General features: G+C 40.6%; 2 protein-coding genes across 2 annotated transcripts; both read right to left on the reverse strand.

The window, feature by feature from the left end:
• Nucleotides 1–1284: 1284 nt before the first annotated feature.
• Nucleotides 1285–18060, reverse strand: plcxd3 (phosphatidylinositol-specific phospholipase C, X domain containing 3). Its single transcript, XM_084025946.1, has 6 exons — nt 17904–18060; nt 8474–8730; nt 8058–8231; nt 6186–6361; nt 4876–4977; nt 1285–3873 (listed from the first exon to the last, which is right to left on the reverse strand). The coding sequence occupies exons 1-6, from the start codon at nt 18004–18006 to the stop codon at nt 3717–3719; spliced, it is 969 nt and encodes a 322-aa protein (XP_083882072.1). The 5' UTR covers nt 18007–18060; the 3' UTR covers nt 1285–3716.
• A 2263-nt stretch (nt 18061–20323) lies between these two features.
• Nucleotides 20324–58987, reverse strand: oxct1a (3-oxoacid CoA transferase 1a). Its single transcript, XM_084024467.1, has 17 exons — nt 58616–58987; nt 57118–57226; nt 56464–56554; nt 52424–52559; nt 52051–52200; nt 51319–51425; nt 50820–50880; nt 38861–38968; nt 38496–38610; nt 37870–37964; nt 37250–37298; nt 35806–35878; nt 34288–34363; nt 28839–28928; nt 27285–27365; nt 20808–20909; nt 20324–20712 (listed from the first exon to the last, which is right to left on the reverse strand). The coding sequence occupies exons 1-17, from the start codon at nt 58697–58699 to the stop codon at nt 20677–20679; spliced, it is 1563 nt and encodes a 520-aa protein (XP_083880593.1). The 5' UTR covers nt 58700–58987; the 3' UTR covers nt 20324–20676.
• Nucleotides 58988–59555: the final 568 nt, after the last annotated feature.

Consider the following 59555-nt stretch of genomic DNA (forward strand, 5'->3'; position numbering starts at 1 on the left):
CATGTCTGACTGACTAAAAGAATAATTACAAATCCTAGTTTTCCCTCTGTCCCTGATAATTCATTAATAATTTAATAATTAACTGTGTACCGAGCGTTTTTATGTTTCTCGTTGTAATACTGTAGACTGTTGAGTAGCCTCTATCGGCAGATAAATCGTGACCCTGTGTGTACCCCCCCTATACATCTAGACACAGGGCTGGGATAATGACTGTCCTCCTCCTCCTCACACTCCAAACTTTTCTGAAAACGTGTCTCTCTTTACTGCCCCTCTTAAAACCGTCTGAATGCCATCATCCATCTCTACCTCCCACACCTCTACCTCCTCCTCATCTGTGTGTTTGCCTGTGTGTGAGTGTGTGTGTGCGTGTGTGTGTGTGTGTGTGTGAGTGACAGAGAAAGACAGACAAAGAGATGCATATGCATAAGCACACATTAAAATCGAAGGACACAATAGTTCCTTTTCTTTGAATTTTGCTGGGAAAGCATTAATAATGAATTGCAGTCCATTAGTAAATGGAATAAAGCACACTTAATTGCAGCAGAAACAAAATGCAACCCACGGGATAAGAAGATTGAGAGAATCTTTGCAACGTGCAAATAGAGAGAAATTAATGAGTCAATGACTTTTCCTTCCATCAACCACCGTTGTGCAATAAAAGCAGCAAAAGCACTTAATACCCACTAGCTACGTGTGGACCATCATGATGTATCGGGCAGCTTCCAGAGAACTACGTGTGCATCTGTGATACATGATGCGCATTAATATGCGTTATTATGAGATAACTTGATCATTGGATTCAGTGATGTGTTGTAAACAGCTCCATGCTTATTTCATTTATTATTATTATTTTTTTTTTAACAGGTGGAGAACTGGACTCTATAGTTCTCACACACACACACACACACACACACACACACACACACACACACTGAGCCACTCTTTATCAGTTATCTCCATTTCCTGTTCGTAAGCAACACCTGGCTGCAGAATGGCAGATGCTGAATTACAAAACACAGTCTCAGCAAGGTCACCCTGGGTGCTGCTGCCCACCCACTTCCATCGTCATCACCCTGGAAACTGGCTGATTTTAGGATGCTCCTCTGCACAGATAGGGAATGAAATACTGATATGGCAGCTCAAACGCTGCAAATCAGCTTTAGATGTATCCCATTTGGCCATTTCAATTAAATTACAATTCTATTTGAATGGTTTTAAAAATGTTTTTGTTTTTTTCTCGAGCAAACAATCACCACTCAACAGGCCAGATACTTCACATAGTCACTCATTAGGCATAGAAGCTTTATTTGATTTGATTTGCCGTTTCCACTTAGAACAGAGTCACTTTTTGAACAAAAGGTTTTGGAGTTTTACAACAGCAAAGGACTCTTTTCACACCAGAACATAAAGGCAATGACAACACCTTGAACCAGGGAAGACACAAATGTCCTTACAACACAATTTACAAGCCTTTTCAAGTCTGCTCATTTTCATTATTAATCCGTATGGTATGGTAGCAGTGCACCATTTGAAAAATAAATTAATTTGGAGGATGTGGATTAAAGGGTAAAAACATTTCCAGCTCACTCATGCACTTGAGAACATTATGCAGAAAATATGTGAGGAGATGCTCAAACCTATGGACCCTGTTGCTAAACAACCATAGTGCTGTTTGGTTCATGCACACAATGGAAAATGTGTAAATGAAGAAGCGCTATGATAAGTGATAAATTAATCTCAGTTAAGTTATAAGTTAAGAAATTATTATCAAGAACTTTGCAGTAGTTTAAATCATTTACAATTCATCTGCAGCACACTATTTGAAATGACGGTATGTACAAACGTTCTACGATATATAAAACATTTTGACATGAAACCACACTGAAGTAAAAGAAGTACAGTTGGAACTCTAAAACTTGAACTCAGCTCCACGTTGAAGCATACGATACAAAAATGACTTTCTAGCTGATACTCAGTCACTCGATCACATGAGACTTTTTTTTTATTTGTTTTTTTAAAGAAATGGCACAGTTACTCACAAGACACATACATTCACAAATCCAAAGCGTTGAGCTTTCTGTCCTGGTTGAACATTACAGCATTACATTACATTCTCAGCAGAAAATGCCACACTGATCATAAAGTGTTTAGACGTCTGTGTGATTGTTTTTCATGCATAACGCATAAAAGCTTGCGATAAAAAATATCCCTATTGTCTTTCCGGAGTGCCATTTGAAAGTACTTTCCCAATTCTAGATGAAACACGGCAGGGTGTAGCATGAAACCCGTTAAACGTGAGTGGAAATTGAAAGTGTACGAAATGAGATAGCAGGAATCCGGGGATTCAGTAACATTCAGAAACGCGAAACACTTAATAAGGTAGACACCAAAGAGTAAGAGCTAGATATTGAGCTAAACATTTATTGTATAATTTTCAAGTGTCAAAGCACTGCTGTTATATCAAGACATACTGACTCCCTATTATGACGTTTAGCCTTTTCTGACTTGAAATAAAATGGCTCTCTGAGTGGGTGTTAACGTCCTCACCTGTTATTATGAAAGACACGACACCGTGATACATCTCATGATGACTCATGTATACTGCATGGGCACGCACACAGACAGCGGATACTCTCTCGTACCCAGGTGTACTGTATTTTTATACTTGGCTATCACGACTCAGCACCCACCACAAAATCCAATAGATTTGTCAAATTTGGATTCCTAACCGTGAGAAAAAGTCTCTTTTTTTTTTAAGTTCAAGGTTGTCTTGAAATTTTGAACACATTGACTGTTAAAATGATATTTATGTTTAGATGTACAACGATAAAGTGCACACAGTGTGGCTGGTGCGTCTGGGTCAGCTAAGCTGCACTCTCTTTAAAAGTCTGTGGTTTTTGATTGAGTGAAAAAATATTTTACCGCTGCACCGAGGTGATCAATGTCGAGGCTGCAAGCTGACTACAGAGGAGGCTATTACTGGAAGACAGCCCCTTCAGAGATTACTGCTAAGGAAACATATGGAAGATGCTATATTTCTGCTCTATGTGTTGAGTAAAGACATCGTAATAACATATAATATTGAACATTTTGCTTTAGGTGTTTTTCCAGAAACACTCGCCGTGATCTGACCAGGGATGCATACTGTAAAGAAGAAGAAAAAAAAAACCTGTCCTTAAGTCAGGTTTGGACAAACAATGGCAAGCTATTTACACCGTCCTACAATTTGAGTGGTTCAAGTTATGTACGTTTATTTTAAAACAACCTCGAGAATACCGAAAACGATGTACGGATACGTTTAGCAGAAAGTTGATATGCTGTGAGGAATCTACCCCTGGTGTAGTGGGAAGCCTGGAAACAGTGCATTTGATCAGTGGAAAGAACTGTTACTGTTACAGCACAGGAAGTAAAGAAATTCCTTAAAAGGAAGAAGAAGAAGAAAACAAAAAGATCCCCAAAATAGGAAACAAAACTAAACCTCGTTCTCGTTGTGCTCCAAACCAAACAAACCTGTTGTTTCTCCCAACCCCAACTTCTCTCACCTCAACACCGTTTCGCCATTTGAGCTCTCAATTCACTATAGCCCTAAATAAAGTGAAAGGGGCAGTGCAGCTCCCCTCCTGAAATAAATGCCAAAGACAAAAGGGTGAGAGCACAGCACCAAGCCCGAGCGGCGGTGACTGTGCTCCCTGACGCCCCCCAACCCCGCGGGGCTCTCAGGTGGCGTCGTCTTCGTCATCGTCCAGGTGATAGTTGAGGGTGATGACGGCGCTGATGAATTCTCCGAGCTCCACAAAGTCAGCTGTGATAATGTTGATGCCGCTCTCCCCGGGTCTCTGCGATCTGATCCACTGCATCATGCCCGGTAAGGCCCTGGGAGAACGCACAGAAACACAGACAAGTTAAGCTGTACAAAAATGTAACTTTTGGAAATGGCGACATACCAAGAAACAAGGAGATGCATTTTAAAATCCTGTAGAGTGAGAAGCATTAAGGGAAAGAGCAAGAGGAGGAGGGGGGGAAGTCACAAAAGATCAAGAGGGATAGAAGAAGGGATGATTCATGGTTGGCTGGTTTAGCACAGAGAGAGTCACGCTGTGATAAAATATTTCTGTGACGCAGCATGGGACGTCTTGCAAGCCAGACACCAGCTGTGAGGATGACACTCTGAACACTCGCTGGACATGTTCATGTGAGCCGTGCAAACCGCGGGGAGGGCGTTACTCCTGCAGACGCCTCGCCAAGCTTTCTGCTCGGCCAAATTCTCAGAGTTATCTCCTCCTCATGCCCCTCTTTCTTGTTTTCTGTCGAGTCCCGACGCAGGAAGACTGTGTGGCAAAACTAATAGATGGAATTTTGAAGGATGTCTACATCAAAGAAACCAAATGCCTGGTGAGAATGGCTGATAGCGGAGCTGTCGAATGAATAATTCATGGAAGGAAAATTGGCGGTTTTTGCCACAGAGGCTTTTCACAAACTGGTGACATTGAGAGGGAGTGATATACAGACAAACCTGGGGGGTAAATCGGGAAAAGAACATCTTGAACCAGAACTGAGGAGGGGCAATTTAGAAAGAGGGAGGAGAAGGATGAGAAGCATTGCATCAGGTTTGTGGCAGCTGTTCTTAAAAAAAAAAAAGCTTGAATGAGGTCAGTGTTAAATGCCTGGGGACACCTGTAAAAACCAACATGCCTCTGGATTAAGTTATAAATTGCTACCATGACTCACATATGACTGTGTGTGTGTGCCCGAGAATGTTGTTATAAGTTGTTATGGGTAAAACATGTCTTTGGTGTTCCACAGTGTCTGTATATGTGTGTGTTATCCGATCTTAGTGTTACACTGAACATGTCCCACATAAACAGTCGTACACACCTTTCTGTGATAGTCTCCCTCAGTCCACTAGCCACGCCCTTCATCACAGTGCTGGCCTTTGGTGTCAGAACCACCTGGGAGACGAAGAAGGTCCCCTTCCTCCTGCAGGACACATCAGGTATTTACAGGTTATTTTTCATGTATTTTTGCATTTTATCTATTCATGTAAAGCACCTTAGGGCATTTGCTGCACAGAGGTGTCACATAAATACATTAATGTCGCCTTACTTTGACTTTAAATACTTCAAGTAACCACAAAGAAAAAAATTATTCTGTCAGAAGAAGGGAAAAAAACAACAATTTCATATGCAAATGTCTGTCAGAATTGGAAAGAAATGTCTCCCCATTACTGTCAGCAGTTTCCTTGAACGCATGTGTGCTTTTTAGTGTCAAAATTAGTCTCCATCCTATTTTTTGGCAGGTCCACAGGCAAAAAAAATAAGCCTCGAGAGGCTTACATATCTTAAGTTCCTGTGTAGCCAACAATATCTGGGCCAAGTCTTCCTTCTCCATACGTTGTTAATTGTTTACACGGGTCGGCCTTCTTTGTGCAGTTCTCATGTTCTCCCTGTGTCAGTGTGGGTTTTCTCGGCTTCCTCCCGCAGCCCGAAGACATGCGGTTCAGGTTAATTAATGACTCTTAATTGCCTGTAGGTGTAGGTGTGAATGTGAGCGTGAATGGGTGTCTCTATATGTTAGTCCTGTAATAGCATGGCAATCTTTCCAGGGTTTGCCAACTACTTCTGCCTGTCTGCCTTTTCCCAATGTCAGCTGGGATCGACTCCCGCCCGCTGCAATCCTGAACAGGGAAAGCAGTTACGGATAATGGATGGATGGATGCTCATTGTTTACATTCAGATTAGCAAATTGAGACTGGAGTTGAGAGACGACGTGAACGACTGTGTTGTTTCATAAGTAGCCAGTTTACAAGCTAATTTTGAACCAATAAAAAGCTAAATCATCCTCATTGGCCAATACGATTCAGACCAGAAACCAGGATTCTTTCCATGCCAAAATCTTGTACCTAGCCTTGTTTATAAGTTAGCCATTGGTGCTTCACATAGCCAAGAGCTTGTAATAACTTCTTCATTTCGCCCTGCCCCTATCCTCTTAGTTGGCTATTTTTTATTTAACTAAGGCAAATTAAATTGTTAGTCAAGTCCTTAAATCTGAGCAGTATGAGCATTAGGACAGTACATCTAGATTATGATAGAATGACCCATCATGATTGAATGACAAAGTACAGATATTTTGTCCCACTCTCTCTTGTATGAAGGAGTGCCCACAGTTGATAAAAGGTAAGGGCTGACCTGCGGTCAGTGACAGACGCCTGGAGAAACTGAACCAGTTTCTCTGGGTCGGTGGTGTTGGCCCAGGGAGAGGGCATCATCTGCCCGGGCCACAGGAAGGGCACCTCCAGGGCCATGGGGTGGTGGTAGAAGACCAGTACCTGGTACTCCTTCTCCCACAGATACTGCAGAGACACCTGGAGATGGAGGCATGCATTCAGGGGAGCAGGAGGTCAGAAGGAGAGGAATGGTCAGAGGTGACAAAAGAACAAAAAAGGTGAGGGGTGTTGAATAGTATACGTATTAAATGTACCTGGCGGTTTATTTAGTACGTTTGAGTATTTTCTTGAATGGAAGAAAATATCAATACGTGGATATTATTGCTTAATGTGATGCATCACTCTGATTATCAAGCAGATTTGGTTCAATATTCAGTTCCGACTGACAAAAATCGTCCGGTCAATCACTTATGTTATGTTTGTAGGAGAAGTGGGAATACTGTATAAGATGATGGGTAGATCACTATTATTGATCTCGATATTGCTTACTGAGAAGAAAGACAAAGAGTACAAAACATTAAAATGTGTATTTTAAAGCTATTACAAGCTATTCAAAAGGTAAGACATTTCGAAAAAAAATTCTTAGAATAACAAAAACTGACGACGACGACCTCCAAGAAACCACATTCACGATGAACAGAGAATTTAGCACTTTAGTGCAGTTTTCTATGTAGTCTTGGATTCAATTAATTAAAAAAAAAAAGCTGTCAACGGGGTAAATAATATTATAAGCTTCGGCTGCCATTCTGCTACAGTGAATTGTGTCAATAGTAGCAATCTTGGTGGAAGATTGTAGCAAAATCCATTTAGTTAGTGAGAAAAACACAACAAAAACATCAATATCCCCTGTCAACTGATTAAAGGAAGCAACCAGGCAATGCGTTGGAAGGTGGAGGTGGATATAGTTAAAAAAAAAAAAAAGAAGAAAGAAAGCATTTTCATCTCAACCCCAAGATCCATATAGCTCATGTATTTTGTCTTTTCTCTCTCAAGAGGAAATTTACATTGAGATAATGAGCTTCCAGCTATAAATTATACCTGAAAAGGAGCCACAACCACTGGAGAAGAGCGGTGAAGTGGATTCAGCGTCTATCTACTAAGAGGAAGAAGGATGACAAGAGAATAGAAGATCCACTCATAGAGAAGGAGTGGAAGAAAGGAGACCGAGAAGTGGATATAATACCTGCAGAGGAAAGAATAGCGCTAATTTGTTGTCTTTAAACGTCACCCTGGTTGCTACTATGCCACTGAGAGGATGCTCGTTCTATCCGTTAGTCACTATTGGCTTTTTCCTTTTCCTCTACAGTTCATCCTCATTCAGCATCATCGCCTGACAGAAAACTATGATCTTTGGTATCGATTGTCGATAGGTATTCCTTCTTCCAGGTCCTTCACAGACAGCCTCACCTCAGGTGGGGGAGGGGGCATGGTGGAAGGTGAAGAAAAAAGAAAAAGTAAAAGAAAAAAAACAGACAGAGAAAAACTGCAAATCTATCTGAGCACGGGAGCACTTTTCTACTCGACTTGGACGCAAGAAGGGCCGTTCTGTGGTTGAACAGAAAATGATATGGGATGTGATAACATCGTTCTGCATCTCAAGAGATCAAAACACAGAGAACGCTATTGTGCCGGGCTGAGAACACAATCATTTTCAAAAGCCTTTTCAAAAGCGCATACAAAAATGTGTGCTTGATTTTACCTCTCGATAAAAGACATTTTGAGTGTTGAGGTGAAAGAAACATCTGAAATAAATAATTGAGGCCAGCTGCTCGGCCACTTGATTGCTTAATCCTACTCGCTGTGAAGTGTCGAGTGTATCTGAATTCGACAGTACCTCCTGGGCGAAGACGACTGGGCAGAGTTTGTCTCCAAACACCTCTTTCAACATGGCCACCAGCTTTTCGTGGTGCAGGTTCTGCACGCCATAGAAGTGGTTGAAGTCCAAGAACACGACCTCTCTGGCGTGAGCTGACAGGAAACTGCTGATCTGCTCTAGACCCTCTCTGACCTAAAAACATCACATGTATTAAAAATGTTATACAGTCATATGAAATATAGGCACACAAATGATTGTGACGTAGTTAAACCCTCTGAAGGAACTTGTGTGATTAAGCTCTTAGTCACATAAATATGCTGCCACATACACGGATATATACAGACATCACTTAGCAACCACAAGCATTCCAAAAACATTAATCACATCGAAAAAAACAACAACAAAAAAACACCAAAAACTCTATGCCGACCAACCGTGGCACTGAAGAGCCCGTGGGCGAAGAACAGCTCGTTTTCGGGGTCGCGCGGCTTGGTGGAGATGCGCAGGTCAAAGAAACGGACCCCAGCCTCCAGTTGGCTGGTGAAGTTCATAGTCTGTGTGGCTAACCACTTCCTCATTAGCTTCTTGGCCACCGTGCCAAACACAGAAACAAAGTTTTGCACCGTCTCCGGCTGCTCGGGTCCCACCGGAGACGCCTCGTCAATGTAGAAACTGAAGGAATCATGGGAACCTGGACAAGACACAAACATAAGTAAGAGTAAGAGTGAGGGGGGAAACAGGCTGGCGTCATGGCAACAACACTGACCGTGAGTAACAACATTTAGTGGTTGTAATTCATTAAGGCCGATGACATGAAAAAGATGAGCCCACTGATGATTTCTCAGGCGGAGCAGAGCTCCCAGAGAAGTATGCTGAGCTTGGTGTATTTGCTAAGTAGTCCAAATACCTTGAGGTTACCAAAGCTTCCAATCCCAGACAGCAGGCAGACAAGCTACAGCAGAATCAAGTGTACTTCTGGCTCCGGGTTGTGAGGAGGTGTGGATGTGTTTATCCGTCCTTAAGAACGTCACGACCCAATCAGAAAATTACATTTTATTATTCTGAGTCACGGCTTTTGTTCTGTGTTCATTCTCTCTCTCTCTCTCCCCCTCTCTCTCACCCCCTTGTTGATCCGGAGAGGGGTGCATTTTTGAAAGCTGTGTTCACAAACCGCAACCCCAAAAACCGGGACTTCATATAACACCTTTGAGTGGAGACTTTAATTTTTGGTTAAACCTGATTCCGCTGTCATCCTCCGCCTCTGTAACTCTATATCTTCACAATCTGATTTGGGCTAATCCTCAATGACTCAATTAGCATTTCCTTCTCCCGAGAAGATTTTCTAAACCCCTCGAAAAAGGCTCATTTCTACCCTGCACAGGTACACTTGAAAAGGTATATTGTATTTTCTTGTGGATAATGAGATCCTTCATCTTATTCATTATTCATATAATTAATGCTTTTGTTATATTCAAGCATTCTGTTGTTTCAAACATGACCACCTTGGTGATTTGATGATTCCAAATTCAATTTTAAAGTTTATTTCGGGTGAACTTCATCCGAAAGCGTAAACAAGATCCGAGACATCTCTCCTAATCACAAGTTATTTTCAATAAATCTGATACTTTGCAGAGTCAAAGACATGAAAAGATATTGGCTTCTAGGAATCATTTCTCAATTAGATCAAAGCTACTGCAATTGTATTCCTTCTGATATATTTAGGACACGCAGCTTCACAAGCAGAATTGGCTCGACCTCTACCACACAGAGAGTCGCTGAACCACTGCTTGCATGGAGATGTACGTGCTGTGAACAAGCCGACCTCCCATTAAATTAGCTCAGCAGTTCTCAAAATCACCTGACGATATGATATTAAAATATTCATGAATCTATTTCTTCTGGAAAATGCAATCCCGTTGAAAGTGAAAAGATATAAGCTGTTCAATTTTTCAAATGCCATTTTTCAGCGCCTTGAGCCCCACAAACACATTTTCATTCACCGCCACTTGGAGTGGCAGCAGAAATGTCATAGATGAGATACCTCAACACCCAAGCAGAGAAAGCAGAAACTACCTGAATGGACTAATAGCACTTTTATTTGTGAGAAAGTGATGTTTTATTATCATGAAGTCAAACTAACCCTGTAATCAAAAGCTCATTCAAATGGAAGTGTTATTCTAGGAGCTGCATCAGAAAAAAAATCCCATCCCATTAGTGACAGTAAAAATAACTTTTGATAGATTGTGAAATTTGTCAATATATTGATGCTTTTACGAGGTGACACATCAAAGTATTTCCTTCCAATCAATCCATGGTGAATTCTGTTATTTAGGTCTGAAGGTCGTGTCCTTCCATGCCTGAGTAGGAATGTGTGTGTGTGTGTCTGTGTGTGTGCTCTGACACTTCTGTTATCTTCCTCCTGCTCTCATAACTGCAATCAACTTCATCACTTTCTCTCACTCAAACCAACATGCACCCTCCCCCTCCTCCACACACACACACACACACACACACACACACACACACACACACACACACACACACACACACACACACACACACACACACACACACACACACACACAGAGCCTGGATTGACCTTCAGCTCTTCCCCAGTGCCGGGTCTTCACAGTCGGCCCAGAGAATGACCACATCAGGGCAGACAGCTGAGTCCTTGGGGCAGGGCAGCACACAGCATCTCTACAGGCTCAATCGTGTCACCCGGGTCACAATGCAACAGAGTAAATGACCGTAACCAGTCACAACAGCTGGCTATGCTATTGTTGCAGAGATTAAAGTTCTTATTGTGCAACAACTATGTTCTCCATGAATTGATTAAAACTGTCAAAAAAGTCTTCTATGTGCTTTTTTGTGTCCAACCAACAGTCCAAAATCTAAATGACCAATCCAAAACCAAGCATTCCTCACGTTTGAGAAGAATCTTTGGACAATTTCACAATGATTTGACTATGAAAATGATAAGCTTAACTAGCTGCACGATTCATTTGGGCGTTCCTGTGATAATTACTGTCATGGAATATATCTATTAAAGTCAAAACAACTGGATATAGTTTAGCAGATCTTAATGAAAGCACAAACTAAAAAAAGTTTTTTGTGCTTTACTTACTAGCATGTATGCACCTGAGAAGCCTCTACGCTTCACTACGGAGAGGAGAACCATCTATAAGAATCTGAAGCCAAAGCTGTGCATTTCATCACAGCCCTGCTGCTACCTGAGCTCTGAAGATGACTAATTACTGTTTATGTTATGAAACCATTTGCTCCACTTTTATGCTGGAGCCGCGTCTGAAGGTCAACTCACTCAATCGGAAATGTGAGGAAACATTTTTTTTTTTTTTTTTTCAAATGAACTGTGCAGACAGCCGATTTCCATCCTCATGCAATTATTACATTATAATGTCAACAATGTGCCTCAGACTTGAGTCCTTTCCATTTTTATTATTGTCTACTGGAACTAAAACACCACATACATTAGACGGTATATGAGGTTTTTAATGTCTCTTGCCACAAGACACAAATAAGTGCTACCACAGAGCTTACTAAAGGAAATTCAAATAACCGCTTCCCTCGTGGCCTCGACCACAGTGAACACACTTTCCCGTTGTTGACAAAGGCCTGAATGGTGATTGTGCTTTTGGTCATATTGATTTAAAATCCTTAAAATCCTTAATTTGGAACGAGCTGCTGCCTGTGAACAATATCCAAACTGTACTCTCATGCTGTTCAATAAGCTTTAGCTTTGATAGACGTGAAGATGCGTGTTTGGACATACACTGAAATCCTTGAATACAAATGGATGTGAGCTTTTAATGTGGACTTTGGGAACTCCTCTTCCCTCAGGTCAGTGACTGAATCACATCACTGGGGTGAATGGAGAAAGTGCAAAGAGAGACAAGGAACCAGAGCAGAGAGGAGTAACAGCTCGAAACAAGCGGATATAATGATAACACAGCGATTCACTAGATGATGATGGTTGTAGTAGGTGATGACTGTTACCTCAGATAATTGACCTGAGTAATTTGGACTAAATGAGAGCAAAGAGGACCACTGGTGGTGTATGCCCTTTTTTCATGACAAAACGGCTCTCCGGGTCTCTATCTTAGGATGGGAAGAGAGTAGGAAATGACAGGGAAATGGAAGGTAACAGCGTGGAGGTGAGCCACATGACACTAAAAGATCTCTCCTCTCCACTTTCACTGCATGGATGTGATTTCTGCCGTAATTCAAACGGTGCTCCATCCAGCTCCCTATTCTATCGAACTCCTGCTCAATTCGCTCCAGACTCACTTTGCCTCACACCTCACTCCTCTCCTCCATCTTATTCGTGGCAGCGCGCACTGAGCACATACGTTTCCGACGAGGCTGAATTATTTGACTTAGAATCAAGATAAATGTCCTCCTGCTGGAAAACTCAATTAACGGCCACGGTGAGGCGAAAGCAGCCTGTGGAGAATCCATACCTGATCATTTCTGCCTGATTCTTAGACAGGTGGTTTGTTATGAGTATCGGTTTACCGTCAGACTTTGCTGTCAGTTATAAAATACACATAATAGTAAAAGCAGATTGGTGTTGCTGGTTAAAATCGTGAATGTACCCCAGGTGGTTTGTGTCACCTCTTTGGATGAATATTTTATCTTTCTCTTTACCAAACTATTTTCTCTTTCTTTGTTTGTTTTGGATTTTATGTCCTGTGGTTTTTTTCCCCAATGGCTTTTCAGCCGGCTGATTTCCTGCCCAGGAAATAACCGGAGCTCATCTCGCTGCACTACCAGTTTTTATCCTCGTATCTGATACCATTCATCCTCCTTGTTCAGGGGCTTAAGTGGCAGCAGAATGGTCTAGGGGACTGACGGGCAGATTTACAGCTCAAAGTCCTGTGCCAGCCTTTAACTCTGCCCCGAGGGAGCCAGCAAGACCGAAGAGGCCTCTTGTGCAATGGATTTGTTTTTATTGCCTGCGAGGCCATCTTTACTTAATACAATTGCTTTCACCCTTCCCCCCGGCCTAAGGTATGCTATTCATTTCCTACCTCTGTAGAGCTGGAAGCGGCTACAGTCAGCCATTGGAAAGGTTGGGTATTGCTCCCATGAGCCCTCATGTAAATATGACCCTGTGGGCATTTTAGTATTCGTGAGGTAAAGTAATTTATCCTCAAACAAAATGTCAGTTTCCCTGATAGAAAATAAATACATTTAAGGTACAACATCAAATTTTGAATTATGTACTACCTATTTATGAGCTACTATATATTGAACTCATATTTTTTGCAAAAAAGATTCAAATCAAATCTGCCTCTTTTTCAAACTTATCTCATTACCGACCATGTGTAAATATGAGGTCACTTCAACTGCTAGTTGTAAAACAGCATCGATCAATATTGTTTATGTTAACATTAGTCAAATGCTAAACATAAACATGTACATTCATAAGGGGAACAAGGGCTGTATGTCTGTTGGTCAGTTTACGAGTTCGTCCGTTTTTTAAAAGGGGTTTTAAAAAGTGGATTATATAATCACCTACACTTAGTAAATCTACACACTTTGGCCTGCTAGTTAATTTATACAAACAATAAAGACTTTTAGGAATCTAAATTATTTACATTTAGTCGTTGTTACACCTGTGCTTATGCCAGCCAGCAATTCATACATGAACGATAATCCATTTTATTACTATGGCAACAAACTGACAGGCATTAAAGCCTCTCATGTGAGAGAACCACAGAGGAACAGATTCTCAGCATGTCAGGCAACACAGATCTCCTGACCACCTCAGCATGGCAGTCTGCAGCACTCACCCAGCAGCTCTAACAATAGCCCACCGTTCCATACAATGACCAACTCGGGGGGGAAGGAAAATGATAACTGCTCCCCGCCTCTTCCCCTCATTTCTCCCGACCTCTATATTTATGCTACCACTCCCTCTTTCTTTCCTGTCTTCCACCCTCTCTGCAATTAGTTATAGAGTAGAGCTGGTGCAGGTCAGAGGACTGTAGTCTCCATCGGCCGACACAGCGTGAGGCCAAAGTGGCCCGTGGGAGCTGAGTCATGTCTGAGAGCAACCATATCTCACCAAAAAAGGAGGTTCTGACCAGCAGGATTATGCTCATGAAAATATGTATTATTTTAAAATAGTAAATAATACAACCACAATGCACTTGGCTGCAACTTTGGGCCATGACTCACAGCATGATAACAAACAACAACTCTATAACTTTGAATAAATAACTCGTTTGGTCGTTCATGTCGGCCGATGCTGCCCTGGATCAAAAAATCCAATCAAAATCTGACTTTACTCTAAAATATTTTTCAAAAGAAATGTTTTTTCTTTGATTTTTCTGGACGAATTTGAGTCAGGCACTGAGTCAGCTCTCCTCTGGGTGACAAAGGATTGATTGATGTCTTTGGACTGAATTTAAATTCAGTTGGAGCTCTTTAAGACACTCAGTTTTGTAAAAAAAAAAAAAAGGCTTTGATCAGTTATGAGTCCAACTTTGTACTTGTCTTGCTGCGGCGCACCACAAGGTTCTATTTTTTAGACCTTTTTACTCATGAAATATTCTTGCAATGGGATAGACATTTAAAAAACATTTAGTAACATTTCTTATGGTGACACTGAGAATATGCAGCTCCTTGAAACCCGCTGTCCTTCTTTTTTCACCCTTCAAATTCCAAATTCCTGTGGTAGTTTTTCCTTTATACACTTAAGAACTATTGAGACATCAAAACAGCTTCTCTCATTTAGGGACTTGGAAACATGCTTTCATCTCGTCACTTATTGATTACTGTAACTCTTTGTGTGGGAGTCAGTCAGCCGGCCTTGTCTTGCCTGCAGCTTGTTCAACGTGGAAAACAAAGCTCCTCAAGAAGAAAGACCGTCCCTCCCTAGAAGAATCCGCTCCGCTTCCAGATCCCTTAAATGTTTTGACCAATATTTCAAATCCATTCCAAACTCACTTGTAATGAGTAATTAGTAACAGTTCCCCCCTTGCCTTTGAGTGCAAACATCTGAACACTACTTTCTGGCATTTTTTTTTAATCAAATATTTCATTTTTTTATTTAAATTGCTATTTTTTTAGTGTCTTTGCTTGGATTGACTGGCATTTCATTATTGGTGCGGTATTATTTGGGCTACTGCTCCCTATACCTTTGTGAGCAAAAAAAGGTATCCGTTTAATTGAGCCTACTGGTTACAGAAATACATAAAACTGATAAATGAACTGGGATTGGCTCCAGCCCCCCCGTGACCCTAAATACAGGATAAGCGGTAGAAAATGGATGGATGGATGATAAATGAACTTACAATTCAATCATCTTGAAAAAGGAAAGGAAAAAGGAATCATGTTTGATGAGTATGCATTAGTATCTTGTACTATAATGTGGCTTTTAAAGCATTTTCACATAGAGATTGGCTTGGTAGCTCTCAGTCAAGGGTAACAGCAAGCATGCAAAGATACGATCTGCCACACAGCAGCTGCAATATCTGTCAAACGCATATGCTACCCAGAGAATCTATAATGAGGTATGTGCCACATGCAGTGTTTTCCTACACCAACATGAATAATAGGTGCCATTAAAAAATCATAAAAACCATATACTGTATTCTCTGTCAACACAAAACCTTCACATAAACTCATTGCCAATCATACTGAAGATTTCATGAATGCAGGGGCCGTGCCACCGTATGGGTGACGGCTGGAAAGGATCTGTCTTGTGTAAAAGTTTGCGTATTTTGTTCTGCAGGCAGCCTTGCAGCCCTTGTATCTCTTGAAAGAAGGCTGCACACAGTTCTGAGTTGATATGCTAATTTAAATCCAGTGTGTAAGATTCATTTAAGTTCAGGTTCTAGTAATGTAATGAAGTCATCAATCATGTTCTAGGTTATTTTGTATTATCTTAAAATAACTTTATTTTTGACTCGATTTTGGCGGCAAAAAAAAAAGAAAAGTGTTCGAGCACCATAATCCCTTTAGAGAACCTCATTTACTGCAGCAGGGTCTCATAGTCTGGCCTGCAGTTGTGGTTCTCTCGTGGCCCCCTTTCCAGTGGGCCCAGCGTTAAGGCCTGGGACTTCAGCAGCGTGGTGTCAGGGTTCCCAGCAGGGCATCAGAAGTGAGGCTCTGCTGCTGGCTGGATGTAGGGAAACTGGAATTTTAGAGGCGTCAGTATTTAATTATGACTGATTTATAACCAGTTAAGTGAAAAACCACATACAGCATTGATACAATAATAACAGTATATAGACTGCATATCTCTAGGCAGTCTCCTCTCCCCTGTGAAGGGCATCCCGCCCACCGCCAAATCCCTACTGAGTTTGTTATTTCCCCCCCCCGAGTCCATCCGAGTACGAGTGTGTGGCGTTATATTTACACAAGGCGGATCCCTTCTGGCCATAACCCATCACATCACCCCCACATTAACACTCCAATTTGCCAAAATACTTTGCACTATAAATAATCATCGGATGGCGAGGATTGCACGACAGGAATCCAACATGATGAATATAATATCCTTTCAACCAAACGCAGGATGAGTGAAACTTGTGGAGGAAATTAAACGGCCGTCTCGTTTGTTGTATTTCTCCTTGAAACAAAGGCTTATGATGCTGCATTCTGAGAAGAGACTTAGGGTGTGATATGAAAACTTAAATGTATAATCCAATAGGAACAAATGGTTGTTGCTAAATAAACTCATGAAATCCTGTGGATTTTATTGTTTCTAAGACAAATGCGCACAAACACAAGAAAGTGCAAAGCATCTGATGGATGTTTAGAGAATCTGTCCAAATGGAGGATAGACAGAGCAGCTGCAGGCCACGGGGCCAATGAGGAGTAATGATACCTAATTAAATGGGACAGAGCATGTTCCCGTGGCACACGTGATTCAGCAGAATTACAAGGATGAGGTAATGTCATGCCACTGGTGTCTTTCAGCCGCTATTTAATTAAATCTCTGCTGGATTGCAGGTGGTCAGTGCCGGTCATACGCCACGCCTCACTGGACTCAAGGTCCAATCCATCTGCATTTGAGAAGCCCCTCTTTGCACATCCTCACACACCACGCATCTACAGTTGGAGAGCATGGAGAGAGGGGGAGGGAAAAGGGATTACATGCAAGAAAATGGAAGAATGAAAGTGCGCTTGTGTGGAGGTGTGATAATCGCTAGGCAGCAGATATGGAATTAGCTGGCTGCTGATAAGCCATGCCATCATTCAGATCAGTGGTGGGCTTCACAAGCAGCGTTTCCAATTTGAATGGAGCTGAAGGAGACCTGCGCACTGATTGGCTGGAGGTCCAACAGCTCATTCTCTATGGACAGCGCTGTGATCATCTGAGTGCACAGACGGAACCCATCCCACTCCCTGTCTCCTCTCCTCCGTGGCCACCACCCCGGCGCAAACGCCAGAAGTCCTACACAACACAGCAGAGCAGCATGGCTCATCAGTACGGAATCTTAACAGTGACTCTTAGTCTCTCTCTCTCTCTCTCTTTCTTGAATTTCACCTCAGACATGTGTCATCATATTGATGGACAAGCCATTAAAACGGGACCATCACAAGAGGAAGCTGTTCACAAATAAAGGGCACTTCACACGCTGCGCAACAGGTCGGTACCCTTTGTTCTAATGAGGTACGATGAGACCAAAGCCACGGGAGTTGCCTGTCGGGGGGGTGCAAAGTAAAATATCAAAGTTTGCAAAGCAGTAGAATACGTCACATGTTAAAACGCACAGCCTAGTTATTCGTCCCGTATCTACATGGACGGCTACGTGCAGTGCGCTCGGATGGAAAAGAGACGGACATGTATCCTTATTCCACTGGGGAAGGAGAAAAGGAAACACCTACCGGGAATGGCCAGGTTGGTGAGCGGGGTGGTGTGCATGCTCCGTGGTAAACTTGCCATCCAGTCTGCAAACCGCATGTCGCTTCTCCCGTGAGACGAAGCCATGCTGCCGCCGTGCACAACGCTCCGTTCTCCCGGACCGGAGCCTGCGCCAACCCGAAGTGCGCGCTCTCTCTCTCTCTCTCTCCCTCCCTCCCTCTCTCTCTCCACACACACCCCAATCACACTCTCCATGCCACCCTCTCACTCACATGCACACACACACACACGCACGCGCACACCCCTGAGCAGTACACATCAGCGTAAGACACAATTACGAAAATGGGGTTTGTTGGATCGATCCAAATAAGGCAACAGCTTTTATGTAGCGACAACGCGGCGGACGAGTAGCCCACACGTCTCAGTTTCACAGGAATCGGAACACAAAGTAGAGGCGCACCATTAATGATTCTAGATTTCCGCGTAATTACTCCCAAGCCTTCTCCCCTTCTCACACATGTTCCGCATGTTAAACATCATATTTTGGGAGAATGGAGTTAGATGAGCGTTTCATAGAAAGAAGTTGTGGAATTGAGAATTTGAACACGTCTCTCACTCTCTCACACACATGATTTCTTGTTATAATGTTGCAGCTAGAATATGGAGTCATCCTCACAATGAGAGGTTTTGTAATATGAGAGACCGTGCATTATCTAATTATGTCTCAACAAACAAATATGTAAAGCCCTGGCTGAGGAAATGGTTAGCTCTGAACACCAGAGGTTGAAATTTGTCGAGGTCATGCACTTGGATGGCGGATGTGCCATATGGCAGCATTCATTATCACTGCAATTGATATGGCAGTGACGATGAATAAACAGCATTCACTGTAGTGATAATCAGCTGGCTGGCCACCTTATTACAGTAATTCAGAAAACTAGGTCATAAAGCTGGAGCATTAACAGCATGTTTATCATTTCCCTCCCATGGGAACCATTTGAAACTGTGTCCGTCTCTTTTAAGCTTCGTTTTCCCACCAGGTTGTGTTTCTGCATTCATGTCTGAGATGATGTGAGATATAGGAGGGAGGTTGGATCACATAAAACCCCTGTGGATGTACAAAATCAATCAATACCGACATCACCCTGCATCATATTAAAACTAACCCAGTGAGATGTTTTCAAGATATAGACTAAAGGACACTGGATCACCATTGATTGCCTTTATTCCTGGAGCTATACATCCATAAGTAATATTGTGAAAATAATTAAAGGAAAATTAACTTTACTCTGGAGGAACGGCTCTAATAGGTTAAAATGGCTAAAACCAGCCCCAAGAGCCCATAAGAGCCATCATTTTATGCTGTCCATACTCAAAATGTGAGCAACTGCTTTGAATGTGAATAGTTATAATAAATTGCTTCCATGTTTAATAAAGAAAAGATTATTCCTCTGCTCATATTCAAACCTGTTCCTTCCAGTAAAAGCCCATCATCTTTCCTGTATTCTTTTTTTTTCTTCTCATTTCCGTACCAGTAAGAGAAATAGGTTAGTGAATGTAGGCTTATAGGGTACCACTCTAGTTTGACTCATGAAGGGATGTGCTGGATTAACATCAACAGCCGGTGGCAAAAGCCCCTGTCACTTTCTTCCATTTTTCTGCTTGATGACCCAATCCAGTTGATCTTCTTGAACCCAAAAGCCCACTGGCTGAATTCTCCAGTTATGCAACAGCCCTAAGGTAATGGCAGCGCCTCTCTACTCGAGTGGAGAAATCACATCAAGAATGTCAATGCAAGCGCACCATCCATATATAGAAAGCTCTAACCTGTAGCGTGTCACAAACCATCACTCTCAAAGCCATTTACTTCCAATCATTGTGTGATCCGATAAATAATTTGACAAAAAGAGCCAAGGATTGTTTTTTTTTTTTTTATTGTTGCTTTTTTTTCAGAAATCACAAGATTTAGATAAATAAAATTCCACTTGTTTCACTCAGCAAACAAAGTTTTATTTTATACAAAATGGCAAGAAAGTACAACGGCGTATTGGGGCCACTGTAGGAAAAAGAAAAAAAAAAAAGGGGGGGTGGGCAATATTCTGAGAAAGAAGTCGCAAATTTGGTACTTTAAAACTAGCAAATTAGCGACTTTAAAGGAGTAAGAAAGGGCAAATGCTTCAGCAAAAATATATGAGACCGAGAGAAAAAGTCATTTCTACGCTGTGGCAGCGATTATAATTACAAACGTATTCCGGTTTGATCTTTATTATAGCATGAGTTTCATTTTCACGTGACAAAAACAAAAAATATATATTTTACATTGAAGTCTAAACAACTGCAGCACAAACATATTACCTTCTGTGCTACCGCTGCATTTGTTTCCTAAATTAATTGCATTTCAGCCCTCTATATCTTATCACAGTATATTGTTGATCTACATGAAGAGAACATAAAGGGTATTTCAAGTTTTTTTAATGCCATTTTCAGGTGGATTATTTGGCAATAGCTGCACGAAGTAGGCAATTAAATTGAAATAGGCAACAATGTAATGTACCCTCACCGTTTGCCACATCAGATCCCCCCAAAAAAGAGCCATGCACATTGGCTCCTGTGATTTCCATTCAGATAATATTAGCGACGACTAAATCCTTCTAATATTTGCATGCTGATTACCGGGGATCTTAAGCAAACACTCCTGTTTTCTGAGCATATTTGACCCGTTTCAGCCTTCTAATTCACCAGAAGAAAGTCACAGAGAAACAACAAACCAAAAAACACAATGCACTGCGAGCTCCACTAGATTTGCTGCATGGACCTCAGGTTGGGAGACACCTAGAAGACAGCAGGCAGACAACAAGGAGATGTCTCATGGTTATGACACTCGGTTAGAAAATGTAATAAAAGTACAAGTAGCCAAAGTTACTTACTTCAAAATCGGTGCCGGTGCATGCTTTGATATCCTCGGGAGTGAGCCCCTCCCATACTTCTATCAGAGTCAGGCCTTTTGTCTTATCCACATCAAACACAGCCTGGCAAATGGAAACACGGCAAAACAAGAGGGAGGGAAGAAAGGATGTGTGTGAGAGAGAGAGAAACAAAAAGGCGAGAATGAGTATTTCACTAATAGATGGGGTTGAGCCCTATGTGAGGTCACAGGGATCAAGGGGGCCTTAGTTATCAAAGTGATCTAAAAGTCATGACAATATCCCCCACCGCAACAAAAAATAAATTATATATCATCAGTGGGGGGCAGAGTACCACTCCAGTGTCATCCATGGATGACAAAATAGCAGCAATTATTGGTGAAATTGTGAGTACGCCAAAGAGTGGTCCTCATCTCTCTGAGGTTGAACCACTACAAAAGTAAAGAGCGATTCCATTTTAATTGTGGTACTACTTTTAATGGTTGAAACGTAAAAGGAAAAACAGATTTGGGATTCACGTGTCACCATGATGAGATCTGCAACGTGATGCTATCTTGCTTTGTGATGTAGCATTTTAAATGCTTTTGGCCATTTTCTTTGTGTAAAATAACAGTAGTGATACACTGTAACTTTATGTTGGTTTCCTAGTATCACCAGCTGCTTCAATAACGCTGACAGACTTCTGCTTCTCAACACAAGGCTGACATAAAGATAGGTAGGTGTACACATAATAGAATACGATTTAAACAATAACCCACTAGAACTAAATTTCAAACCATGTCATTATACCGATTGATGCAAAATGTCTCCTCGTAGAAAGGCCAGGTGCACTCAGTTGAGCCGGTTCCTGTTGCTTCACCCAGCAGGGACGGACTAAGCCACAGACACATACAGGCAGGGCAGGAGGCAGATATCTCACTCCAATATAGCAAGACAGATGGAATGTCACAAGGAGCTCTGGTCTATGGATAACACGGCCACTGACACGCATCTCTGATCTGTGTCTCAAGTGATTAAGGGAAATTTAAGATGTCTCGAGGTGCTCGATATAGGCGCGACAATAATGTGCAGATATAGCAGATGCTGTGTGATGTCAATGCAAGCTCACAGTTAAACGTACCCTTTTTTGAAATTGCAAAAGACCGTGACACAAAATTATCCGAGTAAGTAAATCATAAAGCAACAAACCATCGATTGACCATCGATTGCTTTTTTTGTTGTGAGACTGTGGAGTCACCTTTCCTCACAATCTTCAGTCACCGCCATCATTAAACAGATTGATGCGCGTTAAGTCATTAAGAAGCTGCACGTCTACCCCACATGTTGTCTGGCAAGAGCCGCAGCATCATTTAGCCCACCTCTTGCTTCAGGCAAATGTGAATTAAACAAAAATATAAACACCCTTCAAGAAAAACGTCAAAAGCTCCTCCAGTCTTCTGTTAATGCATTGCAGCATCTCATTCTGAGATGTGTTCAGATCAAACGGTAGGATAATAAGATGTTTTTAAAACGATGCCATGCTGGGGTTTGCCCTGCTGTCATTACGAGAAACGCGACAGGTAACATTTTTCTGGTCCATTATGATAACTGAATAATTCAGAAGGTGTTCTGCTTCATCTGCAAATTAATGGGCAAATGCTGTTTTTTTAACTTTATAACAGAAGGCAATTCCCTAAATAACTGTTGAGAGGACAGCATGCTGATAAACCTAGTATGTAGACCATTGTCACAGCAGCAACTTAAGCACCAGGAGCCACAGAAGTCATGAGACTTACTCAGTACACATGCGACGGGTGCAAAAATGATCACGATCTATCATTTCAATGTCGTTGCCGCAAGCGAGCAATGCTTGTAAACAGGGGAAGTGTGGTTAAGAGAAAAGAAATGGCAACATAGTGTATAAAATGGTCTGAATCACACAGCGAAGCAGCCGTGACGTTGCCTGAGGCAACAGGTTGCTCATCATCGTGGGTCTCGAATCGTAGCAACACATTTTTGGACGACACTTGAATTAGCATCCCTCCTCGCCATCAGGAGCCGAGCAGGACGCTGCGTTTCTAAGAATATATTGTTAGTGTTAGCATCTGTGCATGTGTCTGTGTGGAGGGGAAATTAGATTATTATTTTTTGGGCAAGCCCCAGTTTCTGCTCTCATTTTAGAAAAGAGATTTTAGTGTGAAATGTAAGATGGCAAACGGTAAAATAAACACATTTAGGATAACCATTATCAAGCTCGTTAAGGACACTATTTGCCACCTGGTTTACGGTCCTCATTTTAAACTGCTGGGAGTATTCTCTGGTGATCAAGACAGTCATCATTTTCTCCCATTTTCGGACTAATAAAAGAAGAAAACGCTCAAATGTTATACATAATGATGCACAATGGTATTTATTCTTATCTGACCAGGATGCTGAATAAAAAAGGTTCCACTTGACATCCAACATTTGTTTTACCACCACATTCTGTTCAGATCATTAAAACCTGTATGTGATTAAAACAAAAACATTCCTGGCAATATCCTCATTGAGGTTTCAGCATGGGGCCTTATTGATATGCAAATGATTATTTTTATTGATACGCATCTTTTGGCAATCATAGATAATTATTTTTCATTTTTTTTGCAGACTATTGTTCTACTTTCAGATGTATCACTGGTTGAATGATACCACAAGGACTCCAAAAATCAGTCATTGGCAAGTTGACTCAAACACACAATCCATGGAGAGACTATTTCCTCATTAAACTAATGATTGTTTGTTTTTAAATGCGAACGCAAGTTTGAAGACCCATTTCTTTCATGTTTGCCCTTGGTTTTGGAATATCAACTGAAAAAGCGAAAAGATCAAACGTCATTTAATTTCAAGTGCTTAAATATACATATTATCTGTAAACATTGTACAAAGAAGAATTAAATTGCTGCAAATCAAGTGTACTATAGAGCGGATTTGAATCTACTAGTCTGTGTGTGTTCATGGTATGAAAGCAATTATTTGACAAAAGAAACAGTTTCCTTTTTTTATTGTCCAGTTTGACAAACTGATTTTCAAAACAAACAATCATAGTTGGAGCTTTTTAAAACTGCATTGCGATATCTGACAGGCTGACAAGCTGACAGTCATATGTCAGCATTTTTTAAAAGCTCAGTTTTCCCCGTTCAAACTGCAGTGGCTGGCATTGTCAAAGGAAGGTCGTTTTCAAAATGTGAACACTCATGGATGGACAATGCCCGTTTGGTGTGGATGGAAGGCCCAATTGAGACATTTTTTTTAAAAATGTATTCACAGTTCAACAGACATGGCATCAGAAGGACAGAGAATGGAATAGAGGAGGCATGTACGGTATTAAGTAGTACAGAGGACTGAAGAATATGAAGGAAGCAGGTGTTGAAAGAGGTAGCAGGAAATGGAAAAAAAGATCAAATGTTAGAATTTGAGTCATTACAAAGAAAGTAAAAAGCTTGGGATGCAATAAGAGAAGAGAGTACTAATGGATATAGAGGGAGTGAAAACAGCAGGACATAAAATGAGTAAGGTGGAGAGGAGGAGGTGGGAACAGTGCTTGTAGGGCAGCAGAAAGAGCTTTAACCTTTATAAATATTGACAGGAATCTGCTCACTGAGAAATGTTACACAATCATAGCAGAAGCCAGTGGAGCACAGACAGGTTGAAAAACAAAAGGCACCGCCACGCCGTCTGACTTTCTCCCTGATAGGTCATGTTTTCAATGAGCCAGTTCCAAAGGCAGTCGCCACGAAGGGTTTACAAGGAGCAGACTGGTTCAAAAGGACACAAAAACAGCATCAACACTAAGCTCTGCTAACTACTGGAACATCTATGTGGACTTAGTTTCTAACCCCCGCACATTATTTTCCTCAATTGACATTTAAAATTGTGATAAATTGTAAATGTCATCTTCACCTCTTCTTACTTTAGCATACTGTCTGCTCATTTCCCCATTATCAGAAAATTCCACCGTTGGAGCATCATAATCACTATGATAACATATGTGCCACTAACTATGGTTATAGCCACCGTCTACAGCAATCCACTTTCAATGTCTTTTCACCTTCTTCTGTCACAGCATACAGAGTTCAAACTGTGGGGAGGATGATGAAATTCAAAAATATTGCAGAGGGAGAGCTCTACACATACAAATGAAGACGATGGAGATTTGCCTTTAGGCTCAATTCTATAAGCTTTCAAGGGAGATTGAGCAGTGAGATTCCCCAGAGTACACCCCCCGTGGTCCAACTTTTTAAAAATGGAAACCACCATCCCCACATGCCAACCTGTCCCCAACACTGAAAGGATGTGTCAACCAAGAAGAGCCAAAAACATCCAGGACCCCGGGGCTATTTTCTTGCGCAGCTTACCGGAGACCACCTGGACAACCTGCTCTCTGAGACTACCTCCACCGAGGGCATGCCGGTTACATTTAGGGGCCTTTTCAAAACCATCCACAAAAGAGGTCGACCATACAGCTGCAGCTTGGCTACGACTGTCATTGCCCTAGCAACAACATCAAAACAACCGCCCGAGGTAGCGACGAGAGCATAGGAATAATACATAATAAAAGGGAAACCCAACCCTAACCATGAAAATTAACAAACACTACAAAATCAATAAGAAGCCTCCCTACCGAAATCAACTGATTGAGTTAGTGCTAATTGAGTAAAAGTAATTTCCATGTACTTGTGTTGCTCTGTTGCATCATGATGATTCATCAGTTGCAGTGTGACTGTTTTTGTGAGGGCGATGTGATTACGAGCTAAAGACACAATGTGCGACTTGTGTCTTGTGTCCCAGCGTCGCTTGTCGCTGGGACATTCAGGGACCTGCTGTGATCAAATAGGGATGCAAACCCACTGACTGGGTTTAACTTATTACATTTTGGTTCCAGTCAATCACTCCAGATTGCCAGGTGGGAAATGGAACAGCCAGCTCTCTACTAAAAACAAATCAACACATAAGACAGTCTAAGAGGGAAAACCCTGCACTTCTGGCCACAAGTAAAAGGCGTAGTGTCTGGAGGTGTCAGATCAAGTCTTTAAGACTTAAGGAGGCAGCAGTTGGGCATTTTCACCTGTGTATTCGCTGCAATTATGTTTTTTTTCACAAGAACATTACTGGTTAACATAAATGAACTCCACAGTCACAGTTCTCCACTAACATGTTCAATATGACCCCAAAATGTCTGTTAAAATAATTCTAAATAAACTACAAACTACTTGCACAAAATATTCCCCCCCCACAGTCCCTGAAATCCAGGTCTTCAGGCCAAATGTACTGCACAGCCATTGCTTACCCATTGCCACTGACTAAGGAGCACCTATGAGTAAGCAGCCTACGTTCATGACTAATGGCTCATCCATCCATTCATGCATGCATGCATGCACCTATCCACTTCTATCTAAATGTAGGATGAGAAGGGCATATTTGCATGTATTAGGATAGGAGGAAAACTAAAGCACAACGTCATGTTATTTTACACTAGTTGGCAACTTCTCTATTCTCAGATTTGTTTTCATCATCAACATATAGATATTAATTGTGTTGATAGCTTTTTTTAGTTTAGTCTATTCAGAGGTTAAGTTTTACATATTCCTCCATGCGTTGCAGTCCAAGCAGCAGACCATAACCCCGGCTGGCCCAATATTAGGAATAATAATAATATATCAATATATCAAAATATATGATTACTGTTTTTTTTAAATCTAGCCACCGTTAAGAACACATTATTTATGTTTATATATGTATTTATTTAAAAAAAAAAAAAAAAAAGACAAAATAAGCAGTGCTCCTGACCCGCCTTTACTCCGAAAAAAACAATCTATCTCCTCATGTCTAAATTGTGACTAATCCAACCAATGAAGGTATCAAGTACTAGCCAAACAGAGTAGATCCCGCCCTAAGGGAAGACAGCAGGGGCCCGTCCTACTGTGCCTTCTTCCACCACTTGTTTGCCTGCCCTGCAGTGTCGCTGTAGAAGCATTTTAATCAGAATTTTAATAACGTTTTTTTTCCCCAAAAGGAGAGAGAAAAATATTGTCTAAATTATACGGACATTTTGCTATGAAATTAAAAAATAGCCTAAAAATGTAAATTTGTGCAGAATGCTATATTTAAACAATCCTCTAATATGCTACTATATTAATTTATCAATAAATCCTCTTTGGACCAATGCATCAATATTGTATTCTGATATTGATTGGTAACCACCGAAGGAAGGACTTCCACCTTTGGTTTTTCATTTCATGCGTTCTTGCCAATAACGGATTGGCTTGAAAAAATTGAATTTATTTTTTATTTTCGAGGTCCCGCCCTAGGCGCAGACAGTAGGTGCTTATCCTGCTGTGCCTCTCTTCACCTTCCCTTTCTTGCCTGCCCTGCAGGTGTCGCTGTTACAGCATTTTAATTAGAATTTCAATATTGTTTTTCCAAAAGGAGAAGACAGACAAAAAACAAAAAAGATAAACGCACCTTTTCTGTGATGATCCGATCCACACACTGCTTCCCTGTTAAGGGCAGGATGCATTTGTCCAATATCTTGTGTTTCCCCCCCTGAAAGACAAAGGGTAGTTGGTTAAAAAAACAAACCCACTAAGAGGTCAGTCAACTGTGTTTTGACACTTTCTCGGATGTTTATCCAGGGATGCAGCTGGTTATGTACTCTCATCATATTCCCAGAGGATATGAAGCACATATTCCACGCCAGTCTCAGTTTCACCACCAGTCTCAAAGAAAAGGCACACATCAAAATGCCGCTGATGCTGCCTGAGCAATACACATCATACATAAATCCCCCATCCCCCAGACTTCAGGGCAGCAAATTTATGCTCACCTGCTGCACCATCTGGATTATTGTTGGGCGCCAGACAGGCTCTTATTAGCAAAATACTGCATGCTTCTGTGAATGCAGAACGTTACATTGAACTTGCATCATATGGGTTTGGACTTTTCCAAAAGAAAACCAATTGAGTTGGAATGTCTTCTGCGATTTCAAAAGCCCTGTGGAGTTACTCATCCCTAGCTCCAAAACCAAGTCCAACTAATCAGCTGTTCCCAATACACCAAGTCCAATTCTAACTTGGATTCAAATTAGCCAAAGGCAAACGAACAGGAGATGGTTTGTGTGCAAAACCTCATCAGGATGAGCTGGCGCTCTCTGGTAAAAGAGGCATTACGCAATCCATTAACAGAATTATCCTTAATCAGTCATAACACTCACACTCATTATTTCAGGAAGCAGATACAAGGTACGAGGGGCACGAACATGGGAAAAGAAAATTGCAAATAGAATTAGACCCGGAGCCCTGGCCAAGGAAATTAGTCTTTTGTGGGTAATTTGTAAAGGCAATGCTGGTTAGAACAGCACACACACACATATACACACACAAATACTAGGGATGTTAACCGGTGACTGTTTGACCGATGGTTTGACCGTGTAAATGTTAACCAATTAAACTTGTCAGTAGTCGGTTTAAAGCGATGGTTCGGAGTAAAACCCTAGGTCATTTCCACCAAGACATCCAGCCAAATACCCCCTCAGAAGCATTTTTAGCTATGGTCAGCATTGGTCAAGATAGGGCGATCAGCCGAATGGCTTAGTACTGGCGGGATGGTACAATGGGTATATTTCGTAAATTACCCCACTAAAAATGCATGGAATGTTACCAAACTTCTGCAGTAGTACACATAGGGTCTCTACTCACAAAACGAGGCATTTGAAAGTTTGTACGTACACCAGGAGTTTATTTAAAAGAACACTTGCCTGATAGCTTCTATCCTCGGCTGCTAACGCTAGCGCTGCGCCGACGCCACTTCTGTGTTTACCAAGCTGTTTCCGTGACGCGAGTTTCACGCGACAGTATGAAAAAGTTTCTCTGAATTTTTATAAATGCATTTATAAAAATGTGTTGATGTGATCCCTGAACCGGTTTCAACCAGTTAGTGAGGCTCGGTGGTCGGTTTAAAAATATTCAAAACACACACACACACACACACACACACACACACACTTTGATGTATACACACCTTAGCCGAGTGCTCCATTGTGACCACCACCTTGGTTCCAGCGCTCGCCACCAAATCCATGGCTCCTCCCATTCCCTTCACCATCTTACCCTAAGAATGGAAGATTAAAAAAAAAATTCAGTTTCACTTTCATTTAAAAGGAGGACAAAACAATGTGAAACACAATCCAATCTTGAACAGTACTAAGGCCTTAACCGGAATGTTCAATGTACGACAAATAATACTATAAACAAAAATGAACAATAAACAAAAGCATTCGTTTTGAAGGGTGGAAAACATAACGGCAATACAATATTCATTCTCCCAAAAAGTCTTAAAAAACAATGGTTCATTTTCCAACCTGGGTTCTATTTTTGTTGGTTTTTTAAAAAATCAAAGCTAATCCACGACTTTAGATGGGAGAAGGAAGGTGAACACACAGTGTCCATTTAACAAAAATCCATTTTAATCCATTTTAAATCCATTTAATTTGAAAAATCTATGTCATTGTGCGTGTAGCCATACAGTAAATGAGCACTCTAAATGTTATGCTGTGTGATGCAGCATTATGCTAGCTTAGCCATGGACAGACATAGAGATGAACACATGTATTTCAAACACTCACTACTGCGCGATAATTAGCTTCACCATCTAAACTGCACTAAAGCTTTGTCTAGTCAAAATTCTGTGAAACAATATAAATAATAAAATAAATGTTTCCTTCAAAAATTAAAACATTTAAATCACAGGCTGTTTTAAAGGTTGCCAAGAAAGTACTTGTTAAAAAAAAAAAAAGCAATCTGAAAGATCATCACAGTAACAGAACTGCCAGTGGGGTGAAAAATTGTCTTCTAGTGCCTCGTTGTTCCCAATAAAGAAGGTTTCCAACTAAGGAAGGCTGACATGCAGATATGGCCACAGGGTGACGGCTGAGTAACTGAATTAAAATCCCATTTGCTCATCAATCATGTGAAGAGCCTCTGCTCGATAACCAGCAGATATATATATGCAATGTGTGGTAGGAATACTGTCTGCCTCCGGGGAGGCCAGCTGGGTGGAGAAGATATCAACAGAGTGGAAGGAGGGCTGGGAGAGGGGAGGCAGGGTAGAGGAAAAGCATACACTGAGGATATAATCTAATATATTTTACAGTATGATCGTATAGCAAACCAACTGAGAGTGGCCTAACATAACATCCATGTGACTGAAATAGTTTCCATGTTGTCTTTCACCTTCAAACACGCTCTCTCCCGTTTTTTTTTTCTTTTCCGATCAGCGTTTCATTCAACACACAGTGGCTCTTAAGAGCATACCCCAAAAGGAAACTGTGTCCTTTTTTCATATGATCAATGTTAATGCACTTTCGGACAATCAAAGGGCTAGGTGATGTGTGTGCAGAGGCCCTAGGGGGAGAGCACTGTACTACCTGATAGCAGCACGTCTGGATTTACAGCCGCTAATGTACTCCACCGAGCAACTAGGCTGGCATTAATCAAAGAGGGCATCTGCTTTTAAAATCAAACGTCTGTGATGATGGTTATGATCAATGAAAGAGTCTAAAAAAAGCATTTGAGGGAAATTACAAAATGATATTGGTTTGCTGTGGGGACAATGAAATGTCTGATGGAACTATTAAAAAAAAAATTGTTAGTGTGTTTCTGGCTCCAGAAAATCCAGTGTAATCTTTTATAGGCCACAGTGCCTGTATTGCATGGCAATGACAGCAGCCAAACATACAGGAACAACAATTCAGCTCATGTGTGTGCACATGGTCAAGTGTCTGACTAATGCTTCTGACCTTGTAATATAGAAAACACTACAACAACATAGGATTGCTCACTGAGTATTGTCCATAACCTATATCACGGGGAGAATTAGCATTTGCTGCTCTTCAATTAACAGCTTTACATGTGGCTATCCAAGTGCAGTTTGATTGGACCTGTTCCATGCAGCAAAACATGATCTGTAAGTGTGTGACGAACAACACATTTATGAAACGGTATGACGGGATAAGAAAATAACCTATTTCATCCAAAGGGATTTGATTCAAGGCAACCAAGCCTTAAAGGAACAGTGTGTGGCATTTCGGTAAGTTTGTGGCAGAAATGGAAAATACTAAAAATAGTAATCCTTTCTGTGTATAATCACTGTCGTTCTGTTTTCGTTATCTCAGGAAAAATCCTCAGAGAAATTGACAAAGCACCTTTTGACTTGTTTTGTCAGTCTAAGATTGGACGTGAGATTCATCTGCAACTGTGACAAGAACTGGAACTTTCTTGATTGCTTCCCACTTAATATTGGAGGCTTCTCATATTAAGCTCAGTGTCAATATAGTGAGCCATCAATAGTGTCTCTTTTCAGTTGCCTGAAATGAGGAGAGACCAGATGCAGTCCAATGAAAACACAATATGGACAGTAAGCTTTAAATGCCAGCAGAACATGCAATAAGGTATTCAAACGGAACAAATAGGTTGTCAGATTAATATCCACAGAAGAAAGAAATATATCCTCCGTCAAAGGTCCCCTGGGTAATGTAGCCATTTAATTAACACAGCTTTGATGATATTAAACTTGCTGGTCTGAGTGAAGGTCCACAGGGTTTTAATGTCCTTAATTTCCATTTGCCTGGTCTAATCTTAGCACCATGGGGGCAAAGCTGCTGTACAAGCACATGTGACAAACCACACCTGTTACAAATAGTCAATTAGATATTAATATGAGAAAAATCACTGTAATACATCCACTGAGTATATCAATTAGTAAAACAAGGAATGAAAAGTATAGAAAGCTAAAGAAGATGATATATAAAAGGAACATACCAGTAATAAATTACACACACACACACACACACACACACACACACACACACACACACACACACACACAGGCATTATCAGCATGGAACAGCAATGACACTGCAGGGGGGAAAAAAAGCTTCCTTGCTGTGATTTCCTGTACATCTCTGATTCATCATCTGCCCTCGATGGCGGGGCCTCAAGTGCAGCAATTCAGAGTCTGACGTTGTTTTTCAGAGGAACCACTGCATACAAGATTGTCTACATACCCCGAGAAGGAAAAGTTAAAAAACCCAAATTCTGTTGCCTTCGTATCTCCACTATCTGTTAAAAGGTCCGATTCAAAAGCAAATGCTGCTGTGGCTCGAATGTATGAGAAAAGAAAAATACACCAGAGGAATAACACTTTGACAAGCACTCGTATTTGTCATATTAGGCTTGGGGGGGGGGGGGGGGGGGGGGGGGGGTTTGCTTGCATTTTTTTGTGTTGCCATGACAACGGGATACGATTTCCTCATTTGTTGTGCAAGTGTTCACTTCTCAGTCAGTGGCAGAAACACCACAGAAATGACCCCCTTCACATCCAAGAGTTCCCACTTACCAACTGGCTTCATTCTCTCCCCCACAGATTCTCTGACAATCTCCGCTGTCTGATACAAATTAAACTCTCCATTTAATAACATAGCGACAGACCGCCACAAGCCTTCGTTACCCAGACAACTAATCACAAGAATCAGAGGGTGAGACTGGACTGATGGGAAGACAATGGACATTGTGTTGAAAATAAGCTGAAATCAATTTCATCATCTATTTAGAGCGTGTAACTGGTCAACACAGTATAATCTATGCGGTTCGCATACATGGGGGAAATAAAACGTTTACAAATGCACACATACAGACACTGTGAGTGTTATGTAACTGCAAATACTTGAAAGGAAGTGAAAAAATAACTGATGATAAGCTGCCAGCCGTATCCAGGAAAATCTGTTCATGATACAGCAGGAAGGCGAGTGAGTTTCTAAGAAAACTATATTCTTAAGCAGCTCCTTCAATAAAGCTGCCAGCAGGTGTGATCATGAGTACTTGAGCGAGTCCATTTTAATAGCCACTAGCTCGAGCTATTGTAACACTTAAGCTGCAGTTATAGTGAGCCTACAGTGAGGTTTTGGGATATATTTCCAATGTTGTTTTCTGTTAAAAGCAAACGGAATTCTACTTGAATGTGGTCAGCAATTTACCTGTAAGACGTGAAAGAGCAAGTGAAAACTAAAGAAGCATTGCCAAAAATCAAAGTCAAAGTCAAAGTCAAATCTGGTTCTCATTTAAAAATACATTGGTGTATGCGAGGAGGTAGAACCACTACAGCTTGATAGAGCGCTAGCAGCTAAATGATAAAATAGCACGCCGAGACCAAAATGCCCTCCTTTATTCGATTGCCCCTTTCTCTCCGCCTATTGTTTTTCCAGATGTTTCAGAGCAAGTGGAGATGTAAAAGCATTTCAAAGCCCTCAACTGGAAAATGTTTATCTGCATTTTGCATATTTAAAGCGTTCAAAATCAACATAATCATCCTAAGAGTGCTGCATCCCCCACTCCTACGTAAAACATTTCCAATTTCACGCTATGTACCCATCTTAGATAGTGAATAATTTTCATTATCCTAGAAGGTGGGCAATGTAATTCTCTTCATCAATCCTTTCGGGGGGGGGTGGGGGTAATAATGAAGATTGAATGTGGAGGTGAGGACAGAGGTATTTGTGACTGTGTTGCTGCATTGTGTTGCTGTTCAAGCTGTCCAACACTAGAATGGCCAAACAAGATAAACCCCCTGCTTCTGAGTAACAGCTCCACTGCGGGCATTCAATATCTGCACATGTTTAATCAAGCACCGGTTAATTAGCAATTACAATGGAGAAACAGTTACAACTGGAGAGGCGAAGAGAAAATAAATTACGCCGGGAAATTTAAAGATCACAATTGACAACCATATTACCGAGCACAGTGCTGCTTTACATGACTTGCATGTTTTATGCTCAAGGTGCTCTACATGTAAAGACCACGAACACTCTGCATCGACCTGGCTGCTTAGAGAATATGCATCTAGAACATTATGCAATGAAACAACATTGCATGTACTCTTCAGTCAAGCAGAGAACAGATGTGCACCAGGGGGGGCATTTCTGGTCGAGCCCTCCCACGTTGCAAGCAGTCTTTTAATGGGTTTGGGACCTTAGTAAACCCACTGAGGAGGCCTGTGGCCACTGTGATGTTGAGACTAATTGACCTGATAAAAAGTCTAGCAATGATGTCTGCCAGACTTTATTTTCTATAACGTTCACAAACAACCCCTCAACCCCTGTGTTCTTGCATAACAACATCAACCAAGGCCACAAATCTGTGGAGCTGTTTCAACGGAGAAATATTGAAAGGACACGAAAAACGTAAAAAATACTAATTGAGTCTAAAGATAAATAATACACAACCAAACTGAATGGGATTTGGACTGATGGTCAGACAAAACAAGCAATATAAAGATGACACTTTTGGCTATAGGAATTGTTTAAACCAATTTTATGTTATAGACAAATCAGCAGATTACGGTGAGATGCAGCACTAATTCAGTATGAATTTGAAAAAATAAATAAATGGATGTGTGACATCAAAACCAAACTTACCGGGATCATCCAGTTGGCCAAGTCTCCATGTTTTGATACCTGCATTGCTCCCAACATTGTCAGGTTGATGTGACCCCTGAAGAGAATGACACAAAACACACTGAGTATTGCTACATTTTCCTCAGTTTGTTTGTGACACGACACATAATAAACGTGCAAATATTTTGCTGCTTGGTGTGGATGTCTCATCTGGTCCAACTCCCACATTGTGTCCCTTGTATACATACATGTGTTCTATTAACAGCATTAATTAAAAGTCTGATTCTGTGGGAGAGTTGGTTATTTCATCTTGCATTTCCTTTTCCTGTTTCTCCTAAATAATGAGTTGAAGTCCAAAGTGAGATATCCAACAATGCCCAAACAGCAGGTAGGAGCATGATCTATTTGCATTTAGAGAAAGGACTGCCGCCTACAGCAAACTCTTCATTGTTTCTCCATTGCATGTGACAATACATAGTAGATGTAAAGATGTGATGCAGATGTGCAATTCTTAATTCCAGTACGAGAAATAGCTGGACTGATATATGAGGCAACACAATCTACCATCTGTTGAGTTACTCTTTTTCAGTGACTCTTGACTCTTAACTGTGTACGTACAACAGCACACAGACACACACCTGGTTCTGTATCGTCCCCTCCAGTGTGACTAGACTTGGCGCTATTTATGAGCACTATTGGATTTCCACGGGGTGGACAAACTGAACTGATGCTGCGGGGTGTGCGGGTGGGCAATCTCTGACAGCTGGCAAATCAATGAGAACCAGGGACCTTGGGAATATTGGCATGGCTGCCGTCTAGTTGCACTGGTGACAGCAGCCATTTATTAATATCCAGTGCAAATTGTGGCAATGTCCTGTGATCAAATCCCATGGACCTGTTTTTGTGTTTGTAAAGTTTGTGGGTAGAGCCTAACTGGCATCACAAATTGACTGGTTTGAGCATTTAGCAACGGGGTGAGTTTCCTCACCCTTACTCATTGGACTAAATGGCTGAACTCACAATGGCCAGACATCCTAGTATATCTTGTGGAAAAACCCAGTATCCATACAAAAGAAACATGTGAGGCATACAAATCTTTTGGCTCTTAAAATGTCATACTTTGTGGTGTCCAGGGCATTCAATAGTGAAATTTGTCAAATGATTTTTGTGTTGCGGACCGACGTACAGCAGACATCCTCTGTCATTACATTGTAATTCTTATGCTATTATGTGGTCCCAACTCTTAGCTAAGTTTGTGCTCAGTCATAATGTAAAGTAAATGTCATATAACAGATAGAATATTACCGGATCCCCTGTTTATTCATTCACTATTACACATTTTGTATTTTTCAAAAGATATTGTCAGTTTCAACTAGTTTCTGTTAAATCCATTCAAAAATAGTCTATGGTTATGGCTGACTTATGGTGCAGGTGAAACTACTGAATTAAGAAAATATTTATTATATTATATCATTTTCATAAACAACATCACAAAGTTCACAAAAAAGGATTTTCCAAGCATATGTGTTATGGACTTACCCTCGGATCATGGCAAATGACTCATCACTGGAGAAATAGGCAGCTCCCGGCAGCACAGTGACAGTCTCCTTCCCTGTGGAACAAAGCCACCCACTTTACAGATAGACTTAACCAAAAAGACAGTTAATTAAATCAAAGAAATGCACACACACATATATGAACGGATGAATTGAAGAGAATGTGAATCCATTGAGTATTGATCGAAACCGGAGAGGTGTGAGATGTCAACAATATGGGAATATGACATTAAAAGTGCTGAATAAAATGCTACAATGATCTTTGCAGTGAATCTGTTACACACAAGTATTCACCACCTTCGAAGCCCTTCAATAAGATCTGTTGCCACCATTTTTCAGAAGCCAGACAATTACTTATATAAAATCCACCCGGTGCAATCTGTGTCACAAGATCTATCACAGGATCTAACGAAGCACCATTAAATCAATTATTACAAAAAGGAAAGAATACGGCAACACAACAAACTTGTGACCTTAGGTAAATCCAAGTAAAACCGATACGTGGTTGATAAAATTATGGCAGGATGAGCGTCGCCTTTTCTTGATGCTGCTGTTCTGACAGCCTGATATCCTGTAGGTACAGGATGTCGATGTAACTGAAATTCTTCAACCACAACAAACCTGCCAAGAAATGAACAATACTCATGGACCAGGCAAGGAGGACATTAATCAGAGAGCCAACAAAGAGACCAAAGGTAACTTCAGACAAGGAGTCTCCAACATGGCAGGTGGCGCAGTGGTTAGGGAGGCCGCCCCACGTACAGAGGCTTATGTCCTCGACGCGGTGGTCCCCCCTAATTTCCTCTCTATAATAAAAATAATAAAAGGCTTGACAGGCTCTCCGCCTGAAAATATTATAAAAAGGAGTCTCCAACATGTCTATTACATGTCTTTTCTTGAAGCCATTGCTTTCTTCTGGCCACGTCTCCATAAAGCCCAGCTCTGAAAGTGGTCCAATGCTCCAATCCCTGCTATGAAGCTTTCCAGCTTAAGTTATCTTTGATCTCCTTTTGGCCTCTCTGATTAATATCCTCCTTGATTGGTCCTCTCTTGTCTGGTTTATTGTGTTTGAAGAAAATAACATTTTGGTACCCGATTCTCTGCATTTTATAGTGTGAAAATGGATTAAATGCTGCTCCGTTAGATGCGACACTTGAATGTACACAGGTTTTTTTTTGTTTTTTCAAACAAGTTTATTTTTGGACAATTTTGTCTCGGCCCTTCATATCAAATCCAAATAAAAATATTTTTTTATTTCTAAGTTGTAGTGAAGCAAAATAGGAAAAATCGCCAAGGGGTGAACACATTTGCAAGGCCCTGTATAATCCATTCATAAATTATTTAGACCGACATTTCCACAGTTTCTTTTTTTTTTTCCACATATAAACAAATGAATCATTGGAAGTAATGATAAGTAGAACCCTCACCAGCGTTAATCAGGTCTGCATCCACTGCATCCTCAGTGGGGTAGGGGCCCTATGCAGAGAGAAAGGAAGATGAACCAGAATGTGCACACAGGTGAGCGCCACACATACTCTCGCATGTCACTCAGCCTCACCGGCCATGATCTTTCAAGGGAGAGACAGACACAATCACATTTTGGTGATTTGATGAGACATTGATTTTTTTTTTTGGTGCTCAACAAAGGGAGCAATCCTTTTGGATGGAGGGGAAAAGAGAGGAGAGGGCAGAATCTCTTTAAAGCTGGAACTCATAATCAAAAGAAACTTTTATTAATACGGCATACGCATAGGCGTCTCCATTTTCCCGTCAACACAACTGAATGGAAAGTCATTCCATAGCAGAGGCAGCAGTAGCTTTTGTTGAAGGCTCTGCCAACAAAATAATGATTGTGCAAAAGAAAACTGGAAAGGAAAGAAAAACGACCAGAATCTGCAACATAAACTCGTTTCAACTGAAGGACCAAACTAGGAATGATAGCGCTATTTAGCTGTGTTACGCTAAGAGCACCATTCAGTAGCCTGTTTAGTCGAGATTGAAAGCACAGAAGCCTGAGTGGGATGAAAGCTCTCCGTGGGCATCTTACCAGTCCCAGAATTCCATTTTCACTTTGGAGGTTTACAGTGATGTCTGGTTTTATAAAGTTGCTGGCCAGCATGGGAATGCCAATACCAAGGTTGGCTGGTTGGATCTTTGTTAAAGATGGTAACTGTTACATTTGTAATCATGCAATGGAGAGCAGGAATTAAGATGAAGAGTAACATATTCAGTATATTAAACCGTGCACTGTATAGACTCCTTGACATTTTATCATAACAGGCATGCTGTGTGAAAAAGTTTGGAGAATTTGTTGATTGGACATCAAACCCACAGAGCTATAAAGTCGAAACATTTCCAAGATACCACATATGTTGTGCTTCATGCTAGCATGTCATGCATATGAGTTATAAGGGAATGTGAATACGCTCATGGATCGGTTCATCACAGATCCGCCACTCAAAACCGGCAGCCTTCATGAGGAAGGACGGATGCTATATCAATAACATGTAAATGTGAAATACTGACAAAAGAAGTTCATAATTTGCCGATGCAATTAACTGGCACAAAGGCAACAATAAGTCATTATAAGTGTTGAAAAGAAAGGAAGGCAGAGCACAAAGTGATATGCTTTCATGATTTGGTTGTTGCTTGTATTCTTTTAAAAAAGGATACCATACATCCCATCCTCGAACTCCAGAGCAGCCCGGCGAATGATCCTTTCCCGAACAATATCGGAGTCCTTCTTTGGTTTCGGCTTCTCTTCTTGGTTTTTCTTTACTGTGCGTTTCTGGAAACAAGAGGAATATGAGGACACATACGTATAATAAAAGGAAGTATGTGTGTTTCTGAGCAATGAGGGAATAGCAATAGCCCGCTACAATGAATTATTCAAAAAGGATTTGACTCTACACTGTATTGTTATAGGATTATCATTAATTCAATTCCAATTCAATTCCAATGAAGTGACTCTCACATAATGACATAATCCGGAAACTGTAAAGAGAATGAATATGCATGCGAAAGGCCCCGTGTTGTACCTCGATCCTTTTTTCGTAGCTGGTTCCCTTGACAACCCTATGGACGTAAATGCTGGGTATGTGGATGTCCTCTTCAGCAAAGGTTCCAACATCCACCACCTCCTCCACCTACACAGACACACAGAGAGATGAGCTCCACCTTCACCTGTAAAATGTCTCACACTGACTTCAGTTAAGGAAACCAGGCACTGATGGAACTGCACTACCAGAAAATAACCTCTGCTTCCCCATGAAATTTATGTTTGATATGAAATCCCAAACTGCGCTACAAACAACAGTGAGGGTGACACACAAGCAGACATTTGCACTCCGAATAAGATCTTACTACTGTTATGTCTTTCAACAGAGAAGACAGGATAAATATTTGTGGGAGAAGGTGTTGCATTTATTCTTTTAACAACACCACTGAGTCCCCTGAAAGCTGTCTATGTACCCAAAACCAGCTTGGCTGACTACAAACACACCAAGCCCAGGGAACATAGCTTGATCCAGGGATCAAAGGAGATGGAGAGTACGGCTTGTGTATTTTTTTTTCTTTTTATTCCACAAGCTCTGGCATCAAGACATAAAGTTTACAGTTCAGCTCAGCTTATTCTTTGGATCTCAGTAGAACTACTATAACACTGAACACTGGCCATGTATATTGTCTTAATACACCCCCCCATAATACTTTATTTACATGATATATACAGTATATATATTATAAAAGGTGTGTGTCTAAGATATCGACTGAACAATATATTCCTGACTCCGAGACAGAAGTGCAGCACCTTTATGTAGAAAGTGTCCAGCAGGAGAAGAAGAATGTACACCAATGGCTATTTCTGTCCGACTAACAAGACGGATGGAAATGGCTATTGATTTAAGCAGAGTTGGGTCAACATGACTGGGATAAAATATCCCACAGCGAACGCACCTGCGCCTCCCTCCTTAGGTAACAGTAGAACGGCTATAAACTGAGCATGCTGCCCATTTTAGCCTGCTCTCGCTCCTAAAACGCATATGTCATGCTTATATTTGTTGGCTGTGCTGTTAAAACACAGTGATCCCTGAGCATTTAAGTCGAGGCCAGAATCATCCTAAGCTGGGAAGGGATAGTGGGCATTTTAGGAGGACTGGTTTTCCTTTATGAAATAGAAGACACTCCAAGAGGGAGGTGGTGCAATGATCTTCCTCAAGATTCTTCAGGGAGGGGAAAGCACTTGAAAAGACACACAATTAAATGGAAAAAAGAAGAGAGTGAGAAAGTTACGATGACATCTCTGGGGACCAAAGGGGACTTGACCATGACAACATAACTCCCACCCTAACGTTGCTTCCTGCCCGTCTAGCTCAGAGCGTAACCTACTTATTCCATTTACATGAGGGGCAAGCAGCCGTTCGGCGCAAATTGAATTGAATCTCTCCTTATCTCCACTTCCTCCCTTAGCACTCACTGTTGACTGAGAGGAGTCAATGGCTAAGAGTGGATCCCATCTTAGCGTTGTCATGGATACGCAGGCTTTGGTCTGTGGTGAGCTCGGGCCACTCAGGCTGTAGAGTGATTTTAGACTCTTTTTCAGTTTCCCTTAGTCGGGTTATGGTAAATCTGTGATGCTCCACGGTGAAAACGAGGCCATGCAATATGAGATTTGGTAGCGCAGTCCCACACATCCACCCACACCTTTCTCTGGGGGCTCGATCCGTCTTTTGTGAGAATGATGATTTCCATAGACATCTTCATCAAGCAAGACTGAGCAGGCAAGACCCCAGATCACATTATAAAACAGTTACAGCTAGAAAATAGGGCAGACTCGGGGGGCAAGGCGATCACTTATAAACAAATATTTGGTGGCATGAAATTCAAGACTTCAGATGAATTAATTGAATTAACGGTATCAAATCCTTTTTTCTCCTCTCACTCAAAAAGTGTCCAATACTGTAACCTTCAAAAACCAACAGCAATAAAAAGATGAAGATAAAATAATACAAATAAATCACACCTCAAAGGTGGGTTTTTCTCTGTCCGTTTGTTGGTGTGTCAAACACGTGCAAACAAGCCATGTATTCAGCTCGATATTCAATTAGCCTTCAAAAGTCGCAGCACAATAACAAGCTCATACAATTTAAATGCCCTGTATACATAAAAAAGCCTCCTGTTCCTTTTATCTAGGTGATGTGTCCTGCCTGCACCGGTGCTCAGATGAAGCTCAGACAGGAGGTTCAACGGACGGGAACGGATAAAGCATTAAAATGGAATATTAAAAAAACAACAACACAACAATAACACATGGACAAACACACACAAATGAGCAGGTGTGCGGAGCAAGCACACGGGCACACGCACAGACACACATTGATATATGACTGTAACTGTAGAACGATTTTCACATCAATGAGAGCAGAAACAGGCATGAAGTGAGCTGGCAGGAGGACAGAGGGAATCAAAGTGCCCTCCGGGGACTAACAACCCTTTTTCAATTTTTGTGGGTTTGTGCTTTTTTCGGCTCACATGTTGATAATCTCAAACTGATTGGATCACAAAGCTAACAGATTCCTAGAATAAAACACCAACAGTGGTGCTGCATTCAGAATATCCTCTACGGTTGTTAAACAAGGCTGGAAATGTGCCACACTTATCACTAATTAGCTGAAGTTTGCGCAACCAAAATAAAAACAAATGTTACATTTAGAGTTAAAGTGGCAGTCCACAACATTTTCTTCTATTTAATTGTCTTTTAAGTTACCAAAAAGTGAGTTAAAATAATGGTGATTGATTATATGACCCACTATTGAAAGTGCTTGAGCTTGCTGCTTTGCCCAGAAATAGGATCTCCGTGTCTGTGGCGACATTCCCACGCAAAATTCTAAATGAGTGAGCCTTTTTCCATCAGTTAGCAGCAGAAAAAGAAAACCAATCGAAGAGAAGGGCAAGTAATGAAGAAGCAAAGTGACCGCCAACGAGGGAAAACGACGGACCTCTTTTCAGTGTGGAGCATTTGAAGGCATAGGCTCGCCTGCAATTCCATCGACCGCCAAAGAGGCCGCTAGAAGCAACACATCTCAAATCTCACGGACTGCCACTTTAATCAGATTTTCAAGTACATGGAACTAAAACTTACTATGAAAAAGACCAGCAGGTCTTTCAGACAGGAATATATAGATGCAGGCAGATGACCTTTCAGTACCAAATACACTCAATGCTATGAGCAAGGGTATTCATTTGAGCTGATCACATTCATATTGACAATCTGGCCGATCAACATCTGAACAGGATCATGTGTTTGTTTCTTCAGACCATAATAATTCTGACAAAAAAAATATTAGTCAGTGGACTTAATTTCATTTTTCCCTCTGATTAACATTGCTCTCCACGCCACATTTAATTAAATATAGGAAATTCATCAACAACTCCTCCTCCTCAAAAGCCTTTTAGATAGCCAACTTTCACTAAATTAAGTAAATTACTAATAATAAATTACTGCCATGCGACCAGTCTCATCCGTGTGCTAGCTAATAGATACTCCAAATTAATAAATCATTTCTGAGAATAGATATATTTTTAGATCACAACCCTGCTCACATTTTACATTTCCCCCAAAATTACCCAACCAAAGAAATCCTCATTTTTTATATCAAAGTATAATGTTTTTCTTATAAAACTAAATATGACGTGTGCGTACATCAGCTAATATCAACCAATTTCAACCAATAATATCATGCCATCCATCCATGAATCAATCTGCAACAATATGCACTGCACAGACCTAGAGAAGGTCGTGAGCCAATCTTTTGAACGATCAAATGTGTCACTTGAAAATACGTCACAGTACGAAAGCTAGATACTCTTTAAATGCCGCTTCAGCTCGACTTTGACTCAGTTTTATATAACACCACCAAACTGAGGAATTACAGACTGTTCAAGCTTCAGGAGGAAACACTTTAATTGCAAAACTACCTGAGCTCATAATCTGTCCCGTTTGTGTTTTGTGTGTGTGTGTGTGTGTGTGTGTGTGTGTGTGTACTGATATGCAGGAGAAAGAGATGGTGTGGGTACAGGCGACAGAGCATGAGGATGGCAGCGACACCACACTCTCATTACTCTGTGTATTTATAGCCTCTCCATCTTCCTCCCAGTGTGCATTCGTGTTTGTGTATGCGGACACTTGGCCATGCTCTGGTGCCACTTTCGGGGCTCTGCTCTGGCTCCATCCTCTCACCCAGAATACTGACAACATGGGCAATCTGTTTCCTCTCAGTGGAAACTTGCCTCGTCTATGACAGCCTTCATGGTATCCAGAAAAAGGGAGACAGTCAGCCAATGCAAGCCCTGACGACATTACTGGAACTAAAAATACATTTTTCAAGCACATACTGCACACTAAAGGACATTGTATAATAAGGATTTGGAACTCCAGTCCCAGCTCAAATGGTTATGTTTACATTTCAAAGAACAGCCTCTGTGCAATGTGCTTCAGATTCTGAAGCTATAGGTAGTCATTAGGGAACTTTGAACTTATTGTATACTACATTACATAACATTCAGTTTGTGCAATGTTCAACAAATTTGTCTTCCCCTTCTACTGGCTCCTATCATCTCTTTTACAAATATTATATTTTCCCTTTTTGGCCTCTGTTCAATGCCAGCATTGCACATGAATTTAAGTCTATTCTGAACCTTATTTACTCTTTCACAAGTCAATGCCATCACCAGATTGATCTGTGTGTCCGACTCTGGCAGTACAGATGGGCAAAGAGTGCCAGCAATTCCCCCAAAACGTAAGTTGGAAGGTACACAGTACTAAAATATTAATTAATTTTCCTTGAAATGTTTGAATTAATGGGGAGGCCTGACTTGGGCAAGACCACAGACTAGATTATGTGCACATATGTATTCCAAAGTGCAAAAACAGAAATACACAGACAGACAGATGACCTTTAAGTTCTCTGAACTTATTTGTCACTACTGTCGATATAAGTTAATTCACAAGCTCTCATCTTGGCGTCTGTGCTTCTGTCAAGGCTGCTATAAATCAATTGTATTCTCCTCAATCACCATCAAGGTCATCACCACATGTTGTTGGTTTGATTACCAGCTCCTAGTGGCCATATGTCAGAGTATCCTTGAGAGACACCGAACCCAAAGTTGCTCCCCAGAAGCCGCCCATTGCTCTTAAAATGAGTATGATGGGTTAAATGCAGAGGTCAAATTCCATTAATGTATGTGTATGACGATTTGAATAAAGGCTTACGTGCAATGTCAAGCAGTGTTGATGCAATGCATGTTCTTGTCTTGCATGCACACAAGCATACACACACTCCTGGGAGGATGTCAAAGGCTTTCATACCCAACTGTGCATAGGTATTACATCCAATTGCTGGGTTGTAGTCTAGCCAGCCCTGCAATTACCATCGGGAGAGGTTTCAGCTCAAAGTAAAAAAGGTGACAAAATACATACAAAAGGACAATGCTAATTTTGCTGTGGGTCGCATACTAAAGTGTGTCATAAATGAGGACTCGGTAGTGTGCAATACTATTGCAGAGATACTCGTTTAAAAAAAGGGCCATGACTTGTAAGTACGTGCATAATATGGATTTTATATAAATTTGGATTCAAAGCCATGTCACCTTCTGGGACCTATTCATTCGATTTAATTAAAGCTATAGATCCCTTTTACAACACTGTGGGAGTTAAATAATAATAGTAATAATGAGTTTAATTTATCAAGCACACTTACACACTCCCAAGGGGAAGGCTGAACAGGTGAGTCTTCAGATTAGATTTAAAAAACAGCAAGCAAGTCTGAGGCCCTAATCGTCCCTGGGAGCCGATTCCAAAAGCTTGGCTTTTGGCAAATGTTTGTTAGCTTTGTCCATGGCATAGCTCATCATTTGACCTGTTCATGAGGTAGGTTGGAATGCTACATTTTATGCCCTTGAACACCAGGAGGAGGAAATTGAAGATGATTAATTGATTTATTGTGAAGGAAGTGGAGGACTGGGTTGATATGTTGTGATTTCCATGTTCTGATTTGTAACCTCTTTAAAGTTTTGGTTGGTAGGCCAACAGAGAATTCCAAGTCAATGCACAAGAAGAAGAAAGCATGGATCAGTTCTTCTGCATCGCGTTTCCTCAGGGAGGTTCTTCATCTTGAAGAGGTCCCATGGCGGTCCAGTGATGGATGAGCAACAGGGGAAGTATGCAGGTAGATTTGTGTATCATCTGTATATGAGCGGAATTTTAAGTTACGGCTCCTCTGTATTTTCCCCAGAGGCAGCATATGGATAAAAATTAGCAAGGGCCCCAAGACTGACCCCTGGGAGACATAAGTGCTGATGTTTGAGGTGAAATTGCCAAGGATAACAATTCCCATCTTCCTCTGACATAGGAATGGAGAATTAAGTGCTGTGCTTGTAATTCCCACCTCCAGGCACTGAGGCAGGATGATATGATCCGCCGTGTCAAATTTAGCATTTTACTCCAGCAAAATTACGATGCTGGGGGAGCCAAAGTCTGCCGCCATTAAGAGGTAATTTATCACCCTCGCCAGAGCAGTTCAGTACTACAGGACCAGACTGGAAGACTTTGAAGAACTGGTGGGTATGGAGACATAATGGAGTTGGAGGGTGACAACCTTTTCCAACACCTTTGATCAAATAAATATTTTGTTTCACACAACAAAATCCGTCACCATACAGAAGATAAATAGTTGAAATGCTGTTACAGCTTGACATTTACATATAGGGTTGATGGCTGCCAAATTAATGGAGGGCCGGGCAACTAAACATAGATCTTTAATACATATGTTTTGGTGGGCGCAATAACTGCAAAGTGATTTTCATTAATGTAGTGAGGATGAGGTCCAAAGTGCTGCTGGAGGATTTCATCTTTAAAGACAAATGTTAATGATCTCAGCTTGTGACCTCGGCAAAGGCATTCAGAGTTGGGCCATCATAGAGGGCACGATCAAGGGGAGCGGCAGATTGATTTTCAGTTTGTGTTTTTATAAAGTTCTCAAAGCAATTTGCAGTCATCAGTGGAGAGAGTGGTGGAGGATGAATCATTAGGCTTGATCATCTGATTTATTGTGGAAAACAAGTCCCTGGGATTGTTATTGTCTATGAGAATAGAGTAATAGGATGCTCTGCCAGCTCTTAATGCAGAGAGTATGCTTTCTGGTCTAGTTCTCCGAGGGAAAGTTAAGCCAATTTGCCTAAATCTGCACTCTATTTTCAGGACCTCTGATTTTAGGATTTGCTGCTAGAGACAGGTGGTGTAATCATTACATCCAGTAGCCCCACATTATGGTCAGAAATGCCTAGCTCTAGAACATCTGTCTTGGTAATTGAGACATTGCCAGTGTATTATTAAGACTAAAAAGGTAAAATTTGCAGTCACATAAGAAAAATAAATGTTTTGGCTATACATAGTTTTTAGGAAGTGGTTGCATAATATAACTTTAACTAGTTACTAGTTAACTACTTGATTACACCATTTTTATGAATGACTACATTTTGATCCTAGATGCATGTCAGGTCTGCATGTTTAAAAAGTGGAAACAACACCAATAGTTATACATAGGGCACCACCGATAGCCAAACAAGCTCACGTAAGATGAAGGTTATGGCCAATCTTATGGGTGGGTCCTTGTACATGCCAGGTAAGTGGGAGGCAGTCCAAGAGGTTGTGGAGTTCAACAGCTATCGAGCACTTGGGGGCATCCACATGGATATTTGAATCACCAAGAACTGCCAGCCTGGAAAAAGTGGGCCAGAGGGTTGCGATGAGATTTGAAAAGTCTGATATAAAAGGTGGAATTTGCTCTTGGTGGTCTATATATAGAGACACTTAGCAAAGGTTGTAGATGGAGGGATTTAGCAGCTTACCATTCAAAAGATTGGGAATCAGGGAACTGCAGTTCAGCCAGGCCGACAGTATCCCAATAAAACCAGCCTCCCCAACATGCCAAGAGCAAATGTATTTGTAAGAGAGGCCTCATTGAAGTGGGAGATAGTCACCATCGTCGTGTCAGGTGACAAACAAAGTCAATGTCCTGATCACTAAAGAAATGATGACATTTTACGTACACAAAATGGCAGGAAAAACTACGACAAATAATTGGATTTATAAATATATGCCAACAGTAGCTTGAGTAATGGAATAAGTCGAGGGCATAAGTTCAAGAACAAGGCAAGAAAACGCACCAAGGCATCCTTAGTGCTGTAAAACGTGGGATGTGACAATTAATTAAAATTCCAGCAGGGAGAAAACAAAGCATTGTGCTCCACATGGATAACAATTATCGTTTGAAGGCCAAACATAGAAGTTAAAAAGAAAATACATTATAATAAATTACCTACACATAATTGAAGTTCACAATTCAGGGCTGAAACTGAAATTTTGCAAATGTGTAGGTTTTTTGTTGCCATTTTCATTTCAACACAAATGGACAGTGAAAGACTAAGGTTGAGACTCTGGGGAATGGAGGTTATTTTTATTTTTTTTATCCAATTAGACCTCTAGCTTGGTAAAAGAACATACCGACAAATATATTCACTTAATTCATGCATGATTGGCTGGTTGTTCGTGCACCAACACCCACACCACTATATTGCATTGCCGCAGTAACAGTATACAGTTGAGTCATTTTACTGTGACTGATAGTCGAACGACAGCAGAAACCGCCGCTTCGATTCAGTCTCTGATGTATTGTATCCCACAATGCAATGGGGGCCTTCACTATAACTGTGATAAGGGAATAACTGGACCAACTGGATACCATGGAACGTTCAACAATTGAATAGCAGGGTTTGGTTGCCTAGTAACCATGACAGGAGCTGGTAATGATCTGGTAATTTTCAAAGTGCTTTTGTGCCATCTCATTTTCTGACACCCTTAGTGCCTCTTGTTGTTCAGATTCAGTTGAAAAAAAAAAAAAAAAGATGCACGTATCAGGATTTGGACATGGATTACAAAGATGCGCCAGTGGTCACTGACCTGAGGGAATGTAGCCTTTAATGATGGGTATGTTCAAAGCTTAATCTGTTCATACGGTTTTAAAGCATTACACACATTTACACACACTGACCCCTAGGTGAAGAACTATCTGAATGTAAAAAGCTGTTTAAAAGAACAAAGCTACAATATTATATATAACATATATAAAGTGTAAATGAAGAACTTGTAAAAACTGGAGACTGGAGACCATCATCTCATTCGGCAAGTTAAGAGATCAAGCACAGGTAATTCAAAGAACCATTAGAGAGCAGCGGGTTGGCTAAACAGAATTTTATTCAAGAGGCTAATTGGGTACCAGCGTTTGCCATGTGTCAAGTGGAAGCTCGTCAGTATTTAGAAAACTAATTTTGACACACTTCAATGTGACCAGATCAAACTGAGACGGAGCTTTGGGAGTTTCCTTGACTTGACTGATTAGGGGAATTACTATCACAACCGATTAAGTATTTTTAAGAAAATAAACATTATCAAATTAAATCAAATCAATCAAATCTTGGTTGTATGTATCAACCTCATTGTTCTGGCCTCGTTTTATCTGCAGTTTAAGTTGCTGCCCTTTGACAGAAATCGTTATCTACACAATTGTCCCTAGTCCAGACAGCCTCCTGCTGAAATGTCCCTACATGTCTGCCCTTTGATAACAATGAAGTATTGGCCCCGGAACAGCTAGAACAACCTACCTGACTATGTATAGACTTCAGAGAAAAAAAATCTGGTGCAGCAGACAAGCAACTTATTCTGCAACATGATCGTGAAAGAGCCTTCCATATACTGGCCTGAGCTTCCAAGCTGAGCTACAAATTGAATGAATAGATTCAAAAACACCTGAACCTGTCTGTTGGTTCCTTTCCCAGTCTTAACCATCGCACCGAGTCAGCAGGGTCAATATTGACAGCGTATCACCAGATGTATGACTGAGCATGCACTGAATTCTAAAAGCTACATTTATTTTCATACGGATGGTAATTGCTTCAATATCGAGATAAAAGGTTCTTAATTGGTATTTCAATACAGGCATATTATTTGATTGTCACCACTAAATAGGCCTGTCATAGATAATGTTCATATGTCACCTGCACTACGATAAAGAATCTCGCAATCTGATATTTCACCCTGACAGGATGATAAGAAAAAGTGTTCAGGCAGCTATAATAGGAGTCCAAGTACATAATACCCCAATACATATTTGTAATACAATTTCCCATTAAATGTGATACAAAAAGATGTATATTTACAATTTTCTTTTACAAGGAATTGAACTGTATCACTATCAAATGAGGAACAGGGCTCCCTTTTCAGTTTTTGCTGCTATATTTTTAAAAAAACAACTAAAAACAGTTTAATAACCTCAGAATGTAGGAAACAGAACAGTTTTTGAAAGGTACTGAATTCCACTTTGACATATATTATCAAACAGGATTCAAATGTCAGACTGCAGCACAATTTACAATGAATACCCCACTGGATAGAAGCATTTAGTTGATCCGCGGATGACAAGTGTCTGAACATATTTGTTATAGGAACATGACATGAAAAAGAACTGAAATGCAAAATCTTCAAAAGACTAGGCTGAAACTGACAGTTTGTATGACACAATCTGGTTTTTAGTGCTTGCAAGGAACATAAATGGAATAATTTAAGTTCAGATACAGATGCAGAGCATTGCATTCCCAAAATAGGATGCGTGTCGTGGTATAGAATGTGTTTTGAGTGAGGTTCATAAATAGCCACTTTCTATTAACATTTCCTTAGGCGACATACCCATGTCTAGTACTCCATTAAAAGACCGTATATACTGTGTCCTTGTCGTCTGTTGCTCAGACCAGATGCAGCCTCGGTCTCTAAACACATTAAACAATTGTTTCATCCTCTCCACTCACCAAAAATATCCCAAGCAGATTATTCTGTGTGTGCAAAGGTTGAAGCAGACAGTTCAATAATAAGTCCAACCAATTATGCTTGTATCTTATGAAGCAGCTCTCTAAGCAATGCTGCATTATCATTCAGGTCACTACTGTCTACATCACAGCAGACGTCACAAAAGGCACATTACTTGGTGGCTTCACTGCCATCAGTGACTAGTCTCATTATCCCTTTTAGAAAACAACACACACACACACACACACACACACACACACACACACACACACACACACACACACACACACACACACACACACACACACACACACACACACACACACACACACACACACACACAGGGAAGAGATGAGCGATCATATTTCGAGAGAATTAAATGCTTGACAGGTGGGTATCCAGAGACAGGATGACACAGACATCACAGAGATAGCAGGGCACCCTCGCTTCATTTTTGGCCATGCAGATTATGATGTATGAACTTCTAATCTATTAATAATATCCGAGGTCTAAGAGTTTCATTCGGGTGAATCAAAACCATTTTCAATTCAATGTAATCTTTTCTGCCTATGAGCATAAAACACCTGGCCATAAACTTGTAAGGTGCCTGTCTCACATTTCTGGGTGTAAAAAAGGATTTTCCATTTTGTCTACGTTGTCATTTGAGGGTGGTTAGATAGCATCTATTTGAAGACCACGGAGTTCTGTCTACTGCTACAGGTATAAGGGAGATACTGACTTTGTGTGATTGGGCTCAAATGGCTGTTTTATCCACCCCCATTTCCTTCCTAGTCTACAGTTAAACCTAATTCAAATGATTTTTTAATCCACAATGATTTAATGTTTATATCATGAAATATGGAGTATATGGAGATGTGTTTAGAAATTCATAATTTTTTTATATTATTTGCATTTAGCCTAAGGGTCCTTTTTCAACTACGAGAACCAGAATAACTCAACTCCTATTCAATTAAAGCATACATAATGCCATTTAAAGGGAAAGCTCAAGTCTAGATTCTGACCGCGATGTTCCAGCCAGACGTGGTTTACAAGCAAATCATGGTTTTGTTAGAAATGCATACCTCAACTATGGTGGTTTTTGCTGCCTTGCACATAGGTTGGTTGAAGTTCCTGGCTGTTTTCCTGAGAGAGAAGAGCAAGAAGTAGGTGAAATGAAAACTCTTTTGGGGCAACCTGCAACATCTAATATATCCAGCATAGCAAGTTAGTTTACTGGAAGAGACTGCCCTCTTGTGGAGAAAGAGGTTAATACATCTACTAATTTCCATCCAGCTGAAATGAGTATGCTGCCTGAATAATTCAAGATATAGAAGATGATGTCTATACTATGTTCACAATCTTAGAAGAAAGAAAATAAAACCATGTGACTAATGCAGACAAAGATGCACTGATTAGAGTCGGTCCATCCTTTTAATAAAGATCGTATCAAAAGTCAAGGTTCAAATAATGAAATTCCTTTCACTAAGACCAGTAAGTGCTACTGACGTGTGACCAGTAGATATTTCTGTTAAGAGTAACATGATCCAAACTGCTTGCATTCCATTTCATCAGTAAACCTACCTGAAAATTATGTTTCCAGCCTTGTCAGCTTTCCATGCCTTGACCAGTGCAAAGTCTCCAATAATGGCCTTTTCCATGATGTAGTGCCTGCCATTGAACTCCCGCACCTATTCCATGACAACACAATTCAAGGTGTGAGTGACAAGAGACGCAAGGGCAACAGAGGTGCAATCTTAAGTCGATCAGTTGATTGACATAAAAATAAAGCAGATATATTCAAGTCATGCTCTCAAGCCAGCTGGACAGAAGAATATCCATTGGGATCAGCCATAAACAATAAGCTATAAATGTTTGACACTGTGCCTCGTGACAAGGTTGCTTTCCTGAGAAGTTAGACCAACTCAGAGCTTGAGGCAGGTTAGCTGTTTTTCTTTACATTTCCTATTTATAACGGACGATAATTGTGCATATGTTGAAAAGTAGGAATCCAAAAAAGTTCCACAATTTTTAAGAAAAAAATAAAACCTTCTAACAGAATTATTGTATCGATAATTTACTTTCGTAACAGAGGTTATGTGATATTGATTCCCAGATTCTTCATTTCGGTTGTTTTCCAGATAAAATGGGGTTGCCCATCAAATCAGATCTGAAAATTAGGTGGAATTGCTTCTCTCGGATTCCAAGTTATCTTGTATCCCTAGAAATGGCCCAATAAAGTTAACCAAACTAAGAGCTGCAGGTACAGAGTTACAGTACAGTCACTTAATGATGGAACAACCAAAACACTCTCACCTCTCTCTTTTCACTTGCAATGGCAATGCTGCCATCTTTGTTGTACTTAATAGGAGAGCCTCCCTCTTGGATCAACGTGCCATAGCCGGTGGCTGTGAAGAAGGCTGGAACACCAGCACCCCCAGCCCTGATCCTCTCTGCAAGAGTTCCCTGTGGGGGAAAGGATGCCAGATTACATACGTGATATGGTCATACATATAAATGTCCGCTGCATGCATTATTTTTTATTCTACTGTATGTAATATAGAGAGTATAATGTCCGATCATTTGGATGTTGGAATTGAACATTCTTCTTCCTATTTGAGTGAATTTAGTTTGTGAATGTGTTTTCAAGTTAATTAATGTATAAAGCTTTCCATGTTTTCTGACCAACCTGTGGCGTCAGTTCCACTTCCAACTCCCCTGTCAGATACTGTCGCTCAAACTCTGCATTCTCCCCAACGTATGAAGAGATCATCCTCTTGATCTGCTTAGTCTTCAGCAGCAGGCCCAGGCCAAAGTTATCCACTCTGAAGAAAACAAACACATAGTGTCGTGAACCTTTAACATGGGTACAATTAAGTAAATGGACTGCATATACTGGGAACGTCTTTCTAAAGCTGTTCCACAACATACAGTAGCTCACATTACCATAAATACCCAGAGAGGTTACTCCAGGTTGTTATACGATCTTAAAGACGGTGCAGCCTATCAACAGCCATAATATAAGATAATGAGAGCAAAGAGTCACCACTGTGACATTTGTTTATTGTCTGGTAAGCCAACACTAGAACATGTTATTAGAGTCGTGACTACACTTGAATTAACTCTTGCTGGTCTCACATCTACATATACATATACATGGTGTTATAGGACCTCATACATTTAGACCATCAGACCTGGACAAACCATCATGACCCGACTGCAAAAGAAAACTCATTCCTATACACAGTACTGTGACTGTCTGTGACCAAAGAAAATCCCTGTGAGAGTTACTAGGGTTGGAATACTCGTAAAACGGGTATTTGAGATGACTGACTTTATGTAGCTTGTCAGTCATTAACCTATGAAGGCACAGTCTTCATAAAACTTCATAAAATAAGACATATAAAGCGGTTTTAAATCAAGGACTGTCTTGTGATAAAAGATAAAAGTAAAATCCTATCAAAAATCGTATCAACTCATAGCCTATAGCCCTGTCTGATTACAGGTCATATTCCTCCGAGAAAACTGCAATCAAATCAAATACAATGACTAACCTAATCAAATTTGAGGGGAAAAAGTACATTTGCTGTAAGTTAATATAAAAACATGTATCCCAAAGATAGTTTCCCTCTATCACTGTCTCTGCTCCTAGAGCAAAGGTAAAAGCTGAGCTTTGCAAAGAGTGGGTTCTCCTTCTTTCTTATATCCCAGAAAGCTGAGAACCAGGAACTACTGCTTTGTCTCCCTCAGATCAGCTGACAAGATATCTAGGCCATGTGCACTCAGAATACAAAAAGCAGATGACTGTGAAAAGCACCGTGTCACATACACACGGCTAGTGTTACAAAAAAACAACAACATAGGTAATCTATATAAAAAATAGGGTTTGGGAAGTTTGACTAATGCTCACATTTTGTGATCTTGTGTGTAGAACTGGTGTGTATGTACGTGTGTTTGAGGACAAAAACCTTGTCAACTTCAAGTGGATGGACTCTCCTTCAAGGACACACACAACAATATAGAATTAAAACGCAAGCTTTCCAAGCTAAATGCTTCTGGATCAGAGCAGCTTCCAGCATTGGACTCAATTCTTGCCTTTTGTTGAGAACATATGCCGTTTGTGCACCATTACTGGAGCAGCTGACTAGAGAATGAGTATAAGACAGCAGGGGGTGCACAGCTCAATAATCTGCTCTCGAGTACAGCTGAATCCCCTCTCAAGTAGTATTACAGTGAATAAAGAGCCCACTGTGTCAGTCGTCTACAAAGTTTCCCATAATGCCACAATTTCAATGAGCAGAACTCCATCATTACCCAAGGGTGTTGATAATGATTACTGCATGGAGACAAAAGAGACACAACCCATATTTCAGGATATTTCACCCAATTAAATTGTTTAACCCTCCCAAGTAACACTTGTGCAAATGACACTGCAACAAGGCAGCAATTGCAAATCTAAAATTACACTTGCCTCTCTCATTACCAAAAATAGGTCAACAACTATTGATGTAAAATAACTTTCCTTTATTCATACCAGAATTAAATATATCAAACACACTGCCCTTACTTTTAATATAGATTCATGAGAGAGCATTAAGTGAAACACTTGCTACCATTTTATAATACTGACTTACTTATTTGCACACCTGCAGCAAGATTTAGATTTGATTAGAGTTGAGAGTAATTGTGTTCATCTCAAAAGGTTAATAGTAGTATTATGCCCTCTCTGTAACCATGTCTGCATTAATCCATTTTAAGCTTATGGAAATGTTCACTCTAAAACGAAATATCCCATAACTACTTCTTTCCCCTTCTAGCCAGCTTCCCTGCAGAGCAAGGAAATGTGATCACGCTTTGCTGTGACTGGTTGATATACAGTACAGAGGCGTGGTAGCTTTTTTTAAAAACAAGATAACCTGTCACAACACATTCCGAAAGGTTTTCAACTGCATGCACGTTATGGCAAATGTATATACTAAAGTAAGCACTAAAATAAACATGCAGCCAACATGTAGACTACAATGTGCTTAAAATATTCCCGTGTTGGAGGTGGCTCAGAAATGCTCAGAAACAACACAAAAGAGACAATATGGCCACCATTTGCAAGTGTTTACAATCTTGTTTAAAATATGCAGACGGAAAACTTTTGGGGGGACAATGACTGTTCAGTGGGATAAACCAGCCCAAGTAAATATGACCTGTGCCAAAAAAATCAATATTCACCAAAAATCAAAGTCCGGGGAAAAGTTTGCTGAAGGGTAAGTTCTGTGAAGTGCACCAATACAACTCATAGCACAGTGTTTTTCTGGCTGAAATATCTACTGACACAGAGAAACGCATTCAAACAGTCTGTGCAGACGTTTTGATCATCTACTACAATAAGAATTACTTGTGATTCAAAACCTCAAGGTTGTCGGCGTAGATGAGTTCCTTCCCAAATTGAGACTGCGTTTTTCTACAGTACTGTAAAATGCAATCCCAGCAGATTATCCCGTTAAATACTGTTAGTCTAAGCAAATATATGTTTAAAACAATAGTTCCTGTAACTTCCTCAAAATACCCACTATAAAGTCTGACTAGTCCGAGAATAACGAGTAGATATGCAATAAAAGTTCTCCTGGAATATTTCTTAATAAGAATATAAAAGACCAAAATTGAAATATATTTCAGAGTTTGGTTGTAAGCCGGTTGTGTGCATAGTTCCAAAAAGACAAACTGGAGATGTGTATCTTTTTGTATGCTTAGGATAATTTAACAGCAACTCGAATAGTCCAGCAGTTAGAGCTTGCACTTGAAGTTGCATGTGATAAAATGTCAATATTTTGGATTCAGAGGGAAAAGCATTATTTTTGCATACCGGTAATCAATATCGTATTTAAGTAGCTCAGGTTTCGGTCTTGGTCTTAAGTTTCAGTGTTGTTATGTAAACAGTTCAGATATGGGTTACAGTGTGGCAGCACATTGGGATTCCATTACGGAAAAAGTCTGCAGCGTGACAGAGATATCAAGATATGCAATAACATGACAGAATGCATAATGAAGGACATTCAGGTAGGCAGCTGATTGTCAGAAATGAAAGTATATGCAGAGTCTATCCCATTGAGAGCAAAGACACTCACACACAATATCACCTGACCACTGAGGGAGCGGCAGTCACTGCAACACCTTTCCCTTTTGCCTGCAAATCTGATAACTTATCAGAAGCTAGCTTCTGGGCATCTCTCCAGGTCAACAGTGCCCGTTTGACGCTACCGCAAGGTTAGCAATACCTCTCCTATATAACTTAACAGCAGGTCAGTAAGGAGAAGAAATAACAGACCAGCATCTACAAAGTCAGAGTCTCACTCACTGACCATGTCAACGTTTTTTTTCCCCAAACTGCCATGTGCAAAACTGGTGAAAAAGTTGACCTCTTTGAATATTTAAGATTAATTAGCAACCAGTCAGATTGAACTTCCATTTTATGAAACTGTTTTAAACGCACACCTTTTACTGAAATGGAAATGACACATGATGAGATACATGACACGGTAAACATTTCCAGGTTCAAATCAAACCACACCCAGAATTATATAAACAAAGTCATCTCCATCAGCGATATTTTCCCAAAAATCAGGCTGGGATTTTGGAGTGGTGGGTAGCAATAAATTAATATAAAAAACAAGCACCACAGTGGAATGCACTTCATGGTCTGCACATGTGCAGTTCCTCCCATCCACACACACTTACCCTGCATTGTTGCTGACTGCAGTGAGACCATTAACGCCACTCTTCAGTAAACTGTTGATAAGATTTTCTGGGATACCACATAATCCAAAGCCTGTGTTGGAATACATTAAAAAAAAGTCATGCATATTAAAGAAAAACAATTGAAAACAACCAAATAATTATCAGAAAAGTGTTATTTAAAAGGTGGAAGTTTCTCCTAGTATAATAAGGGACATGGCAGATTTGGAAATAAAAAACAAATCTCTCCAACTATTACAAATCACAAAGGGAAAGCCCAGAGTCCAATAACATGGTGTAACAATGTGGATCAAGCCCCAGGCAATTCCAGTCATGTGTCTAAAGGCTGTGTCTAATATTAAACTGAGTGAGGCAGATTTCTCCTTGTCTGTGTTTTCTCCCTCAGGTAGAGACGTGACACAATGGAACATGTTCAACAATGTCACTCCGAACTTGACTATAAATAAGAGCTGGGGAGCGGCGTGTGCTCTGTGTGTGGATGGTAATCAACCACCGTGCCAGAGTTCAAGCTCAGAGGTCATTGAACATACATTGTTCAACATCATTTCATAATTTTCATTCCTTGACAAAACTTGTACGCCAGTAAAAACTAAAGTAATTTTAAGAGTCTGTTTGTGAAAGTATTACACATCTTACCTCCCACAAGAATGGTCGCCCCACTTGGGATATCTTTGATTGCCTCTGTAGGATCCGAGTAGAACTGGGATTTTCTTTGGCTGGAGGTGGAAAAGTAACAGCCGCAAGTCTGTAGAAAGTAGAACAAGAAATGCAGAAATCTTTACAAAACACTAGAATTTATCTTTTCCAAAGAGCTCCAATCAGCAACAGAAATTAACTAATGATTTTTTTTTTTTTTTTTTTTTTTCGTTGTTGCTAGTTAAATGCAAAAGTGAACGAACCCTGGGGGCAGCTTATACGTTTGCACAGTTTAAATGGCTGATCGTGTTTATTCAGTCGAGGAAGGGAAAGATAAGCAAAACTGCTGGACAAATCCTACAACAAAAGGAGGAGAGCTTTAGGCTTCGCCTGCAGCCAAGAGTTCCAACGCAACAGTTTTAGCTGAGGACTCACGTTTGAAATCCTCTGTGTCAACATCATGGTCAACACTTTAAAAACTGTAAAACTGTACATGTTGTGCAAAGAACAATATTTAAAAAAACAGTGGCGTTTATTGACTTCCCACCATTATATTGACTCATATTGCGGTGGCAATTTTGTGTGTATTGCAATTGCATTACAAATCTGTAATATTAATATTTGCTATGACATAGATTGCTTTGTAAATATTAAATGACACAGTTGATCATATTTGAAGAGTAACGCCACAACTCTTTGCTTTGTGATGCAACTTGCCTTCTTCTCATTATTTTCCTTTTTCTACAAATTAAATTAACATATGCATATACAATATTGTTAAACAATGAGTTGGTGGAGTAAATTATGCATGCACTTGTGATTATTTCACCTATCACACACACACACACACGAGATGATGTATGGAGAGTTGAGAGTGCATTACTTGTTTTAAATCACATAATGCATTAATGAAAGTTACCAACAGTGTGACGTGTGGTTGCGAACAGTGCTGAAGCAAAATGTTGAGCCTCCTCGCCCAGTCATGCAGTCAGGGCCGGCTCTTGGCATAGGCGATATAGGCGGTCGCCTAGAGCGCCATCTGCTGGTGGGGCGCCGCGAGGCGCCCCTCCAGCAAAATAAATTAAATAAAAAAAATTTCAATACTTGAAAGTTGTGATTTTTTGCTGTTTGCTGTTGTTGTTCAAATTAAACATGTGTGATTGTTCATTTGGCTGGTGTAGTGTGTGTGTGTGTGTGTGTGTGTGTGTGTGTGTGTGGGGGGGGGGCGCCACCACCGGAGAGCAATCTCGCCTAGGGCACAAAATTAGGTAGAGCCGGCCCTGCATGCAGTAACAACTTTAATGTCATTTCACGATCGTTGCATAAACCAGAATTACTACGTGAAGATTGGTGAATCACTAAAGTCACTTTTATTCTGGAATGTTGGACAAAAGAGAGAATAAAGTATTCGCAACAGTATGACCTTCTAAACTTGCCCGCCCATTTACATCTAATTTTTTTTTTTATCTAGAAAACCAGCCGACGTAATCGCACCAACCTTGCTCAATTGGAGATAAGCCAAGTTTACTTTGTTTTTCAAGAAGACAGTCTCCACTCTGCACAAAGCTTTGAGGGCCGCCATGCTTTTGGAGATACACGCCGGTCGGGGAGAGTGAGAAGAGGAGCAGAGCGACAGCTCCAGTCGACAGATGATGTAGTCGCCTGCTCAAAGGTCGAAACGTGGCTAACGTGCTAGCTCGCGTATATAAAAGTCAGCTGGGCTGGTGCCAGTGGGCTGGGCTAGCAAAAAGGGGACGAAGAGACTAGGCAGGCTCATTTAAATGTAACCCTTTCGCCACCACCAGCACGTCACCATAAAGTAGTCGGCGTACGACACGGTGCTTTACGCCCAAATAAGGAAAATAAGATGCGTTGACTTCAAATGTCAAATAGCTATAGCCACATAAACACAAATGACTTCTTCTTCTTGAAGTTGATGTTACAAATAAACGTGCAGGCTGCACGTCGCCATGCCGCCACCTACTGTACCGGAGTGTGTAAAATCATAGATTTATGCCATTTAAAGATTGTATTATTGTTTAATTAAAATATTTCAATACAGCCCTTTTAACCAACACTTTCCAAGAGTAATCTGATTTCCCAATCCTTCCCAAATATTTATTTTCCCACACTATAAATGTCCTACATCCTCAGTTAAGTGTCTCGTATTTACATCCTAACCTTAAACCTAGTAAGTAAGTATTTTTTTTATTTCTACATTTGCCTCTATTTTCTCTCTGACTGACGTTTTATTTATTTTTTGGCATTATCATAGATTTCCTGTCAACATGTAATTTCTCCGATCTGCATTATTGATTTTGCTTCTGTTTTCTCAAAACAAGTTTAAAAATATCATTATTTAAGGTTCATGTCCCATTAAAATTCAGTCAAAAATCCTCTCAACTGTTTGAATTGATTGTATAGTTTATGTTGCATCT

This window comes from Eutrigla gurnardus, assembly GCF_963514095.1.
Source record: "Eutrigla gurnardus genome assembly, chromosome: 13".
Lineage (NCBI taxonomy): Eukaryota > Metazoa > Chordata > Actinopteri > Perciformes > Triglidae > Eutrigla > Eutrigla gurnardus.

Coding starts and splice junctions, on each gene's coding strand:
- plcxd3 (XM_084025946.1), bottom strand. CDS start 18,006: ATGGCTTCGTCTCACGGGAGAAGCGACATGCGGTTTGCAGACTGGATG. Junction 8,232..8,473: donor ACGGGCTCTTCAGTGCCACG/GTTGGTCGGCAT, acceptor TGATGTTTTTAG/GTCAGAGAGGGTCTAGAGCA. Junction 6,362..8,057: donor CAGTCGTCTTCGCCCAGGAG/GTACTGTCGAAT, acceptor CTCCATCTCCAG/GTGTCTCTGCAGTATCTGTG.
- oxct1a (XM_084024467.1), bottom strand. CDS start 58,699: ATGGCGGCCCTCAAAGCTTTGTGCAGAGTGGAGACTGTCTTCTTGAAA. Junction 27,366..28,838: donor CAATGGAGCACTCGGCTAAG/GTGTGTATACAT, acceptor TTTGTCTTTCAG/GGGGGGAAACACAAGATATT. Junction 20,713..20,807: donor GCACCGGCACCGATTTTGAA/GTAAGTAACTTT, acceptor GCTGTCTTCTAG/GTGTCTCCCAACCTGAGGTC.